This window comes from Camelus bactrianus, chromosome X (genome assembly GCF_048773025.1).
Source record: "Camelus bactrianus isolate YW-2024 breed Bactrian camel chromosome X, ASM4877302v1, whole genome shotgun sequence".
NCBI lineage: Eukaryota > Metazoa > Chordata > Mammalia > Artiodactyla > Camelidae > Camelus > Camelus bactrianus.
Genome location: NC_133575.1, coordinates 107,461,550 through 107,533,638, shown reverse-complemented (window position 1 = coordinate 107,533,638; position 72,089 = coordinate 107,461,550).

The following is a 72,089-nucleotide window of genomic DNA, read 5'->3' as shown; positions in this document are numbered from 1 at the left end:
TCATCTGGCACCAGTCAGACCAATATGTCAACAGCATATGCAGAAGATTCAAGGGCCAGATTGTTACAGAGCAACAAGAAAACAAAGCACATGCTGCCCAGAAGCTTCCAGAAGTTCCTGGGCCACAACATCAAGGAGCTTGAAGTGCTGCTGGTGTGCAACAAATCTTACTGTGCTGAGATTGCTCACAATGTCTCCTCCAAGAACCGCAAAGCCATCGTGGAGAGAGCAGCCCAGGTGGCCATCAGAGTCACCAATCCCAATGCCAGGCTGTGCAGTGAAGAATATAAATAGACAGCTCGTGTGCACGTTGTATTTCTGTTAATAAAACCATGAAACCCAGCAAAAAAAAATTTCTTTCCCCATCAATATTATGTAGTTTTCATTTGGACATCCTTTGTAAATTTATTCATAAGGATTTTATGTTTTTGGTGCTATGGTGAATAGTATCACTTTTTAAAAGTTAATCTTCAAATTGTTATTAGTATATAGAAATACTATAGATTTTTGTACATTGACCTTGTATCCTATAACCTTATGAAATTTATTTATTCATTTGTATGACTATTTTCTATATTCACAATCATGCCATCTCAAATAAAGACATTTTTACTTCTTCATTTCCAATTTGTATGTCTTCGTTTCTTTTTCTTGCCTTATTGCGCTACTTAGGACTTCAAGTACAATGTCAACTGGAAGTGATGAAAACGATAATCTTGCTTCTCTTCTCACTGTGAAGGAGATAATAATATTTCACTGGTAAAAATTATATTCACTGTACATTTGGAGCTTAAAGTCCTTTATCAAATTTAGGAAGTTCTCCTCCATTCCTAATTTGCTGAAATATTTTGTAATAAATGGTCCTATATTAATTTTCTACTGCTATGTAACAAATTGCTATAACCTAGTGGCTTAAAACAATGCTTATTTATTACCTTTACAGAACTGTAAGTTAGAAGTCTGGCATGGAGTGGCTTGGTTTTCTGGTCAGAGTCTCACAAAGCTACACATTGTTGGCAGTTGCATTCTCATCTGGAACTTGAGGTTGTCTTTGAAGCTTCAGAGATGTTGGCAGAATTTAGTTCCTTGTCCTTGTAGGGCTGAGGTCACTCACAATAGGCAGTGTACACCACAGCAGCCTGCCATAATTTTAATTTTCATGATCTTTTGCCTGAACTATTGAATAATGACCAACCCTAGGTTCTCTCTTATTCAGGCTAAAATTTACATGTAATTATGCCACCCCTTAAAAACATCTCTGATGACTTCCCACTGTCTAAACTTCTTCATACGGTACTAAAAGCTTATGACTCTGGGTTCTCTCTCCAGTTGCCAGTCATGACCAGCCTGGAGGTCTAGAATATGCCATGCACTTTGACATGTTTGCCCTGGCTTATGTTATTTCTTCTACCTGGAATGTTAGAAGCCATCTCTGTACCTCCTGGCACCACACACAGCTTTTCCATCTGGAGAATTCTTACTCATATGTTCAGGCTAGGCTCAGATGTCACCTCCTCTGCAATGCCTCTTTCCTGATTTGCTCAGAGAAAATCAGTCATTTTCTTCTCCAAGGCCCACATATCTACTGTGTCTGATTTGGGGCATGTACTATCATAGTTAACTGAGTCTCTGTCTCCTCCTAACAATCTGTGGGAATCCTGAGGGTTAAGACCATATTTTATCCATTTTCTGTGGAAGACTGCTATGGACTAGGCTCTGTGCAGGGGTTGCAAGTACAAAGATGAGGAAGACAGTCAAGAGGGAAATCCTGAGCAATAAGGAGGCAATCACAATACAGTGTGATATGGACTCGGCAAGAGGGATGCACAGAGAGCTGTTGGCTATGGAGAAGGCAGAACCGAATTATTCTGGGGTGAGTGTAGAGGTGGAAGGAGTCAGGGAGGCTTCACAGAGGATGTTCCATTTGTATGAGAAGCATCTGTACTGGAGGTGGGGAGGAGAAATGGCAATAACATTCTAGTAGGAGCAAAGGCCCAGAGGTCTGTAAGTGTATAGTGTGTAGCTGGAGGGGCTCTCAGCCCAAGGACAAGTGGAATTAAAAGTCTAAATAGCAAAACTTCAAATTTTATGACACACGCTAATCCCACTAGTGGTGGTTTCCTAGAGTACTGTGCTAAAAATGATTTTTAAAAAATTAAGATATAATTCACATGCCATAAAACTCACTCTTTTAAAGTGTGCAATTGAACAACTTTAGTATATTCATAGATATTGCATCTATCACCACAACCTAATTTTATGACATTTTTATCACTCCCCCCCAAAAAAACCCTTACCCATTAAGCAGTCACACTCCATTCTCCTCTGTTCCCAGCCCCTGGCACCCACTAATGCCCTTTGTGTCTCTATGGATTTGCTTATTCTGGACATCTCACATAGACAGACACATACTATAATCTTTTGTGTCTGGCTTCTTTCACTCAGCGTAATGTTTTCAAGGTTCATCCATGCTGTAGTCTGTATCAGCACTTCATTCCTTTTCACAGCTGAATGATACTCCGTTCTGTGGGTGTACCACATTTTGTTTACTCATTTATCAATTCTCAGAAGGATTTTGAGGCCAACACAAGAGCAGCAGGGAAGAGAGTTGCGGCTGTGGATGTCTGCCAAGGTGCTGGGGGAGAGATGGCTACCGTGCTTCCCACGTGACACATATTTTTCATCCTGCTAATAGACAACTGGCTTATTTGCAGTTCCTGCCTAATACCCAGTGTGATCCAAGAAGCCTAACAAATGGATAACATTGTATGCTTGAGGAAACATAGATAGAATATCTTCTCAGAGATGTCCAGATATGGGCAGGACCCTAAGAAGTCAGAGCTGGAAGGATGGCCAGGAATCACCTGATCTCCCCTCTTTATTTTATTTCTGAAAAAGTAATCAATACCATCAGCAGCCTTTCTAAAGGTGCATCATTTCTTTTCACACAATAGCCTGGGGACTTCTGAACACTAGGAGAAATTTTAAATAGACCAGGGAAGAATGCCTAAAAAGCCCTACTGCGAGTGGAGATCAAAGTACACGGGCCAGGAAACGCAGAGGCAAGACAACAGAGAGAAAAAGAATGATGGCTTCGCTTCTTGATGGCTTTCCACTTCCTGCCCAGAGTTCTGTGAGACTCCTAGAATCCTTACAATGCTAGCTCAAGTGAGCTTCCATTATCTGCAGCAAGACGCCGGAAACTCATGGGAAAGTTTCTCTAGCCCAAATTGTTCAGGCTGAGGGAAGCCCTCCCTCCTTAGACTCAAGTATGTGTTTATCCAAATGACCCCCGGGGACAGGGATTCAGATGCATATTCAGAAATGCTTGTTTATCAGTGGTATGTAGAGAATGTTGTTCCCCACTTACCAGATCCAGAAATCCTGCTTAAATATCCATGGACCCATCACTGAACATCTTTAACCACCTCTTAGAGGGCCTCTGATGAGTAGAAATTTTACAATACTTGGATGGAGGAAGATGAAACTAATATACATTTGTTGATTGAAGAGCTAAACTGTAAGTTAGCCCAAAGATGAAAATGATAGGCTGATTTGGAAATGCAAAATAGTAAACAATTGGGACTATATTGAGAAAAGCAATCTCTGTGCAAAAAGCCCCAGTCCAATTGGCCTCAAAGCAAAACCTGATACAATGATCCTGATCACTGCGTGTCTCTGATGAAATGAAGAGGTAAATAAAGACACCTAGAGACATGCATTGACCTCTTAAAAACAGACTGAAAATGGTGAAAAGAAAACTATATTAAAAAGAAATCATTTTTATTTTAGTGCTAAGAAACTTGGTTTTATTTTGCCCTCAGCATTTTCAAATGAGGGTGGGAGCAGGGCAAAACTTAGGCGAACTTTCTCAAAAACAAAACATGCATAGGCCTTCTTCCTTTCTTTGAAAAAAGAATCAGTGCTGACTCTATGCAGACACCTGCTACCTGGCACTCAGCCAACTTGCTAACCAACCCTGGGCTCCAGCCCAATTAGCTAAGCACGTGTCATCCAGAATGTGTTAATTATTCCTGGTGATTTCCCAAAGTATCTGACTGGATTATACAAGGAAAGGTGGACATAACCTTCTTTCACAGGGATCTTTACTAAGGAAACCCCATTGCATGCATTCTTGAAAATCCCAGAGACATCCCTACAAATGCAGGATGTCAGAGCTGGAAGGAACCTTCCAGAGTCTCATTATCCATGCCCCTCATCAAAGGGAGAAACCAGGGTGCTCCGCAAAGCCTCCAATAAGCTACGAGTAGAGAGAAGATAAATATAAAGATGAAAAACATTTAAATGAAGTCACTATTTCAGACACGCTGAAGGGACAGAAAATTCTTGTCATGGAATTTTTGCAAATTAAGTGATGAGTTCACTTCCTACCTTGGTTCACTGGGTACAAAAAGGCAGAATTAGAGGGGACAGGAACTGATAGTGTTAAATCCTTGCCTGCCAATTCTTCTCAGTAGCATTCTTGTGCCTCAGTGTCTTCATCTGTACATTGGGGAGCAGGGAACTTTGTGAGTTCAGTAGAAGGACATCGTGATTGCAGGTGTAGGCAGCTTTGAATCCATCTTTGCCTTGGATATGAAGGTGCATTTGATAGGTGGCTGTGGCTATTTTTTTTTTCCAATGTCAAATCGCAAAGATTAGTAATATGCTTCGAAATAGCCTAATCTTCCTTTCTAACATAAAGGGATCTAACCCTGCATAGTGACAGTCAAACAACTAGAAAAGACAAGCACTTAATATTTTATTCTGATCTTCTTCTCTGAATATGAATACTAGTTGTCATTTATCAAGCACCTGTAAGTAAAAGACAATGGGTGAAGCACATCCCCTACTTTATTTCATTGAATCCTCCCAGCTACCCTATGAGGTAAAACCTCAAATTATTTCCAACTTACAGATGAAGAAAGAGAAGACGTGAAATGACTTGCCCAAGGCCACACATCTTCTGAGTGGCAGAACAGGCTGAACTTTTTCCAAAATTTACAATTTGTTGTTTTGGATTCAATGCAAGACTTTTTGAGATCTCTAAAATATGACATTTTAATAATGCGTTAACACAGAATATTAGTTCAGCAATGTGCAGAGTTTCTAGAATGTTAGAACTACTTCCCAAACTAGACTGAAGGTTGATGGAGGTTCAGGGCTTATGCCTCATGAAGAAAGAAAAATGAGTCTCATATTTATTCATCCCTTATGTATTAGGCTACAGGCACGCCACCAGGCAGACCTGGAGAGGCTCTCATGTGCATTATCTCCCTCAGTTACCAGCAGAACCATGTAAGGTGTCATCATTTACATGCTGCAGATAAAGAAACAGGATCAGAGAGTTCATGCCACCTGCTTGAGGTCACACAGCAAATAAAAGGCAAAGTGGTGATTTGAACCCAGATTTCTGACTCCAAGTTCATGTTCTTTCCACTGTATCATGTTGCCTTTCATACACTTATATAAGCTCCATGTAATGTACCGTATGCCTACACATACGAGGTACTTAATCCAGTGGCTGCTTGAATAGAGAATGAACTGTGACATCGGTAGTGCTTTAAGTACTTTATAGGTTTCAAACTACTTTTAGTCTCACAACAACCCTGTGAGGTTGGTTCTATTATTTTAATTTTACAAATGAAGAAAGAGGAAGGCTTACAGGGACTGAGTAACTTCCCCAAGGTCATCCTACCAGGAAGCAGTTTATGTGCTGCCAAGTTCTGACCCTTAATTTTTGGTATTCTACACAGGTAGTGATAAGGAATCTCTCTTATTTGGCATCCTCCTGATGGTCAGAAGGAAGTCGAGAAGGAGGAGAATCCAGCAGATATAAAAGGTGCGGTTCTGCTCTTAACGGACTGGGGGTCGGGGAGGACAGGGGTGGAGGCCGAGGGAGTCCAGCTCCTAGAAGTCAGGTCGGTCAAATCAAAGGTACAGGGACAGCACCTCAGTGACAGAGCAGAGACCCTTTGTACAACCTTTCACCAGCAACAGATGGTGGTCTTGTCCAACCGTACCCTTTTTTGTGGCCCTCATTGCTAATTTAGAAAGGAGAAATGAGAGGAGCAGAGGGTCTGTTTCTTCGAGTCAACATGGATTTCATCAAAAGGCGTAAGGGAAGTCAGTCCCCTAGTAGCAGATTGGTTACATTGAGTGCCTGCAGTTCAGAAATCCACTCATTTGAGGTTATTCTGCTTTGCATTCTTATCACTTCCTTCAATTCCATTCTTGTCCTTCCATGACTCTCATGGGAAATTGTGTTGGCAAGAAGGCAAGATGTGGGCAAACTCTGGTCTTACTCATGAACACTGGCTCGAGTCAGCACAGCTGGAGAAGAGAGCTGTTGGACAGATCTCAAAGGCAACAGACAACGCTGTCCTCAGCAAACTGATCAAAATGTTGGATTTAATTATACAAATATAACAACTTAGTGGCCTTTCATAGTACTCTCCCCAAGGACTGCTGGGTCAGAAAGCCAATTCATTCTGTTGCGTGATTGTTTTAAACTATTACAAACTGTTCCCTTGGGAAGAGCAGGAAATCAGTTATGATCTTTTGTCTCTCATCTGAAGTACAGGAAAGTCACTATTCAGTGAATGAGCCACAGATTTCCCCCTGATTTCACTCTCAATTCCTCAATTAGGTGACTATTACCGTGAAAACTGCTGAGACGTAACAGATGGAGGTGTCCTCGGAAGGGGCCGAGGGACCATGGAGGCACATAAAGGATGGCACTGCCCCCCTAACATCTGGATGGGCAGTTAGTGCCTAATTCTTATCATGGCCAAGCCTCCCTTGGCTCTCTGGCCAGGAACCAACTCGAGAGTGTGGCTTCTGGAAAGCAGAGCTGTTCACTGGGCTCTAATAACTCTCTTCCAATGACTGGTCATGGCCACTTCTGTTCCTCTACCTACAGAGGTGTCAGCCATCCGCTGCATAACTAACCACCCCCACTGTGTGACTGTGGGCCCAGTTCATAGCTCTGCAGATATGACCTGTTCGTGCCCGCTGTCCACACGGAGCTAAAGGCACCAAGAAAACGAGCACAGAGACTGGGAGTGGGGTCTGGGAGCTGCACAGCCTTGTGGGGCCGGGGAGGGCTTGGCTGCATGGGTTCTTCCCTCTAAGGTGTCTCATGTTCCTCCACGGGAGAGCAGAGGGCTCATTTCTTTTTTTATTTTTTAACTTTCAATTAACTTATTTTAAGTGTATAATTTAAGTGTATACGTCAGTGATCTTTCATACATTGACAGAGTTGTACAATCATCAGCACAGTTCAATGGTAGAACTGCCTATCACGCCCCAAATATCTCTTATGCCCATTTTCTGTCTCTCCCTAATCCCACAGCCAGGCAACTACAATCTGGTTTTCCTTCTCCATGGATTTGCTGTTTCTAAACACTTCATATAAATAGAATCATACAACATGTGGTCCTTTCTGACTGGTTTTCTTCTCTTAGTATAGTATTAGTTAGCACGTGAATCAGGAGTCCATTCTCTTAACTGCTGAATAGTCTTTGAAAGCTGTTTCTTAGTTTCCCCTCCCCCAGCACCCCCAAATAAAAAAGGACCAGATGTGAGGCCCCACACCGTCCAGCTGCTGCTCACTTCTCCAAAGTCATCTCTTACCATTGCCCACGCCCGCCCTACTGTTCCCCACGCCGCAAGCATCCTGGTCTTCTTTCGGATCCTCAAATGTGTCGTATCTAGTCTACTGCGGTGCTATTGAAAATGCTGTCCCCTTTCCCTAAACACTATCCCCTCCAACACAGACACACGTTATCTCGCTCAGTTCATTCCTACTCATCCTTCAGATCTCTGGTGTTCCCTCAGAAAATCCTGCCCTGACCCTTGAGACTGGGTCTGATTTTCTCTTACAAGCTCTCTTAGCATCTCCATCAGAGCTCTTGTTATATGTGTACTTAGTCCATGACATATGTGATTACTTCTTTAATGCCTGTCCCGCTCCTCCCCAGCCCCTTCTCTACTTCCTCCTCAAACCCCACCCCATGCCCTCCACCCAGCGATAAATGTCACAAGGGCTGGCACCACATCTGGGTCAGGTACCACTAGGCGGGGACCAGGTGCAGTGCTCACTCTTGCCTGCCTGCCTGCCTGCACCCTTGTCTTCAGCACAGGAGATACCGGACCTTTCCTCTTCGTGTCCAATCCTCTCGTCACAGCAGGAGGAATCTGGACATTACATGCCATGGAGTTTCCTAAGTGTGTCAGTCTATAAAGACGTGCTGTTTTCAACTGATACCATCAACGGGCTGAAGATAAAGTCAACCTGACAGCTAGAATGTAGTCGGTACAAAGTGTCCGGGAGGCCCGCTCCACGGCGTGGAATGGACGGAATGTGACTTTGTGACGAGAACTCCCGTCCACTTCTCAGCTTTTCAAGTAGCTCCCGGGGAAGACCTGGGGGCAGCCTTGTTCAGCGAGGTGCTCACTCACACTTTCATGTAATGCTAATTCCAGGGCACCGAGCGGCACTTTGACTGGCTGTTTGTTTGACTCTGCTTTCGACACCTCTCTTGAAAATATGACACATGTCAGAATGAATCCAAGTAGCCTTCCAGCCAGCTCTCCCGGCCACACAAAGCTCTCCACCCACTGGGCACACTGAAAGACACTCGATGCTGTTTGAGAACACTCCTCTTAATCTGCTGATAACCTTTTCTGTCTGGCTGGCAAGACCTAAGAAACCACTGCTTTTCATTGGGGCCGATTTAAAATAAAACAACCAAAAACCATCAACTGTTCAAAATATGTCTCTTTGTACTTTGTGCATCTTTACTTTTTAGTCTTGGCAGGAGATTCTTAAGGAGCAAATCCACTAAATGAATGAAAGCCAATCACAACAACAGTGGCGGAGAGTCATAACTCAATTCAACAAGCAGTTATTGAGTGCTTACGATGTGCAGGGCCCTGCACGCAGTCCCTGGGGGATAGAGATGAATAAACTGCAGTTTCTGCCCCCCAGGAGCTCATGATCTGGGAGAGGAGACAGACGTGCACATAAATAACGCTAATAAGGATGATGCTTGGAAACACTGGCATAGAAGTGCAAGCAAAGGGCTATGGGAGAATGGGGAGGGGAAATTAATTTCAACTGAGAACATCAGGAGAGCTTTCTTGGCAGAGGAAGGAATCATATGACACTATTTTATTCTAACAACTTCAGAAGGAAAGATGACTATTCTGTTTCTACCTAGATGGGGCACTGGACTGTCTTGGAAGCCCAAGTTCCACTTGAATACAGTTCATTGGTCCCAGGTGAGGAAGGTAGAAAGTAACTCCGTCCCCAACAAACCCCAGAAGGAGCAGTTTCACTTTACCCATCAGGACAGAGACCCCGCTCCGACTCCCCAATGTCCAACCACCGGCCAAACAGGCACACAATCTGTAAGATGTGGCGCTGGTCCCCCATTGCTAAATTGAAGTCACCTGCTCTGTATAAACTGCCTCAGTCCCGCCCGGTGCGGGGATGTGCACAAGTGAAGGACCATGCGCTCCTGGCTGGGCCGGCCTGCTTCCAAGGTTCTTGTGGTCTTTGGTACAAATATGACTTCACGCCCTATATACCTTTCCATGCAAAAGGTCAGAAACTCACGGCCTCTAGGACTGCAAGGATCTGACAGTGTCAGTGTTAGAGGCACCTGCAGTTTAACAGGAATCCAAATCTCTACCATTGGGAGCACTGGGCCAGATAGGGCCCATGGCTGGGCTTGACCTAAACCTGGGATGACTCTGCTTATTTGGCCAGAGGGTAGAAAATAGTTTGCAGCTTGGTGTGAAATGGTGGTTGCCCTATTTAGGAAAAAAAAAAACAAAAACCACCTTTAAAGGTTTAAGGATGAAAGCATTTGACAAGCTGGGAACAACAGCTAATCAACATTTCAAAGAGGTGGGTAACAGGTAATAAATACTGGGAGTCCCAGAGCCCCAGGATGTGGCCTCTGGTTAACACCCTCGAGCCCTGCACCTGCGCCTCTCCACCTTGCTAGGGCCGCGGCTTTGGAGTCTTGGTGGACTCCAGGCTGCAGTAACTGGCTGCACCACTTGCTAACTAGACAGATGAACATGGGCAGCGACTTAACCCCTTTGAGCCTCACAATCCTCATCTGTAAATTGGGTCCAATGATTGCTCCCTCATAGAATTTTCGGGAGGGTTAATTATTGAGCGAATGCAGGGACACAGCCTGGCACAGTGCTTGGTGTATAGAAGGAACCTAGGGTGCCCCCACCTCCTCCTCTGCTTTGTGTAGGAAGTATCAGCGCTTCTATCCTGTGGCCTCTGCCCCCTCTAAAACTAGCCAGTGCAAGACGGGGAAGCATAATTGTAATATTTTCTGTGGTTCTTCATTGAAGTTCCTTCCATTTACAAAGTGGATTAGTTGAACAGTTCGGTTCTTGAAAGGTGCTTTTTTAGGAGGTGGCCTGCGCAGTTTTCCCTCTAGAGGCCATGAGTTCTCAGTGACAACAAAGAGTTCCCTCCCCACTTCCAGCTTAGCTAAACTAGTGACTAGGGGGTTCTGCCAGCAGCTAAGGGAGGTACTGTGTGTTGGGGGGTAATAGATTTTCTCAGGACCCCAGAATTCCTCCTTTGGAAGAGGCTGCTTTCTGTGCCTGTATTCAACACCTGTTCTCCATGCGTACCACAGCCTTTTTGGTTTTTGTTACATGAAGGTCAAAGCAGTACAGATACTCTGTTCTCCAGGCCAGAGGTCTCTGAGCAAAGCAGATTGAAAATGTGCAAGAGATACGTCCCAGCAATGAGTTGTGCCTGTGGTCCAGGCGCCAGGGGAAGCAGATGAGAGGGAGGCAGGGAAAGCGGATGGGGGATGGCGGTGGTAAGAAAAGCCTGATTAACAGCCCTGGTCACTTCTTTCTCCAGTCCCCTGGATTTAAATACCATCAATATGCTAAATCCTAAATTTAATCTCTAGCCAAGGCCATTCTCTAAATTCCACACTCATGTATATGCCTCCAACCCAACATCTCCACTTGAATGTCTAATAGATATCTTAAACTCAGTATGTCCAAAACTTAATCTTGAGCCCTGTCCTCCAAGACATTATCCTCCCTCAGTGGTTTCCATCTTAGTAAATGGGATCACCATTCATCTACTTGCTCAGACTGAGCATTTTCGAGTTATCCTCGACTTTTCTTTTTTCTAGCATCTTTCATCAACTCCATCAGAAATCTTATTGACTCTTCCTTCAACATATATCCAGAATGTAACCCTGTCCCCCCAGCCCCATCACTGACACTTCAGTCTAAGCCACTAACACCTCTTAGCTGCATTACTGGAGTAGCCTTCTAACAGGTTCCCCTTGCTTACATTCTTGTCCCCATGGTATCTATTCAACACAGCAGCCAGGGTGATCCTGATGCGTCATAAGTCAGTTCATGCCACTCCTCTGCTCAAAACCTCCCAATAATGCTCCATCTCAGGATAAAATTCAACGTTTCTGGCAGAGCCTGCAACGCCCTGTATGATCTGGCTCCCGTCTGCCTTTTGAGTTCATATCCTACCACTCTGCCCGCACTCTGAACCCGCTCCACTTACTTCCTTGCTAGCGCTTAAAGATGCCCAGCACATCCCCACATCAGAGCCTCTGCATTTTTGTAACTCTCTGCCTGGAACGGCCAGGCATTTGCAGACCTTGCCGTCTCACTCGATTCAGGTTCTTTCTCATTGTCCCCTTGGCACCACAGTAGAAAGAGGCACCTCTACCCACTCCCGTTGGTTACTACCTGCCCCTTACCCTGCTTTGGTCTTCTCTGTATCAGTTATTACCATCTGACATATTTCTTTGGTTACTGTATCCACCTCCCTCCAACACACACACACACACACGCACACACGTGCGAGAAAAAAGGCTTATTTTCACTTAAAAATTCATGTTTTACAATCTGAGTTTCTCTGTGACTTCCCTCTACAAATTCTCTGGCTTCCTTAAGAACCTTCCCACATTTTCCTCCATCCCGGTCATTTGTAGCTGCAGTCAGAGTGGCATTTCAGAGAGCTTCCCGACCTATTTGAATTGTCTTCTGTGAAGTATCGTGCTATGGACTTGGACTCAGCCGCCCTGCTTCCAGAGGTCAAAGACCATGGTTTTTCTGCTTACTCTCTCTTTAGGTGTTTATCACTTCTGCTGCCCAAATGATTCCCCCTGTTGGTCAGAATTAGGTATAAAGCTACAGCCCCTCTGGTTCTCTCCAGGAAATTGTCAGCACAATTTTAATAACCCTCCAGCTGCTCTCTGCTCAGGGGAGCTATAACATCCCACACAGAATACCTATAATATCTACTCTCAGACTCAAAGATTTCCAAGCCCATGCATTCTTAAAAAATAGTACCTGCACATGATAAAAAATCAACTGGTGTAAACACAAACTGAGTGAACCCTGAACATTCCTCCTGCTTCACCAGTTCTCCAGGGGCAACCGCTTTCCCCAGACCTTTGTGGATTCTTTCAAAGAAAAGTCCATTACTTTGTGGAAATGATCCACACTCATTGTTTTAAAGGAAAATCAAACCATTCAGGAATAAAAAAAAAATGGTTCTTAAAAATCTAAAATAAAATGATACCATTCAGAGATAACAATATTAATATTTTAATATACCCGTCTACATTCTAGACGCCTCTCCCCACCCTTTCCAATAGCATATGAATAGAACTACAATATACATGTTCCATTTCCTGCCTTTTCCACTTCACATAACGTTGTGGACTTCTTTCCATGTCCACATCTATAAAGCTAAGTGAATGTCAATTTAATATACAGTATGACTTCACCCCCTCTCCTAACAGATATGCTCCCTTTAGACAGGGCAGCCCTTCTGCCTCCAGGCTTTAGGCTTGTCCCATTAAATTCCAGGGAGTACTGTGATGGCACGTGTATTGCCCTGCATTAGACCTTTAGGTTGGCTTGGCATATCCCAAGGATCTAGTCATAGAAATTCCAGGATCTAAGTTTTATTTCTAGTCACTTTCCAATCACTATTTTCATAGCAGTATTATTTGTTATTAGGGCCTTCAGAGTCATCTTGAGGGTCTAAAATGTATATGTAGGTCTCGTGGAACAATGTTCTAAGAGAGTTAAGTAGGCATTACTAATTTTTAACAAATATTTATTGAGCGCCTACCATGTGACAAGCACTGTTGTAGCAATAAACAAAAATGAAGACTCTTGTCCCTGTGCAATATATATATAGTGGGACAAGACAAACCATAAACAAAGAAATATGTCAGGAGGTGAAATTGGCTTTAAGAAAAAAAAAGAGCAGGGTAAGGGGCAGAGAGTGACCAGAGGGGCGGGTGTATGTGTGTGCTGTTTCAGCCATGGGATGAGGGATGGCTTCTCTGATGAGGAGACAATTGGGAAGAGACCTAAATGAAGTGAGGGGCAAGTCCTGCCAATATCTGAGTAAAGAGCATTCCGGGCTGAAGGTTCAGGAAATGCAAAGGCCCTGATTTGGGGATATGCTTAGCATCTTTAAAGAACAGCATGGGGCTTCATTGGTATGTTCTGAGCAAGAACAAAGTCAGGGGAGAGGTATGCTGCTTGAGACTGAAGGAGTAATGCTGATGGAAGACAAGAACAGCAGAACTCCAAATCTGTTGTCTTCTCTGAAAAAGACAATGAGCTTCAGACTGAAAAGGGTAGAAAAGAACGTTAGTAAGAGGCAGTAGAAGACCAAAATTGAGACGACAGTGTAAGAGAACACAGAGGAGCTATGTAAGTGAGCTTGAAGCTCCTCACTCAGGTGACTGTGCCCCCAAAGGAGGGAGCTTAGAAAAAAAGAAAACACAGAGAGAGAATGGGAATACTATCATGCTATCGTGCCAGAGTTTGAGGAATCAGAAAATAGGAGAGGATCTGAAATCAAGGAAATAGATACTTATTTTGATTGTCAAAAATGGCAAGAAGTTAGATTCTGGACATTACAAATTTATGAGCTTGATGTTGATATTAAAACAGGCTATCAAAATGGAACATTAAACGGATGGTTTAAGTGCACCTAATAGAATTTGTAGTGGTTGCCAGGACCATAAATGATCATTGGGACCCAAAATAGGCTCACTAGGGACAAGGCATGTTTAACTAACCTTAACTCCTTCTTTGGCAGAGTTTCCAGATTGGTAAACCTGGAAACATGGTAGGCAGAAAATCTGGACAACATCAAGGCATCTGTAGGTACTGTCATTTGGATATGAGCTGGAAGTAATCCGTGGTGGTGTGCCATTGAAGTCTGTCTTGGTCAATGAATTCATTGATGACTTGCACATATAAAAGACCACTTACTGGATTTGGATATGATGCAAAACTGGAAAGGCTAGTAAATATCTTGGTTGACTGCAATGGGATCCCCAAATAATCTGACTTAGAAAAATGATGGACAGAATTTAACCCAGTGAAATTTAATAGAGTAAATACACGATTTTTCATTTGAGTACAAAAGACACAAGGAACTTCATGTTTTAATTGGCTGTAAATTCTCCAGTGCGATGTGATATGGTCACCAAAAGGGCAAATGTGACCTTAAGACTTCATCATACTAGAAGAACATCTTTAAGATACTAGACAGTGAGTTCTCTGGAGGCAGGAACCACATTGAGCTTGTTCATTGTCATGTATCTGTGATCTAGCACGGTGCCTGCTGACTGGTATATACCTACTGATTGAATAATGTGGTTGTTCTGCTTTATTCTGCCTTAGTCAGCTCTTAGCTAGATTTCTATCGTCAGTTCTGTCTACTGCACTTTGATGGAGATATTGACAAAGTGCAGAGAGTGAACAGGATGGTGAAAGCAATAAACCATATCCTACTGAGTTAATCAAACAATATTTTCTGACCACCTACTAAGTGCTAGACAAAACTTGCACAGTCCCTGCCCTCATGGTGCTTGCATTTAGCTGGAGAGATAGACAAACTTATAAACAGACACCTTATCATCTTTCAGGGAGTGATGTGTGCTAAGAAGAAAAATATATCAGGGTAAAAAGATAGTGATGGAAATGGGAAGGGAGGGTTCTTTTCAATACAATAGTCAAGGGAGGCCTCTCTGAGAAGTTGATATTTAAGCAAAATGAAGTAAGTAAACAAACCTTGCTACTATCTGAGGGAAGAGCATTCCTGGTAGCAGGAAGAAAGGTGTAAAGGCATTGAGACAAGAATGCGCTGTACACATTTAAGAAACAGAAGGAAGCCATGTGGCACAGGCGAGGAGGAAGAGATTAGGCTTGAGAAGAAGCCAGGGGCTCCTTATGAGAAAAGTCACAAAAGCTGGGGACATTTAGACTGAATGGTAGGGGAGGGGGCATGGGGTGGAGCTACGGAAGAGGAACAGGCCATCTTAAAAAGATTTACAGGTCTGTGGTGTGTAAGAGAGGTTCTGGAAGGCACCACTGGACTCCCATTGGATCAATGAGTTGAATCTACTGGGAGAAATTTTTCAGTTCAATAAAAAGAACTTTGTATCTGTCAGAGCTGTCTCAGGATAGAATTGGCTGTTTCATATAACAGCGATCACCATGTGACTGGAGAGATCCAAACTGAGCTGAGGCTACCTCACCACTTGGAGGGAGCTAAGGGGCAGAGGGAGACCTGGAAAGGATATTCAAAGCTCAGGGGGGATAAGATTCAATGACCTTTAAGACCTGAGATTCTGGCAGTCTAAACTTGTTTCCTGAAATAATACTCCCTCGATACTAATTATGGTCAAGGTAAATGCTCACCAATGGATCCGAGATTACACACACTGTTCAAGCTGAATGTAATCGTTAAGACACTGAATCAAAATGTCAGAAGGCATCTGCAGGTCTTTTCATGCAATATATGAGTGAAAAGGGTCTGGGAGATACCAGATTTACTGATGTTAATGTTTATTATGTTTGGCTACAGAAATGTCCTTAAGCCTGTGTTACTGGTGATAACTAAGGCCAGGGTAGTCCCTCCACCCCTTGTCTTTTTCCCTTGGACAACTGAAGTATCATTTAGGAGAAATGGAACTAAATTAAATTGTCACTAAGCCAGACTTTTAATCAATTCGGGCTGGCCCCTCTGCTGCCCAGCAATTAGCGTGTTACTCATATAAAGGAAAAGTGGAACAAGGACAGTCAGGGAAGCCTAACCATTGCCACCCTGCACTCTGCAATGACCATCCCCAGCTCCCATCACAGGGCCATTTCTAGGCATTCTTGCTCTGATTCCCTTGAGGGCAGCATTGTAAGTAATCAACATTGTTTGCCTCTGTTTCGAAACATGTCCTCCTCACCGTTCAAAAACTCATTCTTCTTCAGCTGCTGAGCCTACAGGGGCAGTTCAATTATGAGGTCATTCTGTAAGAATTCAGAAAGGAAAAAAAAAAAAGCATCTGCCTCTGCCTAACCAGTCAGAATGGGTCGTTAGAATGAGCCTGAATATATCAAATAACTGTGCAGCCCCCACTTCCTTCTGGATCAACCTGAAAGATGGCTTTTTTTTTTTAAATTATAGAACTGAGAACTACTGAGCTAAATTTTTAAAGTTTAGTCTTCAGTGACTTAGATAGATGTGTTAGAGGTCTGTGGTGAATTTGAAGTCATCAAACAGCATCTTCCAACTGTGGAGGCCCAGGGAATGCAAGGAGGATCATTTTAATATTAAGTTAAGATAAAGCAGAAAAAAAAAAGATAAAGCAGAATTAAACAAAGAAACTCATAACAAAATATATATATTTCAATTTTCTCTTCTTTTGGATTGAGTAAATGCTTTCCTCTGCTCGTATGGTTGATAAAGAATGGATCACAAGGTTACTTAAAGAATACAAAATATTTCTCTCTTCCTTTTTAAATACAGAGAAGTATAAATACAAAAATAACTTACAGAAAAGAACTTGAGCAAGCAATTCACAGATGAGGAAATGCAAATGACACAACACACAGGAAAAGATGCTCAACATCAACAGTGATCAGAGAAATGCAAATTATAACCCTAATAAGATACCATATTGCCTAATAGGTAAGAACATTTTTAAAGATTAACAATATCCAGAGTGGATGTAGCTCTGGGGGAAATGGCATTCTTGCATACTGATAAATTAGTACAACTTCTTTGGAGGGGAGATCGGAAGTACCCATCAATATTCTCAGTGCATATATCCTTTGACTCAACAATTTTATTTCTAGAAATCGGTCTGACAAAAATGCTTATATAGGTGTGTAAAAAATATATGTATAAGGTCAGAATCATTGCAGCATTATTTGTGTAATGGTGAGAAATTTGAGAATAAGCTAAATATTCATTAGTAAGGAATTGGTAAAATAAAATACGACACAAACTCTGGAATACTAATGCTGCCATTACAAAAAGTTAGTAGATCTGCATTACTGACATACAAGGATGTCCAGCAATGTACTGCTATATCACTGAGTGAATAGACTAAGTTGTTTAATAGTATTCACTATCTGATCCCGCTTCTGTTTTAAATATTTGTGCTTATACACACACACATATACATAAGTATATAAATGTGTATATATGTATGTATATATATTTATAGGTGTGTATTTTGTACATACACATGTATGTGTGTATGTTTGTACAATCAAAAACAATGACTGGAGTGTGTGTGTGTGTGTGTGTGTTTGCATAAAAAAGACTGAATGGATCCCAATCAAACTGTTAACAGTGGTTATTACTGAGGAGTGGAAATATAGAAAATGACTAAAAAAACTTTCATTGTAACTGTACAAATGTCAATAATAATATTAATAGCTAACATTTATTGAACACTTACTACAATACTAGACACTCATAAATGTTTGGTAAGCCTTAACTCATTGGATCTCCATAACAATGCTAGGAGGTTAAATACTACTATTATCCATATTGTTCTGGACATTTAAAACTTTTTGTCAAAATGGTAAAAAAAAAAAAAAAACTCCCTTACTATTTCATTCTAAGTGTATATGAGAATGAAAAACTATAAAACCAATATTTATTTAGTACACTGTAATTTAAAACATTAGGAACATTGAGAATGTGTTTTATATCTTTGTTAAAAAAAAAAACTTATCAAGGGTAGTTTGAACAGTACTTACGTCCTTCTTCCCGTAAGTTACAGTCATCAGAGCACATCTTTTCCTGCTTTGGTAAACCTCCATGCTCCTTTTGAAATGTGGATCAGCTTCTAACATTTTATCCTTTGCACTTTCAACATTGTGAAATATCTCTAAGAATTCCTTCAGTGTGAGCTTTTTACTATTCTTTTTTTGTTGAAGTATAGTCAGTTTACACTGTTGTGTTAATTTCTGGTATACAGCAAAGTGATTCAGTTATACACACACAAACACACATACACATATATATTCCTTCTCATATTCTTTTTCACTATAGGCTATTACAAGGTACTGAATATAGTTCCCTGTGCTGTACAGTAGGACCTTGCTGTTTATCTAGTTTATATATAGTAGTTTGTACCTACAAATGGGATTTCTGTTCTTCATGTCAGAACTGTCCTCATTTATGTTAGAAAGTTCACCCTGAGTTCCCCGGGCTGCATAGCATGGGTCTGTCAATTGGTGGCAGCGTCAACATTGCCACGGTCTCATGTTCAGCTATTTCTTCTGTAACACCATATACCTTTGACTCGAATTTCACTTTCAGTGTGATAATTTTTCATCTCTTTGCTGCGCTTTCATGTTTGTTGTGCAATTCCTCCTTTTTTGATTATTCATTTTTCTAAAATGTCATGTGGATTTATCGCCACGAATCAAGGAGGTGACACAAGTACACACTTTGCTGTCTACGCATCAACTGAATAACATGAATCACCAATACGTCACCAGCGCACTTTGAAAGAAGTGACGTGATTGGTCACTGATCATGATGCACATCTGTTACTTATGTAGTGATCTGTGGACTGAAAAGAGCGATCAGCACAATCTGTACTTTATGCAATGACTCAGTTCATATGTGATGATAACTGAAATTTGAAGTGTGTTGTTAGGGACGCTATTATTTAACTAAACTGTGGCAATCAAATTTGTGGATATCAGAACCAGGTACCCCACTTGCTTTCAGTTTATTCTAAAGACAGCAGCCAGAGCAATATTGTAAAAGCAGAAATCAGATCTGACACTCCTCTGCTCAAAATACACCAGTGATTCTCATCTGCCCCAGAGTAAAAGCCAAAGCCCTCCCTATGAGGGTCTACAAGACCACCGTGACCCATCCCTCTTCTTCTGCTACTCTAGGGCTCACTCCCTCCCCTCCAAGGACACTGGCCTCCTTGCTGTCCTTTGAACACATGAAGCATTCTTCTGTCTGAAGGCCTTTCCATTGGCTGTTCCCTTGGCCTACGTGTCTCTCCCCCAGATGTCCACCCGGATAATTTCCTCACTTCTTTTAAGTCTTTGGACAAAACAAACTTTCTAATACAGGCCTATGCTAACCACCCTCCTTAATCCTGCACCTGGCTTCCTGCTCCCACCCCAGCATGCCTGATCCACCTTGCCTGGCTATACCTTTCCTTTTTCCAAAAGCACCTATCTCCACCTAACATACTATACAATTCACTTACTTTTAAATATCTACTGTTTATATTCTCTCTCCCCTCACAATAATGTATGTTGCACGAAGGCAGGGAATTTTGTATATTTGATTCACTGCTGTTTTCCAGGTAGTTAGAAGAGTGCTTGGCACAGAGTAGGTGCAGAGTGGATAATTACTGAATGAACAAATGGAATAATCCATACCACTCTTCCTAAGCAGGCTCTTCTCAAACCATGTGTTACAAATCTTTTCCAGAAAACAGGGTCACCCTAGGAATATGGCACAAGAGTTGACTTGGGAGAAAGTCCTCAAACAAACAAAACGTCAAGTTGTGTGTCTTACAGACTAGCCTGAGACACGGTTAATCCCAGGGAACTCATTCAATTAAGTGAGAACATGAAAGTTGCCACAGTTGCTTTTAAGAGTAGATAAAAGAGCAGAACTCATCATTCTCTCTCTTCTATGAGGCCCAGCCATTTCCTGAATAAACACACCTGTAATTTAAATCTTTCACCAGTTAAAATAGATTCAGAGAAGAGCTGTAAATCGGTTCTTAAGCTGTAGCTACGATTCAAATCCCCAAAGGCATCCACAGCTCCTTTCCAGTTTACCTCAACCCTAGTGAAGGCCACAGACACTACCATTATGCTTAAAAGCAGTGCTCCAAGACTCTCTGATGATCACCTTGCTTCCACATATAAACAGATGGTTCCTTTTTCACCTTTAAGCAAAGGGAATCCTAACCCTCTTCTATAGCTCAGTGTTCTGATTGCCAAAGTATGTCCTCATTTACAATCTACCTGCAAGCCAAGGTCACTTATCTTCTCTTCCTCCCACAAACAGTAACTGATCTTGATTCACATATTCAACTCTAATTCATTCTTTCATCCTCAAACTGAATAACACCAATTCACTTCACTTTTGTCATATAGTTCTTATTTTCCAGTCCTTTCGAATGTCTTTTTTCAAAAGTTCGCCCTACGGTGGGTGGGATGGTCTTTTTGATGTAGGGCAGGCCAACCGCTCCGCCCACGAAGCTGGCTTCCAGCGGCAGCAGTACTTCCCAGCTCGCTCAAGTTATGAAGTGCCGATTATCCCCGCTTGCTGGGCGACAGTCTGGTCATTCTTCACAAATGCCTGTTTTGTCTTGGATCAAGTTCTCTCTTTGTTAGACTCCTAGTTTTGCACCTAAAACGTTCCTGGAAACATATACTGTTTGCTCCACTTGTGATTCCAGAAATGATCCTGGGAGAGTATGAGGTCTCCGTAAGAATATTTTCATTTTGGGCTCTTATTTTGACACTTATCTAAAAAAGACCCTTCTGTGGGCCTGCTATGAGTCACCTGGATGGCCACCTTATAACAGAGGATTGATATATAGTTCCTGGGCTTGACTCTGCTTTTGATTTAAGATCAAGGAGGCTCCAAGCAGTGACTTGAACTGTAACAGGTTAATGGGTAGAGAAGAGAAGCAAAGGCCAGATGTGTGTTGTAAAAGCAAAAGTTTCATAGCAGTTTGAATGGAAAAAAAGGAGGGAAGACTGAGTCACAACTCTGTAGTATAAGCATCCCGTTTGTAAATTTCAACTAATTTAAATTGAATTCCTGACACTTATAACCGAAAGAGTCTAGACTAACACAAGTTCTAAATAAAATGCGTAAAAGTTCAAAAACAGACCATCAAGTGAGAAAGCCTGGAAACAATTCTAGGGTCTATCAAACAGAATATGTGAAATAGTGACATGTGCATTCCCACTGTAGGCTGCTCATCTGCTGTCAAAGACAGTGAGGACGCTCTCCCTGACACACTGATACAGAAAGATCCCCAGGATATACTGTTAAATGAAGACTGCGCGGTGCAGAGCAGGAGAGAGCGTATATTGCCATTTGTATAAGAAAGGGGTAGAAATGTAGATATTTGCTTTCATTTTCATGAAGAATCGCTATCTTTAGGGGTTGAGGCCAGAGCAAATGGTACCATACGTGAGAGTAAGACTTTTCCGTGGATTCCTTTTTATATCAGTTTGACTTTTGAACCATGCAAATGTGCTACCTACTCGAAACTCTAATAATAGCAAATATATTTACAGATTAGTAGAGGGAGGCATCTGTTTCCAATGCGCTATGCAATATAACCCCTCATTCAACTTTTCCCTTAGATAGCCTCTTCTGTGGTCTATTTCTAGCATGGGGCATTTTCCCCTTTACAGCTAAACGTGGCTCTCCACCTGAGAATGCCCATGGCACCTGGTGGCCTCAACAAACTTGTCTCTTCTGAGAACTGTTTGAATAAATCCAATCAAAAAGTAAATTAGGCATGTTTTCAAACTTCAGTTGAAATTAGAGTAAACTGGAGTATTTAGATAAAATTTGAATACCATTAGTCCACAAGGAAGAAACATTACACTTTATTTCTACTAACCTCTAAGGGAAATAGAGCAGCCCCTTTTGTTATGGTGTGAGCAGCAGAGCAAAGTAACACCAACAGCACCCGTGCCTTGGTCACCAATAGAAAGCACAGATATTCTCATATCACGTTACAATCGTCGTAGCTATTTCAGAATATCATCATGCTCATCACGACTTCGAAATTATAAGAGTTATCAAACCCACCACTAGATCCTGTTATTTACTAAGTTCATAAAGATACACCAATATCTCTATATCTCTATCTATGTAAAAGTATATTACAAATTTTCAAATAACTTGGATTTGGATAACTTTTTCCATGTGATCAGCTCCTTGGTAATCCTATGTATTTTAGTTTTGAAGTGCTAAAACTGTAACACTCTTAGAAGAAAAAACATAGGCGAAAATCTCCATTACCTTGGATCAGGCAGTGGTTGCTCAAACATGACACCAAATGTGTAAATAACTATAGAAAAAATGGAGAAATTGGACTTCATAAAAATTTTAAACTTTTGTGATTCATATGGTACTGTCAGGAAAGTGAAAAGACAACCCACAAATGGGAGAAACTATTTGCCAGTCATATTTCTGACAAGGGACCTGGGTCCACAACATATAAAGAACTCCTAAGAAACAATAATAAAAAGACAAACAACCCAATTAAAAAATGGACAAAGCATTTGAATATACATTTCTCCAAAGATATACAAATGGCCAATAAGCACATGAAAAGGTGATTAACATCATTAGTCATTAGGAAAATGCAAATCAAAGCCACAATGAGATACTACTTTACATACATTAGGATGACTATAATGTTTTAAAATTTAATAGCAAGTATTGATACGGATGACAGAAATTGGAAGTCTTCTACATTGCTGGTGGGAGCCACTTTGGTAAACAGTTTGACAGCTCCTTAAAAAGTTAAACGTAGCTACCATGTGACCCAGCAATTCCACTCCTATGTATATGCTCAAGAGGAATGAAAACCTATGTCCACGCAAAAAGTTGTACACTAATATACATAGCAGTATTATTCATAATAGCCAAAAGGTGAAAACAATCCAAATGCTCATCAACTGGGAATAGGTAAACAAAATGTGGTATGTCTATGTACTAGAATATGATTCAGCCAAATAAGTCAGACACAAAAAGACAAATACTATATGATTGCACTTACATGAGGTAACTATAACAGCTCTTTCTACAACAGTTTCTGTCATAGGGACAGAAAGTAGAATAGCGGTAACCAGGGACTGGGGGGAGAGGGGAATCGGGCATTATTATTTAATGTACAGATGATGAAAAATTCTAGGGGTGGATAGTAGTAGTGATGGTTGCACAACAATGTGAATGTACTTAATGCCACTGAACTGCATACTTAACAAATGGTTAAACTGGTCAATTTTAAGCTATGCCTATTTTACCACAATAAAAAAATGAATGCAGTATTGATACATGCTACAGCATGAATGAACCTTGAAAACATTATGTTAAGTGAAAGAAACCACACACAAAAGCTACATATCATATCATCCTACTGACATGCTATATCCAGAATAGGTACATTGATGTGATAGGAAGTAGATTAGCGGTTGCCCAGGGCTGGGAGAGAGGGGGAGAACAGAGATTTACTGTTGATGGGTACAATATACCTTTGGGGATTATGATAATATCTTATAACTCAATATTGTCAATTCTTGCACAGCTCTGTAAAGATATCAAAACTCACTGATTGTATACTGTAAATGGATAAAATTTATGGTGCATAAAATATATCCCAATAAAACTGTCTAAAAAAGTGGAAAGAAAGATGCAAAATCATTATTTGTAGATGCTTTGATTGTAAACCAGGCAAGCTCAACAAAACCAACAGAAAAACCACTACAAACAATAAGATGCAGTAGAGTGAATGGATACCAAAATGATATATAAAAACAAATAACATTTCTATATGTAAACCACAACCACTTAGAAAGCATAAAGGAAAGATAGACCCCATTTACAAGAGAAAAAAAGATACATGACCTATGAATAAAGTTATGAAGCAAAATACAGTATGTAGATGAAAAAACTGTAAGTGCAACTAAAGTACATAAAAGATGTTTATAATGGAAAGACATACTTTATTCTGGGCTAGAAACACTCAGTATTCTAAAGATATCAATTCTCCCTAAATTAATCACTGTACTGAACATGGTCCCAATAAAAATACAAACAGGATTTGAGGACAAGAACAAATAAAATGAGTCAAAGATTCTTATGAAAAAATACAATAATAGCCAGAAGAATTCTGCAGGAGAAAAGCAATGGATCTACTTCACATAAAGTATATTATAAAGCTTCATTAATTGGTTTGGAACAGGCACACAAAGAGACAAATCAATGGAAAACAGATTCAAATACATATGGGAATTTAGCATATGATATGTTTGTATTTTAAATTAGTAAGAAACACTCCATTTTAAATGGTAGTGGGACAACTTTAACAGGCCTTTCCACCCCAAAGCCATAAAAAGAAGAGATTTATAAATCTGACTACATGAAAGTAAAAATTTCTGCCTACAGAAAAAATAATAAAAGACAAACACTAACGCCACAGGGAACCCTGCCTTGGCGTCTCCGCACTTGCTCTTCCCTCTCACCAGATTACCCCTCCCGGGTGGACGCAGGCAAGTTCCATCTTTACTTCCTTGAGGGCTGCTTCTTACTTTCCCTTGCTGCCTCCTCCTCCTCTCCCAACCCGGGGATCAGTCTCTAGACCTTCTCTCTTCAGTATCTACATTCACAGCTCTCTTGGTGATTTCGCCTTGTCTCATAGTTTTAAATTGCATTTGTTTGTAGGCAACCCCCAAATAGAAACAAATATCTATTTATATGACCCAGATTTCTCTATAGAACCCATCCAACCTTCCACTTGACATCGGCACTTGGTTGCCCAATAAACACCTTACATGCAAGACTGAATTCTTGATCGTTCCTCACCCTCCCAAAACTTCTCTCGTTACAAACTTTCCCATCTGGGTTGATGGCAACTCCATCATTCCAGTGTTAGGGCCAAAAACCTCAGAGTCAGCCTTGACTCCTCTCGTCTCATACTCTCCATTCAATATTTCAGGGAACGTTTTTGTCGCTACCTTCAAAAAAGAACCAGAATCCAATCACTTTCACCCTTACTGTTGCTGACACCCTGTTGCGAGTCACCATCATCCCTTGCCTGGGTGACTTACAATAGGCTTTTAACGATTCTCTTCACTTCTATCTTTCCTCCATAAAGTCTGTTTTCAACACAGCAGTTAGATAGACCCTTCAAAAGAGAAAGTTACGTCACATCACTCTTCCATACAAAACTCTCCAGCGGCTCCCATCTATTTCAGAGTAAAAGCCAAATTCCATTCATTCAGAGACTCACAAAGCCCTTCATCTGGACCTTCATTACCTCCATGATGTCATCTGTTGAAAATTGCAAGCTCTGGACCTGGCACTTCTGATCCCTTTCAGCCTCCTTTACTTTTTCTTTTACCCATAGCATGTATCACCTACTAACATAGTATACAGTGAATTTATTATTACATTTATTGTTTGTTTCTGTCTTCCTCTACTTGATTGTATGAACCACAGGAGCAGGATTTGTTTTTTGTCTGTCTTGTTTGGTGCTGTAACCCAAGAGTCTGCAATTGTGCCTCGTATACAGTAGGTACTTAATATATTTTTTTGAAATGAGTGAATGTCTGCATGGCTTACCTCCTCCTTTCCTTCAGGTTTCTACCTAAATTTCACCTTGCTAGAAAGGCCTTCCCTGGCCACGATGTATAAAATAGCAGCTCCCCCATGTCACACATCCCCAATTTCTTTTTCAATGCTTTGTTCTTTTATTCTACCTAGCATCACCTGGCATATTATTTTTATTGCCTGTCTCTCTCCAGTAAAATCTAAGACCTATGAGGGCAGGGGTTTTGTTTTGTTCACTGCTGTCCCCCAAAACTGAGCACAGTACTTGACATTTAGGAAGCACTCGATAAGTATCTAATGAAAGAGTGAACAAAACACCACCGATAAAGGGGGATTTTCTTAATAGTTATTAACAAATAATGCCCTCAAGTTCCACCCATCTTGTCACAAATAGTAGACTTTCCTTTTTTTTAATGGCTGAATGATATTCTGTTGTATATATTCTACACACGTCTTCTTTATCCATTCATCTGTCCAGGACACAGATTGTTCCCCTACGTTAACTATGTAAATAACGCTGCGGCGAACATGGAAGTGCTGATACCTTTCTGAGATCCTGATTTCTATTCCTGTGGATATATACCCAAAGTAGTAAAATGTTGATCCCTGGAGACTGTAAAAAGTCACGAAAGTATATTGTAGTATCTAGAGTGACCATTGAGAAAACTACAAAAAGAGATGGGCTCTGAAACACTTAAGACAAATCAAGAAATAATCCTAAAAAAGTGTTCAAGCACCTCACAGGAAGTTAAGAAAAGAGAAAAAAAAGAACAAAAACCAGAGAAAACAAAGCAAAAGTGTCAGACATGGTTCTAACATCTCAATAGTCACCTTAAATGTAAATGGCCCAAATATACCAATTAAAAGACAAAGATGGGGTCTGGATTCTGGTCTGGCATTTAAGAAGCTTGGCAGTTGCCACTCTGTCCTAATGACAAGTAAAAAGCTGAACAAACTGAAAAATCGACAACTCTTTTTGGATCTATAAAATAAGTGAAGTCACAGGGCAAACCATTGCCCCCCTCAAACTAGGGAAACCAACAGGTGAACGCAGAACGTCACAACTTACTGGAGAAGAAACCTCCACGGGAACCGATGTGGAGCAGGGAAACCTGAACTGTAACTGATGAATTGCTGGAGGCTCAGTGTGGGCAACTCTGAGTTAAAAACTCCAGGAGACCCAGGCGTGGGAGTCGGGGAATTCCCACACTTTGGAGAGTGGCACTTCCTGGAGCCCTACTAGGTTTTCACAGTGACTATTGAAGAAAAGTCCCCTCAAGCTACCTAGGATTTGCCCCAGGGCCAGTAAAGCTTACTTTTCAGCCATTGTTTGGTCGGAGATTGTGCTTAATCCTCTGGTACCAGTGAGGCTTCCACTCTGGGTCGATGGGTCTGTGTGCAGCTCTGATCCCTCCTGATTGGCTGCAGCAGCCTAGGGCGCACACAGCCTTTCAGCCCCCAGGGATGAGTGTGATCCTAACAAGGCGCTCATCTCTCTGCCCGATTCTGTAGTTAAGTTCCAGCTAGTCGCCTGTTTCATTTGTTGCTACTAGTCTCACAGAGCTACCAGCCCTCTTTTAAGAGCTTGCCACCAAGATTTCCATTGTTTTTAACAAGACCTTCTGTAGGAGTTTCAGAGTCCTTCATTCTTACAGTCTGTCTCTCTCGCTGGGCAGAACTTCCACACTATTGCACTGGAGCCAGAGGGTGGGCCAGTGGTCTGTTTCTCTCTGAGCGACATCCATGCCCTACGAGCAGATACAGCAGGAGAGATAACAGCCCCTGAGCTCCTTTGCTTGCTCGCCCTGCAAGCATAGAACCTATAAACTCTGAGTGAGCTGGGCCAGGAGCGATTGGAGTCTCAGTATTCTCAGCCTGTCATGCCTGGGGGAGAGTCTTGCCCTACAAATGGGAGCTGAGCACGGGAAGGGAGCACCAGGCCTCCTGGCAGTACCTCCCTGAATAGTGGTTCTGCAACATGAGACCAGGGGAATGAGGGATGCTACCAGCCTGCCCATCCAATTGTGAAACAGTAGCCCTAGACTAGGAACTGGAGCACAGGGAGCCCTTTTCTGAGCCGCAACTGGCTGGAATAGAACTCCCATCGCTGACCTGATGTTGGGTGGGGGATGGGAGCACGTTTGGCTCAAATGTCACAGACTCTCATTGTTCTTACCAAGATTAAGTAGGTTTCCTTGAATAAATATTTTTCCATGTTCTTTATGCCTTGAGACAATTTCCAGAAACTTTAGATGTCTGTGTGTGTGTGTTTTAAAAAATAATTTTCACCCATTAAATGGTCGTTCTGCTGGGGAGAATGTCTGCCAAACTCTTCACACTGCCATTCCAGAAGTCTCTTCCAATTTTTTTTAATCTCTTATTTTTCTCTTGTCTAATTCCATTAACCAGTACGTCCAGAATAATGTTAAATACGAATAGTGGACCTCTAGGTCTTGTTCCATACTTTAAAGAGAATAGAAGGTTTTATTTTAATGACTGCAAGTCATTAAAGCCGAATTGCATCAGAAAGTCCTGAGGGACAGAATTTTGAGTCCCCTTGCCTTGGGGAACCAGACTCGGAGTTCAGAGTCTCTCAATTATGTCATGAACCACGCGCACTGAGAAGAGCAGCTCCTTATTTGGGGTGGCTTGTTCACAAGTATAGATTGCATTGCTTCTTCTAGTTTGACCTCAGGTGACTTCTCTGGCTCAAGCATTAGGTCCTCCCCAAGCACATCCTTAGAGGGACCATAGCCTGGGGCTGTCTATGCAGAACTTAAGAGAGCCTCCTTTACAAATACGACCTCTCTCTTCTTCCTTATCAGACTATTCCTTGCCACTGGAATTATTCCTTTGGCACACAACATACTCAGGTTTTAAGGAGCCTGAAATAATCTTCCCTTACAGCTACTACTCTTTTTACTGTCACCTCTATCCGCCTTGTTTCTCAGTCCATATTGAAAGAGTTGCCTTTTCTTTACTGTCCCTGTTGCTCCACCTTCTTATTTAATTGAGACCTAATTCTGTCTCTAAAAGTGTCCTCCAAAATGGCCTCATCTCTGTCTTCATTTTCTAGACCTTTTTACTGCATTTGACCCCATGGATCACATCTTCCATTTTCCAATTATTCTGCCTTCCTTGGCTTCATTGACAGTGTGTTCTCTACCCCCCTCTGTCCATTCCTTCAAAAGTTCTTTGCTAGATTCCTTCCCAAATTCTCAGTGAGGCTTCTCCTGTATTCTGTTCCAGTGACTTCATTCTCCCAGAAACCCTGGGAAAGTACTGTCACTATTTTGCAGTTAGATCCTAAAAATACAGCTTGGGATCTGCCATCTGTCCTGAACTCTCCCTTATTTCTTAACTGCGTCGTCTTAAACATTTCTATCTCCATACTTCCTCCAGAGACAAGTAACAAGTACTTGCCACTTGCCAGATATTACACTAGGAATTTTATATACATTCTCCCATTTAATCTTCTCACTAACTCTTAAGGCAGATGTCACTGCCCCAGATCTACAGATATGGAAATTGAGAGTCAAAGGAAAGATTCCTTACCAAAAGCCACACAGTGTAAAGAAGTCAGGATTTAAACCTGTGTTTCTAATTTCTATTGCCATTCTCTTTTTGAACACACAACACTACAAGTTACGGTGAAAAAGTCTAAAACCAAAGTTATGATTCCCCTCCACTCCAGAACCAACTCTTCCTCCAGATTTTCATATTTCAGCTAGTAATGTCATCGCTGCCCCATTCAGCCACACTGGGGATTTCAGAGTCGCCCTCAACCTCCTTCTCTTCTCTGCCCATATTCAACCAGTCAGTGCTTCTGTCTGGCACTGCCTTTTCATTCTCTCCCATCTGCCATTCTCCTTGGTAGATCAGTTTCTACCACCCTAATCTGGGTACCTCAATTTGCTACTGAAATGCTATCGTGGCCTCCAGTCTCACCTACCTTCCATATGCACTCTCCAATCCATTTATCCATCTTCCTCTGAGGCAAGTTCCATCCATCTCTGTTCCTCCATCTGTAAATGAAAAGATTGGTTGGATTATAACAGAGGCTCCTAACTGACCACCCAAGACCCCCTTTTGTTTTGTTTTTAACTTGTGGAGCCCATGATTAGAAAATTTTTTCTAATGTTAAATTTTTCATTTGTTAAAAAACAATTATCTTGTTCTCCCATTAAAAAAATTCATCAGACTTTCAGAACTGCCAATCAGTGCTTCTGATCAGTATCCCAGTTTGATTGATTCCAGCCCAAAAGAAATAATATTGACATCGTAGTTGATCTGCGCAACTTTATTATGGAGAAGTACATGTTTTCCCTTCAGTCTTTCTGAAATCTTGACAGTCCCTCCAGAACCTCCAGTGTGGTTGCCAGTGCCCCCTGGCTGGTGACCATTGGGTGAATAATCTTTAAGGAATCTTCCAGCTCTGCCAGTCTGTGATTCCTAACGTACAGCACTCATCATGTATCTTCCCTTTTGATTATGCTGTAAGGGCTCCCCATTGCCTCCTAAATTAACTACAAACTACTTAGCCTGGAATTCAAAGCCTGCCACGCTCCAGCCCTTAACATAATGTTTTTACAAATTGTGAGCTGACAGCCGTGCTTGCATGAGCAACAAACTATTAAGCACAAGCATACATGCAGAGTTTACTGTTCTAATCACAAATAAAACTGACAACAAAGTTAATCTGACACATATTTAATGATATACCTAATGGTTATTGTGTTGGGTGGTAATTAGTCATAAATGGTAAGCAGTTCGCATAAATGATTGTAATTAGTATTACTTTTCCACACTCAGACCAATTTTTCCAGTTTCCTTCCATACTATTAGTTCTTCAGCATCCTTAATCAGCATCCGTGCTGACAATTTTCGCTGATACCATGTACCATTTAATCATCATCATCACATACATGCACACACTCTTCCATACATTATGAGACAAAAGGTCCTGGCTCTTCCTCTCCAGCAGCTGAGGTTTTGCCGTGCCCCCACCCCCACTTCCTCCTGTCACCTGGGACTGAGGTCCCCCCCACCCCACGGCAGGGTTACATGCTTTGTCTCTTTCCTCCTGCCCAGCCCCCAACCCCAAGCCCAAGGCCTCTTCTACTCCTCCCTCCATTTGGGGCTAGTAAGTGAGTGGCTGAGTGGCTCATCTCCATTTCAACACCAGAAGGCTTCAGACTGCAGAAATTCAGTGCCTTACAACTACATTGCTTCAGAGAAGGAAGGAGGGGCTGTGTTCCCCGAGTTGTGTTGGTGGAGGGAGGACGGCCAATAAGAGAAGGGCCTTTCAGGGTTATCAGCACTGGATAGAATGCATTATAAAGGGAGATGGCAGACACTGGGAACTCAGAAAGCAGAAATGTAGTTATATCAGAATATGGTCATGGCTAAAATTTTATAATTCCAAACACAGGTATTAAAATGAAGGCAAATAAGATGCCAACTATGCAGTTATTTGAAAATATTCAAGAGATTTTTTTTTTAAGTCACTACTCAGATTTGCTGTATCATATGCAAAGCCTCCTGCACCAGAAGTCAGGAGCGCAGGAGAGCAGCACTGGTGTGTTTCCCTTGCCGACTCACTGTGTGACAGTAGGCAAGCCAATGGCCTCTCCAGTTTGGCATCTGTAAAATGGGTTTTAATCCAATGGTGTTGCGGTTTGCCTTGGCACCCAACCTCAAAACCTCAAAACCTTAGAGACGTCCTCAGTGCCTGCCAGGCACTCTTCATCTTGTTGGCCACCAAGTTCTATACACACTGGTTCCTAAATAACTTGAATTAATTTGCCTCTCTCCATCCTTACTGTCAGCACTTTCATTCAGGTCACCGTCATCTCTCATCGGGACCACTGTGATAGCGCTCTAACTGATCTCATTTCCATTCATGCTATTTTCAAATACATTCTCCTCATGGCACCTAGAGTGATCACTTTTAAAATTTATGTAAAATTTGTGTAACATAAAATTAAGCATTTTAAGCATGCAACTCAAAGGCGTTTGGTACATTTCCAATGTTGTGCAACTATCACCTTTATCTAATTCCAAAATATTTCAGCTCCCAAAAAGAAAACTCCATACCCATTAAGCAGTCAGCTCCCATTCTCCCTCCCCCTCCCCCGAAAACAACTAATCTGCTTTTTTCTATAGATTTGCTGATTGTATATATTTCATATAAATTGAATCATATATGAACTTTTCTGTTTTCTTTCACTTAGCATAACATTTTTGAGGTTCTTCCATGTTGTACCATGTGTTAGTATATCATTGCTTTTATGGCAAAATAATATTCCATTGTATTGATATACCACATTTTGTCTATTTATTCATCAGTTAGTAGATATTATCTTTTTCCACCTTGAGGCTAATGTGAATAGTGCTAATATGAATATTCATAAGCATGTATTTTTTAAAAATACCTGTTTTCAATTCTTTTGGGTATATAACTAAGAGTGGAGTTGCTGGTGCATATGGTAGTTCTATGTTTAACACTTTGAAGAATTGATCAAAATGTTTTCCAAAGCAACTGCACCATTTTACATTCCCACCATCAGCTTGTTGGCCGTTTATTTATATTCTTTGGAGAAATGTCTCTTTAAGTCCTTGACTACTCTTTAATCAGTTTGTCTTTTTGTTGTTGAGTAGTAAGAGTCCTTTACATATTGTGAATAATAGATCCTTTTTAAAAATAGATCCTTAATGGATATATAATTTGCAAATATTTCCTCCTATTTTACAAGTTGTCTTTTCACTATCTTGATAGTGCCTTCTGAAGCACAAATATTCTTAAATTTTGATGAATTCAATTTTACCTATTTTTTCCTTTGTTGGTTGTGTTCTGACATCATACCTAAGAATCCACTACCAAATTCAATGTCATGAAGATTTACCCATATGTTTTCTTCTAAGAGCTTTATACCATTAGTTTTTACGTTTAGGTCTTTGACCCATTTTGAGTTAATTTTTGTATATAGTGTGAACTAGTGGTCTAACTTCAGTTTTTTGCATGTGGCTCTTCAGTTGCTCAGGCATCATTTGTTGAAAAGACAATTCTTTCCTAACTGAACAATCTTAATACCCTTGTCGAAAATCAATTTACAATAGATGTATGAATTTATTTCTGGACTCAATTCTATTCCACCGATCTGTATGTCTGTATGTCTAGCCCTTGCCAGTACCACAACTGCTTTGATTACTGTAGCTCTGTACTAAGTTTTCAATTGGAAAATTTGAGTCATCCAATGATATTTTTGTTTTTCAGGATTGTCTTGAATATTTGGGGTCCCTTGCAATTCCACATGACTTTTAAAATCTGCTTTTCTATTTTTTCAAAAAAAAAAAGAGGTCATTGGGATTTTGATAGGGATTGCATTGAATCTGCAGATCACCTAGGATAGTATAGTCATTGTAACAATATTAAGTCTACCAATCCATGAACATGGGGCATCTTTCCATTTATTTAGGTCTTCATAATTTATTTCCATTTTTTTGTAGTTTTCAGAGTGTAAGCTTTACATTTCTTTTCTTAAATGCATTCCAAATTATTTTATTCTTTTTGACAGTATTGTCAATAGAATTGTCTTCATAATTTCATTTTAATATTGTTAATTGCTAGTATATAGAAATGCAACAGATTTGGGGGGGTTCATTTTGTACACTACAACTTTGTTGAATTCATTTGTTAGCTCTAATTTTTTATGGATTCTTTAGAATTTTTTATATATATGTTAAGACCATATCATCTGAAAATTGAGTTTCATTTCTTCCTTTCAAATTTGGGGAGCTTTTGTTGTTGTTTATTTTCTTGCCTAACTTCACGAGCTAAAGCTTCAGTACAATGTTGAGGAGAAGAGGTGATAGTGGGCATCCTTTTCTTGTTCCTTACCTTAGGGGGAAAGCTTTCAGTTTTTCATCATTGAATATTATATTAGCTATGAGTATTTCATATTGGGCCATTATCATGTTGAAAAACTTCCCACTATTTCTAGTTTATTTTTTTATCATGAAAGGATGTTGAGTTTTGTCAAATGCCTTTTCTTTGTTAATTGAGATGTGATTTCTTTCCTTTGTCTAGTAATGTGTGGTATTACACTGAATGATTTTCACATGTTGAATCATCCTTGCATTCCTAGGATAAACCCATTTGGTTATGATGTATAATCCTTTTAAGGTGCTGCTGGATTCAGTTTGCTAGTATTATGTTGAGGATTTTTGTATATATATTCATAAGGGATATTGGTGTAGAGTTTTCTTGTGCTGTCTTTGTATGGCTTTGGTATCAAGGTAATGTTGGCTTCACAGAATGAGTTAGGAAGTGTTAACTCATTTACTTTTTGAAAGAGTTTGAGAAGAACTGATATTAATTTTTCTCTCAATGTTTGTTAGGAAAATAGAGACAGATTCACAGACAGAAAACAAACATATGGTTACTGGGGGGAAGAGGGAAGGGATAAATTGATACTTTGGGATTTGCAGATACTAGCTACTATATATAAAATAAATAAACAACAAGGTCCTACTGTATAGCACAGGGAACTATATTCAGTATCTTGTAATAGCCTACAATGAAAAAGAATATGAAAAGGAATATATATATATATACATATATATATATATACACACACACACACACACACACACACACACACATATATATATATATATATATATATATATATATATATACATACACATACATACACACACATATAACTGAATCACTATGCTGTACACCAAAAATTAACACAACATTGTAAACTGACTATACTTCAATTTAAAAATTTTTTTGGTAGAATTCACCAGTGAAACCATTTGGTCCTGGGCCTTTCTTGAGTTGTTGTTTACTGATTCAATCTCTTTACTTGTTATAAATCTATTCAAATCTTGTACTTACTATGTTCAGTTTGGGTAGTTTGTGTGCCATTAGGGATTTGTGCATTTCATATAGGTTATCTAATTTGTTGGCATACAATTGTTCATAGCATTCTCTTATAATCTTTTGAGTCTTCTCTCTTGTTTTCCTGGTCAGTCTAGATAAAGGTTTATCAGTTTTGATGATCTTTTCAAAGAATCAACTTTTGGTTTTATTGATTCGCTCTATTCTTTTTCCAAGCTCTATTGTAATTATTTCCACTCTAACTTTTATTATTTCCTACCTTCTAGTAGCTTTTGATTTAGCTTGCTCTTCTTTTTCTGGTTCTTTAAGGTGCACAGTTAGGTTATTAATTTTGGATCTTTCTTCTTTCATAATACAAACATTTATAGCTATACATTTTTCTCTGAGCACTATTTTCTTGAATTCCATACATGTCAGTATGCTGTGTTTATGCTCTCATTCATGTCAAAGTATTTTCTAATTTCACTTGTATTTTCTTCTGCAATAGTTAACTGTGTGTTGTTTAATTTCCACATTTAAAAAAAGTTGTTTTCCTCCTGTTACTGATTTCTAGTTTGATCTCATTATGTATAGGGAAGATTCTTTGAGTTAAAATTTTTAATTCATTGAAACTTTTTGTAGCTTAATATATGCTCTGTCCTGGAGAATGTTCCATGTGCATTTGAGAAGAATTCGCATTCTCTTGTTTTTACGTGGTATATTCTATATGTCTGTTAAATCTAATTAGTTCATAGTGTTGTTCAAGTCTTCAATTTCTTTATATATCTTCTGTCTACTTGTTCTATTATTTGAAGTGGGATATTTAAGTTTCCAACTATTTTTGTACAAATGTCTATTGCTCCCTTCAAGTCAGTGAGTTTTTCCTTCATATATTCTGGGGCTCTATTATTAAGTTCATACATGTTTATAATTGTTATATCTTCTTGATGGATTATTCTTTTGATCAATATAAAATGTCATCCTTTGTCTCTTGTAACAATTTTTTTGTCTTAAAGTCAATTTTATCTGATATTAGTATAGCCAAACCAGATCTTTTCGTTACTATGTGCATGAAATATCTTTTCCCTTCCTTTTACTTTCAATCTATTTGTGTATTTGGATCTGAAGTGAGTCTCCTGCAGATGGATGGCTGGACCATGTTTATTTATCCATTCTGCCAATGTCTACCTTTTAATCGGAGAGATTAACCCATTTTATCTAAAATAATTACTGGTAGGGAAGGAGTTAACTTTTATGAATTATGAATTATTTTCCATATGTCTTATATCTTTCTTCACTCCTTAATTTCTCCATTACTGACTTCTGTTGTGAATTATTTTTTTCTAGTGTACCATTTGATTCCCTCTCAGGTTGGTTTTTTTTTGGTATATTTTTTAGGCTTTTTTCTTAGTAGCTACCCTGGGGATTACAATTAATATTTTAACTTCATAACAACTGAGTTTAAATTAAGACCAACTTCCTTTCAACAGTATGCAAAATTCTGCTTCTTTATAGCTCCTTCCACCCTTTATGTTGTTATTGCCACAAATTACATCTATATGCATGTGTGCCTGTTAACAAAGGTATATAATTATCTTTTTAAGCATTTGCCTTTTAAATCATATAGAAAAAATGAAGATTTAAAACCAAAAATGGAATACTACCCTCTTTTTCATTTATCTTTGTAGCTATCTTTACCATTATTCTTTAATTCTTTGGCTCTGAGTTATTGTCTGGTGTCCTTTGATTTCATCCTAGAGGACTCACTAAAGTGCTAAATGCTAAATGTTAAAGCACTTCTTGTAAGGTAGGTCTATTAGTGACAACTCTTCTAGCTTTTGTTTATCTGAGATCTTAACTTTTCCTTCATTTATGAAGGATATAGATATGTCATACTTTAGCACTTTAAGTATGTCTTCTGGCCTCCATAGTTTCTGAGGCAAAATTGGCTGTTAACCTTATTGAGTATCCTTTATACATGATGAGTTACTTCTCTGTTGCTGATTTCAAGATATACTACTTCTTTTTGGCTTTGACAATTCGACTATAATTTGGCTATAATATGTCTTGGTGTGGATCTCTTTGAGTTTATTCTAGCAGTTCTTTCTTCCCTTTCCCTCCTCTCCCTTTGAGACTACTGTTAGAGTCATCTGTTTGAAAAGTCTCCCACAGGTCTCTTGGCTTCTGTTCATTTTTCTCATTCTTGGCTTTCTTTCTGTTCTTCAGATTAGATAGTCTCAAATGACCTATCTTCAAGTTTAATGATTATTTTTTATGCCTGATCAAATCTGCTGCGGAAGTAAACTTTTCACTTCATTTATTATACTTCTTAGTTCCAGAATTTCTATTTTTTCCTTTTTAATAATTTCTATCTCTTGATATTCTCTGTTTGGTGAGATATTGTTCTTCTGATTTCCTTTAGTTCTTTTCTATGGCTTCCTTTAGATCTTTGAGCATATTTAAGACAGTTGACTTGAAGTCTTTGTCTACAAAGTTCAATATTGAACTTGCTCAGTGGCAGTTTCTGGTCATTTTTTTTCCCCTGTGCATGCAACTACTAATCTGCTCACTTTTTAGATTTTACCATTTCAAGAATATTGTACGAATGGATTCACTAAGCACATAACCTTTACAAAAATGCTTTTTCAGTTAGTATAAATCCCTAGAGATTCATCCAAGTAGTTTCATGTATCAGTAGTTCATTCCTTTTTATTGCTGAGTAGTATTGCATGGTATGTTTAACTATTCACACATTGAAGGGCATTTGGGTTTTTTACAACTCTTTGCTATTATGAATAAAGCTGCTATAAACTTCCATGTACAAGTGTTTTTACAGACATAAGTTTGTATTTATCTGGGATAAATCCTAAGAGTGCAATTGCAGTTCACATGATTTATTTTGTAAGAAGTTGCCAAACTATTTTAAAGAGGCTGTACCATTTCAGAGCCCCACCAGCAATGTATGAGACAGACAGGTCCCTGTGATAGCAACATGATATGGCACTGCAGGTTTAATTTGCATTTCCCTAGTGGCTGGTGATGTTGAAAATCATTTCATGTGTTTTCTTGCCTTCTGTATATCCTCCTCAATGAAATTTTTCTTCAGATTTCTTGCCACTGTCTAATTGGATTGCTTGTTTACAGTGTTGAGTTTTGAGAGTTCTTTATACACTCTACATACAAGTACTTGATCAGATACGTGGTTTGCAAATATTTGACAAACTATGGCCTATGGGCCAATTCAGGACCACCTTCTATTTTTGTAAATACAGTTTTATTGGAACATAGACATATTCATTTATTTATGTATTGTCTATGGTTGCTTTTGTGTAACAAAGGCTGAATTGAGCAGACACTGTATGGCCAACAAAGCAAAAAAAAAAAAAAAATTACTGTCTGGCCTTTTTTAACAGGAAAAATGTCCTAGCCCCTGGTCTAAAACCACTGGAAGAATGTGATATTTCCCATGGTTTAGGATTAAAAAAGGGTGCTTAAGGAATTAAAGACAGAGTTACATCTCTAAGTTTGTTATCTATGAAAGAGACCTTTCCTGTTACTTACATGAGGACAGGCATTAAGATCAGGAGCAAATAGATGTAGATACAGATATACATATAGATACATATAGATGTGTGTGTGTATATATATATGTATGTGTGTGTGTATGTGTATGTGTATATATATATATATATATATAATCTCAAACAATGGTCAACTTGAAACCAAAGCAGGAAGAAATTAGATTTTATTTTAGGACTTCTGATACCAGATATCATTAATTTTGGCTTGTCTAATATTAAGATTAGTGGGCTTGTGAACTATTAACCTCATTCAACACAAGCAAATATTCATAATGTTGACCAGGGTGCCAAATTTCTTTGACGTCTACTTACTAACTGCTGAAGAGCTATCGAAAAATACTAGACTCTATAGGATTGCAGTGTGGAGACCTGAAAAATTAATGTTAAGTTGTACTTTCACATCATTTACTAGTATACCAAATTTTCTAAAATCCAGTATGCATCTGGTTTTCAGACATTACCAAGACCTAAAAAGACATGGTGACTGCCTATGATCAATGAATTGGTATACCCTGAATACACTCTGGCTGAGGGTAATGAGAGACAACTGAGAGAAACCAATGTGGAATTACAACCCACCTCAGGAACCCCATAAATCTTGTTTATAATTATTTGCTCAATGATTGCTTTCTTCACTAGAAGGCTCATTTACCATTGGACACCTAGCCTAGTCCCTGGTACATGGCGTATGCTCAATAAATATTTGTTAATGGAATGAATTATTGAATAAATATAGAACCCAGAGCTCTCCATAAAGATTTTACATATTCTCACTAAGGTAGACTGGTCGATGGTAGTGAAGCCAGTATGAAGAAGGGAATACATTTCCAATATTGTTTAATCACTATCACATAGAATTCATAGCACAGAAGTCTACCCATGCCATTCAATGGACAAGAATGACTTTCAATTTATACGCAAATTGTTTATGGTTAAAGGTATGTGAATCATTTATTCTTTTAAGGTTAAACTCATCCTATACCCATCCATCCATACTGTCTCTCCAGAAGAAACTGTCAAACTGCTAAATTGTTTGCTTGGTAAATTGTTGTTCACAGCGAGAAAAAAGGGAACCGTGCACCCAATCCCACCCAAGTGATTGCAAGGCTCATCTCAACGACGCCAGATGACTGAGGTTTGCCTAACTTGAAAGGGGGGGCAACCAGGTTCTGGCAAACGACCTAGGTGGCAGTGATGAAAAGAGGAGATGCCAGTAGGCAGTTCTCTCCAAAGAGACTCTGGCAGGATGGATCTGATGTGGCGAGGCTGCAGGGCACAAAACCAGGATGACAGTTCCTACAATGAGATAAATGAAGACACCCACGCGGGAGAGAACAACAGTGGCTCCTGCCCAGGGCCGCTGCGGGCTGCCCACTGGACAGGAGGAGTGCCTGACTAATTGCATCGCTGCCTGTCTTTATATAGCACCGTTTGTTTATTGAAGGTCCCTTTCTTTATCCTGAACAAATTGACCCATTTGCTTCACTTTGTGCATTTAATTTTCATCTGTACGTTTGCAAAATACCCCATCGGTGTTCATTATGGTAAATTAATATTAGTGTTTCTGTAAGACAACCATCAGCCCTCATTTTCACTAACTCTTTCCCACCTCTCCCCGCCCACCCCCCGTCCCTTGACTAATAGATATCATTTCAACAGTTTGACTAACTGCCGTGTTATAGAAAAGGCAGTAATTTATACTGATGTAATGGCCGTGATAAAAATCATTTGTGTGCTGATTTTATAAATTAGGGTGGAAATGTGAGTGCCTCTGAAAAATGAAGTGCTACCACATGGATTCCACTGTTGCTAATGCTTCATACCTTTCTGCTTCATTAAACCAATTTCACGGGGAGATGAGTTAGAGGAAGAAGCTGTGCTGCTTATGAGATGCAACAATGGTTTATTGAAAGAAATGGGGCTAAGATTAAATTAAGTGCTACTCGAGAAATATGGAAATACAAAAATATTCAGGCTTCTAGATGAGTAATTCAAAAATACGATAAGTTAGCTCTTTCATACTCCCCAAACTGGCTCATCATAATTGCATAGTACTGAATTCACAGCCTACTAATTAATATTGAAGAGCTTCTCGAAACTCCCCTTATGAGTGGGAGAACCCAAGAATGAACTTATTCCATTTCCATTTTGAAATCATGTCAACTCAAAATTTTCTTTTGAATCTATTTGGACAGAGTGTGATCTCTAAATGCTTCCTCAATGGTTTACTCATCCTGGAGAAGTAAATGCTGATTTTAGATAAAAGAGGAGGGAGCAAGGTGAAGGCACGTGGCAGGACGTAGCCAAGCCTTTCACTGGCAACTGGCAATTACCAAACCTCACTCAGTGTCCTGCTCCCTTGTCTCCTGATTTCAGGTGAGCATATAACCAACTGAATTCAGATTCATGCTGATAAGCATCTTGTTGCCCCTTTTTGGATAATGCCCTAAACTGGAGGTGGAGACACTGAAAACTAAAGCATTAGTTGGCATGTCCTTAGGAGCAGGTACCAAGAAATTGGGATAGAGCCATTTCCACTGTTCATCTAAATTGCCTACTATTTTCCCCATTCTGATGAGCTTGAAGTTTTCACTTTCTAGCAACTAAACCCTATTTGTTCCCTGAGTTGTGAAGGATGTAAATACAAAGGGATTCATTCATTAAATAAGAGGCTTATGAATACTTAGTGTTTTTTTTTTAAATGCAGAATTTCAAAGTGCAGCTGAGGAGCTGCCATTTTCCTCCCCCCTCACAATGAGATCTCTGTGTGTAAGTGACCCAAGTCCTGGGGTTGAGTCCAGCTCTCAGATTAGCACAGAAAACACGTACAGACGCGACTTTCAACCCACCCTCTCCCACTGATGACAAAAAGAGTTCCAAAAAGTGTGCCTCTAGGATGGGAAAAAAAGGATTTCGAGATTACAGTCCTGAGGACCATGTGCCAAGAGTCAGAGCCATATCCCCACTCAAATGGGAAAGTCATCACTGTAGGATCTGTTGCTACCATCCGGGAATTCAGGGTTCAACAGACTCGGTTCAAACAGCTAACAGCATGTTCACAGTTATAGCAAACGCTGTTCATCATATTGCTGACAGGGACTAGTAGCAATTTCCTTCCGAGGCGCGTCACTGCTACTAGCTGATAAGCACGTTCTCCATCATCAGGAAGGGAAGACGTGCAGCCCAAATGCCCCTCAGCCCGATGGTGACTTGCAAAGCCAGTGTCACCATTTTGAGCACTACAAAAGGCATGCATTTAGCTCACAATTTAAGAATGAATTTAAAGAAAATTAAGTTTTAGAGAAGTGCCAGTATTTGGCTTAGATACTTCCAGAACAGGACATGGTTAATAACTTGATCTTCAAATAACTGATGAAGTCTCAACTTCCTGGTCCATGAAATGAGATCTCTAAAGTTTATTCTAGCTAGAAATTTCTCTTGTCTACATCGCCTTCTTTGTAGAAGCTCTCTTGGAGGAAGTCCACCAACCTGTTAATAGTTGTAACTGTTAATAGTTACAAAGGAGTTGCTCCTTGTCTATGATTTATAAAAATTACATCAAAGTCTAAACTGTTGCATGTAAATGGCACAAAATAGATTTGAATGCTCAGAGTTACAAAGTTTTAAGGACAAAGAGCATGCATGTGTGTTGGACTGGAGGAAGAGAGGGGGAGTCAAAATTAAAGATGTCCCCACTCTTGTCCTTCCATTGTCTGCTCTCCCTATCACCTAAGAATCTAAGATTCTCTGTTCCCAGATTCAGGTTCCCCCTGGCCCCAGCAACACTTGGAGCTGAAGAAGCCTGCTGTCATGCAGCAGTCTGTCTCTTGTCGCCACCATGGCTAGAGCTCTGGGGAGGATGGGCAATGCCAGGAAGACTCAGGAGAGATACTCCTTGAGTGGACTATAGGAAGAGAAGACATTTCCTTCACATATTCAAATTTGGGAAAACTGCAAGCACCTTACGAGATTTGCTTAAAAATCATACGAAGTGTTGGAGAGCAGATGACTGGGATCGATCCCACAATTCCTTAATTTCATTCAGGCAAGGGGCTGGCCCCAGAGGCGACATGGATGAAATGGCTAAGACTCACTGATCTGTAGAAACTAACCAGGCCTGGGGACAAACGTGACAATCCACCCATGTCATGTGAACATTATGGTTGTTCCCAGTTCCTTCTGTCCATATTCAACTAAGCATTGCTCTTTCAAGTCAGTTTTAATATATCTCTGAGCTTATATGTCAAACTAAACTTGCTGTTTGGTCTCTACCTCTTCTGATCCCTTCTTCCCCTCCCTAACTTCCAATGCTACTCTCTTTCCCATTGCAGGGAACTTCCGTGTGTGTGTAAAACTGAAAGCATAGTAGCGAAAAAGCAGTAAAGGCACTTTATAAGCCTGCTATATTTTATATATTACTTCATTTAGTATGGCACGTATTTCTTTCTCTCCCTCTCTCTCTTTTTTTTTTTTTTTTGCTATTGAGGATATTAAATCAATAAGCAGCACCAGGTACACTCATATGATTACCATCTCCAAAACATTAAAATTGTCAAGGAAGCCTGAGGCCTGCTCTCAGATGCACATTTAGCCTCTCAGTTCTAAACCAGTGATTCTCAAACTTGAGCATGCATTAGAATCATCTGGAGGACTCATTAGGCAACAGATTGTTGGGTCCACATCCAGAGATTCCTGAGGCTTGGGGTGGGACTGGAGATTCTGCATTTCTATCAAGTTCCCAGGTTATGTTGATACTGCTGGTCTGAGAACACAGGAGCAAGCCCCATTGCTTTACTCAGTCGTTCTCAAACATTCTGAACATTAGAATCATCTAGGGATTTTTTGAAAAACCCAAACCCCATTCTGTACCTTATATCAATTAAATTAAAAATCTCTGGGATTGTTTACACCTAAAGCAACTACAGAAAGAAGAACAAACAAAACCCAAAGTTAGTGGAAGGAATAAATCATAAAGATCAGAGCAATTGTGCTCTACACTGGAAACTGATACAATATTGTAAAATGACTATAACTCAATAAAAAATTTTTAAAAACAAATTGAATAATAAAAATCATATGATCATCTCAATGGATGCAGAAAAAGCTTTTGATAAAATTCAACACCCATTTGTGATCAAAACTCTCCAGAAAGTGGGCATGGAGGGAACATAACTCAACAGAATAAAGGACATATAGACAAACCCACAGCTAACTTCATACTTAGTGGTGAAAAGCTGAAAGGATGCCCACTCTGGCCACTTTTATTCAACATAGTTTTGGAAGCCCTAGAGCAATCAGAGAAGAAAAAGAAATAAAGGAAATACAAACTGGAAAAGAAAAAGTAAAAATGTCACTGGCTGCAGATGACATGATACTATACCTAGAAAATCCTAAAGATGCTACTAGAAAACTACTAGAGCTCATCAATGAATTTGGTAAAGTTGCAGGATACAAAATTAATATACAGAAATTGACTGCATTTCTATACACTAACAACAAAATATGAGAGAAAGAAATTAAAGACACAATCCCATTTACCATAGCATCAAAAATAATAAAAGACCTAGGAATAAAGCTACATAAGGAGGCAAAAGACCTGTACACAGAAAACTATAAGACACTAATGAAAGAAATTTAAGATGACACAAACAGACGGAAAGATATATCATGTTCTGGAATTAGAATAATTAATATTGTTAAAATTGCCATACTATTCAAGGCAATATACAGATTCAATGCAATCCCGATCAAATTACCAATGGCATTTTTCACAGAACTGGAATAAAAATTTTAGAAATTTGCATGGAAACACAAAAGAACCCAAATAATCAAAACAATCCTGAGAAAGAAGAACAGAGCTGGAGGAATCCTACCCCCTGTCCTCAGATTATACTACAAAGCTACAATAATCAAAACAGTATGGTACTGGCACAAAAAAAGACACAGAGATCAATGGAAAAGGACAGAAAGTCCAGAAATAAACCCATGAACTTATGGTCAATTAATCTACAATGAGGGAGGCAAGAATATACAATGGAGAAAAGACAGCCTCTTCAATAAGTGGTGAAAGTGTGGGCATTGGAACTAGGCTGCTTCTATTCAAATACCAGCTCTGTATCTTGCTAGCTGTGTGACCATGGGCAAGTCACCTAACTTCTCTTAGCTTCAATTTCCTCATCTGTAGAAAGGAGCATAACAGTATTTACTTCATATGCTGTTGTAATGATACAACAATTTAATACATGTAGTGATTAGAACAGAGCAAGTTCTTTGGAGAGCAATTTGGCAAAATCTAGTAAACTTGAAAATGCGTATATCTTAAAGTTCAATATCCTTAAACTTGATTGTATACCGAAAGTGAGTTCTGAAAACCCAAGGCACAACTTTCTACCATTAGTCCATACCACAGATGTTTAAGTAACCTGTGAAAGCCTGGCCCATATTTTGAAATACTTCTGTCTGGATTTAGTCATTTATAGAAGTAATTCAGCAGAGTCGTTAGGAACGTCAACCTAAGTTAGAATTCTAACTCTGTCAAGTACCTTTGGGCAAATTATACAACCTCTCTGAGCTACAGATTCATCTTAAAAAGGAGAATGAGAATGAAGCCTACTCATGGACCTTTATGGACAGTCAATGGGAAAAGGCATTAAAAGTAGAGAGCTCGGCACAGAGTAAGCCCTTATGTTATTGCTGCAGGTGATAATAATAACAGCAAAACAAAAACAGATCAAATAGTTAGGTCCCTTTAGTTGTCTGAAACCTCCTTCCATTGTCACTTTGCAGGGTGGCCTACTAGAAAAAGCATGAACTCCACAGAACTAGCCGGAGTCCAACAGGAAGGCAGGAGCCCACCACAGTGCCTGGCCCATACTCGACCTTCTGCAAATAGCAACTGTGCTCCTGCTGCTGCTGCTGCTGCTGCTGCTGCTCTCATTATTAATAACTCCTTTCACAGAATAATCTTAAAATCTTTACATTAAAAGCAGGTCAAGGTACATATACCCAAATGTTCGTAGCAGCACTATTTACAATAGGCAAGACATGGAAGAAACCTAAATGTCCATCAACAGATGAATGGATAAAGAAGACGTGATTATATATATATATATATATATATATATATATATATATATATATATACTCAGCCATAAAAAAGAATGAAATAATGCCATTTGCAGCAACATGGATGGACCTGGAGATTGTCATATTAAATGAAGTAAGTCAGAGAAAGACAAATATCATATGATATGACAAATGTGGAATCTTAAAAAATGATACAAATGAACTTATTTACAAATAATTTCAAATAATAAGAAATAGACTCACAGACAGAAAACAAGCCATGGTTAGTAAAGGGAAAAGGGGAGGGTGGAGGGATAAACTGGGAATTCTGAATTTGCAGACACTAACTACTATGTATAAAATAAACAATAAGGTCCTACTGTATAGCAAAGGGAACTCTATTCAATATCTTGTAACAACCTATAATGGAAAAGAGTATGAAAAGGAATTTACATGTGCGTATAACTGAATCACTCTGCTGTACACCTGAAACTAACACAACATTGTAAACCAACTATACTTCAATTAAAAAAAATTCTCTGTGAGTGGGACCAAGGCATCAGTATTATTCCAGCTCTTCAGTTAATCCCAGTGTGAAGCCAAGTTTGAGGGCCAGTGCTGTGGAAAGTGAAGGCGTTTTTTTGTTTGTTTGTTTTACAATTTTGTTTTTGTTTTATTTTAGCAAGAGGGGAGAATATAATACTTACATTTTGTTGCCATTGTGTTGAATTTTGTTCACGTGCTTTCACATCTAAGTATCAGCAGATGGTTTGCCACCGCTGCAAATATTTGTGCACAATGTCAGGTAGAAGGTTTGGTGACAGGGACAATTTACAGTAATAGGTATTCTGAGAAAGGGGCCAGAAATTTGACAATTCAAAGTCAGGCCTTGGATCTTCCAGAAATCTCTGATCATAATATCTAAGACAGGGCCTTGGAGGTAGTTATTCTGAAAACTGCTTAAGAGTTTATGCTTCCTTCTATGTCAAAGAAGGTTCCTTAGGCCTATCTGCTTGGCTCTAACCACCCCAGCTCACTTTTTAGAGCTATGAAAATTTTCTGTTCTTGAATAGGTGCTCTCATTGTCAGTACCAGCACTAGAGTTGTGGCTCCCAACTTTGTCGGCACCTAACTATCACCTGGGGAGCTTCAAAAATACCAACTCCCATTTTCTACCCACCCATTCATTCAGAGTATGTACTCTGACCACAATGGGATCAAACCAGAAGTCTGTAACAGAAAGATAACCGAAAAATGTCCAAACCTTTGGAAATCAAACAACATACTTAATCCATATATCAAAGGAAAATGTCTCAAAATTTTTAAAATATAGAGAACTAAATGAAAATGAACATACAATCTGTCAAAATATGTGGGACTCAGCTACAGCAGCATGAACAGGGAAATTTATAGCACTAAATGCTAACATTAGGAAAGAAGGAAAACCTCAAATCAATCATCTAAGTTCCTACCTCAAGAAACTAGAAAAAGAAAAGTAAAATAAACCCACAGCAAGAAGGAAGGAAGGGGAAATGACAAAGGTGCAAGCAGAAATCAGTACAACTGAAAAAAGAAAAACACTAGAGAAAATCAATGAAACAAAGCACTGGTTCTTTGAAAAAAATCAATAAAAAGGCTGACAAAAAGAGAGAAGACCCAAACGACACCAGGCATGAAGCAGCGGACAGCACTACAGAGCATGTATCCATGAAAGGAAAAATAAGAGAAATCTACAAGCAGCTCTAGGCTCATACATTTCACAACTTGGAAAGAATAGAAACAATTCCTTGAAAACCGCAAACTAGCAAAACTCAACCAAGTTGAAACAGGCATCCTGAATGGTCTTATACCACTAAAGAAATTAGATTTATAATTAAAAACTTCCCACAAAAGAAAATACCCAGGCTCAGCTGGTTTCACTGGAGAATTCTACCAAACATTTAAAGAAATAACACCTATCTTACACAAATTCTTTCAGAAAATAGAGGAGGAAGCACTTCCCAACTCATTTTCTGAGGCAAGTACTACCTTGATATCACAACCTGACACAGTAACAAAAAAAAAAGACAAAAAGAAAACTGCAGACCAATACTTACTATGAACTTTGATTCAAAATCCTCAAAAAATATTAGCAACTCGAATATAGCAGTTAGAAAAAGAATTATAATCAATGACTAAATGGGATTTATTTAACCAAGGCTGGCTCAATATTCAAAAATCAATTAATCAATCAATGTAATCTCCATATCAATAGGCTAAAGAAGAAAAATCATACGATCATGTTAATTGCTTCAGAAAAAAGCAGTTAACAAAACTCAACAACCATTCATAATTTAAAAAACAAAAACTCTCAGCAAATTAAGAATAAAGGAGAAACACCTCACCTTGATAAAGAGCTTCTACAAAAAGCTACAGCTAGCATCATTCATAATGGTGAAAGGCTGAATAATTTCCCCCTAAAATCCAGAACAAAGCAATGATGGCAGCTTTCACTACTTTTATCCAACATAGTACTAGAAGTTCTAGCCCTGAAATAGGCAAGAAAAAGAAATTAATGGCATATAGGTTGGAAAGGAAGAAATAAAACTGTCCCTATTTGCAGACAACATGACTGTATAAGTAGAAAATCCCAAAGAATTGACAGAAAAACTCCTAGAACTTATAAATAAATTCATTAAGGTCACAGGATACCAGATAAATACATAAATATCAATTGAATTCCATATGCTAACAATGAATACCTGGAAATCAAAATAAAAACAACGTAATTTACAATCTCTTTCAGGAAAATGAAATAGGTACAAACCTAACAAAACACATACAGGACACGTATGCTTAGAATCACCAAACACTGATGAAAGAAATCAAAGAACACCTAAATAAATGGAGGAATATATTGTTTCATGGCTGGAAGACTCACCATGGTAAAGATGTCAATGCTCCCCTAACTGATCTGTAGGTTTAATGTAATTCCTATCAAAATGCCAGCAAGGATTTTGGTAGACATGGAGCAGCTTATTCTAAAATTTATGTGGAAAGTTATAGGCCCTAAAGTAGCTCAAACAATATTGACTACAAAGAAGAAACAAAGTGAGAGGAATCACTTCACCTGATATTAAGAGTTACTCTATACCTACAGTAATCAGGACAGTGTGGTCCTGGCAAAAAGACAGACACAGAGATCAGTGGAACGGAATAGAGAACTCAGGACTAGATTCACACCGATGTGCCCAACTGATGGTTCACAAAGGTGCCAAAGCAATTCAATGGAGGAAAGAGAGTCTTTCCAACAAGTGATTCCGGAGCAATTGGACATCCACAGGCAAAAGAATGAACCTCAACTTAACTCTCACACCTTATATAAAAATTAACTTAAAATGGGTCACAGACTTAAATGTAAAATACATGACTTTCAGGGAAAAAAACACATAGGGGAAAATCTTTGGGATCAGGCATTTTTATACTTGACACCAGAAACACAAAAGAAAAATATTGAAAAATTGGATCTCGTTGAAATTAAGATACTTTGCTCTGAAAATGCTATGAGCTAGTTTAAAACATAACTCTTCTATTAAAAAATAAATAAACAAAATGTTCATGTGATAAAGTGTTTCCAGATACAGCAAATAGAGACTTTGGTTTAGTTTGGTGAGTCTACTGGCCAACTTTCCTTGGAGGCTAAGGGTGCAGGAGATGTGCTATTGTAGTGCCCGAGTCACTTCCAGGGCATGCATTTCCTGTGGCTATGACTTTTCTAAGGGGTAAGTCAGCTGGAAACAACATATAATGAACATGCACATAGAGCGCCCGGCTTTGGAAAAGAAACACATTGGAGTAAAAGTAAGTAAAGGACTTTAGAGCAGCCTCACTTTTCTCAATTCGGACCTTAGAGTTGGTGGCAATTTCAAAAACATGGATAAAAATGTCCCTGGGTTTTAAAAACCCACTGACAGAAAGAAAAAGCTGGCTTTGATTTCAACTACACTTAAATCTCCCATTGCACTCAAGGAGGCGACCAACACTCGGGCAGAATTTGAAACCCAAGGCTGGCCTCTTTATGATAGACAAAGTTGATTGCAGTGAACATTCTTGGCAGCAGCTCAAAAAGTTTTGAGTTTCTAGATCCTGAAAGGGAAATTCTCTTAGCAGCCCTTCAGCCTCTCAGATCACTGGTGGGATGGGGGTGGGAGTGCGGTGGGGGACACTGAGGGGAGGAGAGCTGCTGCCTTGCCTCTGGAGTTATGGTCTTAACGCACATTATTAAATCTACTCCACTAGTTTTCATATCTCATCCTCATCAGACTTGGAAAGAGTAAATGCAGGATGAGAATTCAAAGTTCAGGGAAGGGAACTCACATGTACTGTGCGCTTACTATGTGTGCTGGGCGCTCTGCTACACGTTATTCCTCAGAACAGCACTGTAAGCTAGATACCATCATCATTGCCATTTTACAGATGAGGTAGCAGGGACTTAGAAAGGTGAAGGGACTTGTTGCCTCCTCTGTCAGTCCCATATAGCTTGGCCTCAGGTTCTCTCTTGTTCCGTGTGTGTGTGTGTGTGTGTGTGTGTGTGTGTGTGTGTGTGTGTGTGATGCATCCTGCAACACAAATAGCCCCCAGTGCAAATATTCCCCAAGACTCAACCTGTTAAAAAGATAGCTAAGCAGCCACCAAGGGCAGACAGCTGGGACTGGTGGTGGTCCCCGGAAGCCCAGCCACAGGGCCTACTGTAGCAGGGAAAGCAGCGTGAGATTGGCGCAGTGTCAAGGGGTGAGGGAAGGGAGGACAGAACCGAGCCCTAACTAGCATTTTTGGCGCCCGGGGCAAGCAGCGTGAAACTTGCCTTCTCTTCAATGGCAGCTGCTCTTGGCAGGGGGAGGGGCAGCCCTGTGCACAAAAGGTCCCCTGGCTGGTGCGCTCCCAGCCCTTGACCTCGGGCCTCTCACTCCATCCATCTCCGCGACTGCCAAGGGGGCTGGCCTGGGGCCAGGGTGAGGCTTCCAACAGAGACCAGAGAGGTGGTGGGAGAAAAATGCGGTGCCCTCTAAATTTCTGTGCCCCAGTGACCCCACCCTAACCAGGGCTCTGGAAAGAACAGAACAGAATGTTGAGCTGGGAAGGAAGGTGAGGGGAGTCAGAGGGGAACTGACTGGAAGAAGAGGGAGAGGTCGGGGGGCCATCAGTCACGGAGATGGGGTTGACCGAGTCTGGCCAAAGATGGAAAGTTTTGGTAAGTGGAAGGCATTTCAGAGTTCAAGATCTGAGAGGTGGAGCACGCAACTGCAAGGGATAGCAGTGGTTGATGAAACTGGCAGAAGGCCCAGATCATGAGGTCGAGGAGGTCAATGAAACGGGAGAGCTTGTATTTGATTCCACAAGCTTTCACTGGGTACCTACTATGTACCAGGCTCTGGGTCATGCACTTGGGATCCAGTGGTGAACAAGACATGGTCTTCACCGTTCTTCGATTATGAGGGGCTAGTGGGGAGATGGGTAAAAGACCTGCAGACAAATACAGTATGATGCGGAGGTCCTCCAGGGCCTATCTGGATGCTTAAGACGTGGGTCTTGTGCTTAAGAATCTTTCAGTTTACAAAGACCTACTCCTAAGAAGAAAGATAAATGCAACGTAAGGAAACAAGTATAAGCAAGTATGCTTGGAATGTGGAAGAAGAAATGATACACTCCGATTTTTGAGGGAGAGGATGGGAAAAGAAAAATCAGGAAGACCTGCATGAAGGCATGGCATGTGATGACAAGCGAGGTTTTAAATGATGGAGGTGGGACTTGTTGGCTGCAGGAACAGTGAGTACACACGGAAGCAGAGAAGCACAGACTGTATTTGGGGACCGGGGAAGTGGGAGAGAGGTGAGTGTTGATAGTAACTAGAAATGTGACTGAAAGGGTCGCTTGTGATCAGAGGATAGAGAGTCTTGAATTAGTCTTCAAAGTTCGGTCAGCGTCCTTTAAGTAATAAAGACAAATGGGATTTTTCTTTTTTCGAGAAGGAAATGACATGGTTTTTTTTCTGTGGCTTAGAAGGAATTTCCTGGGGCAAGGTCTAGGTAATGGCGGTGAGAGAGGAGAGGCAGAAAGATCTGTTTAGAAGCAATTATAGAAGTTCAAGCGCAAGCTGAGGTCCAGGTGTAAGAGAGTGGGCGTAGAAAGGGAAGGGGAATGGTCTATACTGGAGATGGGGCTCAGAGGACTCGTCAATCGGATAAACACTGGAGGAACTCAAGACGACATATCTATGCCATACCCGTCTTTCCAGCTTAAAATTTCATGTTATTGACTTTGGGGTTAAAATGGAAGCCACCTTCCTCATTTAAATAGATAAGAAAACACAGAGAGAGAAATAAATGCAGTGAGATTGAAAACCAGCAACCTACCCCAAACACCTGCTACAGCCCTAGTAGAACTGTCCTTAAGCAAAGCATAGGTGGGTGCCAGAGCAGCAGAGCTGGGCCAGGAAAGAAGAAGTTGCTCCTAAATAATAATAGGTTTTAAAATAATAAAAGATAAAGGAAATGTAGTTTTTAAAATAATAAAAGATAAACAAAATGTGACGATAAAGAAAATAATAAAAGATAACTAATTATAGGTTTTAAAATAAAAGATAAATTTGAAAACTAAATAATAGTTTTAAAAATAATAAAAGATAAAGAAAATAAAAGAAAGAAAAATATATATACAATAGAATATTATTCAGCCTTAATTATGGGGACATTATGCTAAATGCTAAATAAGCCAGACAGATAAAGACAAATACTGTTACAATCTCACTTATATGTGAAATCTAGGAAAAAAAAAAAGAACAAAACACCAAACTGATAGAAATAGAGAATAGATTGGCAGGTGTCAGCAGGAGGGCAGGGGAAATGGAGAGATGTTGTTCAAAGGGTACAAACTTCCAGTTAAAAGGTGAGTAAGTTCCAGGGATCTAACACACAACATGATGATGATAGTTAATGATACTGTATTGTATATTTGAAAGCTAACAGAGTAGATCTTAAAAGCTCTCATCACAAGAAAAAAATGTCATAGGTAAGTGTGGTGATGAATGACTTACTGTGGTGATCATTTTGCAATATATACACATATTAAATCATTATATTGTACACCTGAAACTAATATGTTATATGGCAAATTTCTCAATGAAAACATTGCAAAATAATAAAATAATAATACTTGCCATGTATTGCACTTCTTCTTTGTGCTAACTCCCAGCGAGGTGTTTTACATGCAATATCTCACTCAGTCCTTCTAATAATTTCATGTAGTAGATACTATTATTTCCACTTCCCAAGGAGAAAAGAGGCTCAGTGAGGTTTAGGTCACACAAGTTTAAATCACATAGTAAGAATGTGGCTATTGGAGATTTGAACTCAGGGCGACACGCCATGCCCCCAGGATTGACAGGAAACAAGCCTACTGAGTTATGACGTCAGAAACAAGGGCCCATCTTCAAAGCAGAAGAGGCCAAGCAACCCTCTCTCTGAGTTAGCCAGGGCTTTTTTTCACACGCTTGTTCCACATAAAAGCTACAGCCATAACTCCCAGGGGACAGGCACCAAATGAACCGAGAACGTATCACAAATAGTGAGAACTTAACAAAGTATTCAGACACCAAGTAAATATACAAAAAGTAAGTGCTTCCTTATCTACCAGAAATATCTTGTTAGAAAATAATAAAAACCAATCCCATTCCCAGCAGCGACAATAAATTTAAAACAACTAAGAATAATCTCAAGAAACGTGTATATTAGATGGGCTATGTGAAGAAATTTATGATTCAAGCAACGTAGTACATAACCATAAAGAAGACCAGCCATGCAAACTGGTCATGCAAACCAGTCTTAATAATCAATGGGGGAAATTATGATTGTTCTGTGACCTTTAAAAGTTTTTGTCAAAACACTACAAATTCTCGTAGTGTCCCTTCCATTATGAGTACACAGGGGAATGAAAAAATAATAAAACTATTATTGATTTAGCACACTGTCATTTAAACATTAGAAAATATTGAGAATTAAAGGGTTCTATTACTTTGTTAAAAAAAAAATATCACTGTTTGTTTTAACAGTGCTTGCCTTCTCCTAGAGTAACTTACAATACATGCGAGCATATTTTCTATGCCTTGATGAATTACCATACTTCTTTTAAAGTGTTGGATCAGCATTCAATATTTTCCCTTTGTGTTTTCAATGTCCTGAAATATCTCCAACAGTTCCTCAGTGTGCAGGTTTTACTGGCAGCAGTGTCTCTGGGACATCTTCATCCCTTTCATCACAACAACTTTTTATGATAACATTTATGTCGATGATTTCACCCTCACTAAATTCCTTGGACCGCATCTCTAGGGTCTCTAGAACCGCAGCATTGACAAAGTTCCCAAGGTTAGCTCTTTCTTTATCTTCACTTATATTCAATTCTAATTTCACTTCTGGCAATACCACTTTTTGTTTCTTTGCTGCACTTGCATCTTTGTTGGCCAATCCACGCTTTTGGTTTTTCATTTTTGTAAAATGTTACGGAATTTCTCACTGAGCGGCAAACAGGCCACACAACTACGCATTTTTGCACAGTGGCCAATCACTCATAGTTAATATACTGTGGTGACTGAAATTCCAACTGTGTTGTTGGAGGACTGGTGTTACCTAATAAATCATGGTAACTGAAATTCATGAATATTGGAACCATGCAAAGAGAGGACAGCTCATACTTTACAGAAAGGCCTTAACATACTTTAATAAATGGAAAGATAGCAAACCTAGCTTTTACCTAGTGCTAACTATGTGCCCTGTTCTGTTCTAAGTTCCTCTTTACATGTGTTACTGTGCTCAGTCTATATACAAACCCCATGAAACAGATGCTATTACCATCCCCAATTCATAGATAGGGAAATTGGAGCACAGAAAGAGTAAGCAACATTCTAAAAGTCAGACAGCTCGGAAGTACCAATGCCAGAAATTGAACTCAAGCAGTCTGACTCCCAAGGCTGAGCACTTTACCAAAACCACGTGCTTCCTCATATACCACAATGCCAAGATGTTTATTTTCCCATAGTAAGTTACAAGTTTAGTGCTATTCTCATAACCATTCCAGCAGGACTTTTACAAATAGAGCTTAAGAGATTCTAAGTTTATTTGCAAAGCAATGAGCTAGAGTAACTAATAATTATCTTCTTATATTAAAACAAAATTTCAAGCTACAGTAATGAAAACAATGCAGTTCCAGAATTCAAGTTGAAAAACAGATCAAAATAATGCAGTAGGCAGCTCAGAAAAACTCATTCTTTAAATGCTTTTTTGATATAAGAGTAAGCTGTACCCCAAATCAGAGAGAAAATGAAATGTAATGCACAAATGGTGTTGGGTGAACTGGTTAACTATGGTAAAATGAAGTTGGATCACTTCTTCATATTTCACACCAAAATTAATTTTGGTGGTTTAGAGAGTTAGTGGAGAAAATGAAAGCATAAATGCATAGATAAAAATAAAAGTGAATATTTAAAATATCGTGGTGCTAGAGAAGGACTTTTTAAACATTTTTTTGAAGTATGGTTGATTTACAATGTTGTGCTAGTTTCTGGTGTATAGCAGAGAAGGATTTTCTTAACATAAAAGCAACAGAAAAAAGCAAAAACAGAAAAACGTAAGAGTCAACTAGATTCAAATTGAAAAGTTTGTAGGTCAAGCATGCAATGAACAAAATTCAAAGACCAACCAAAACCCAAGATTTTTGTTTTGAAACACTATAACAAAGTGTTGGTAGGTATTCTGACTATGTAAGGAGATTGTAAAAAGAAGTAGGGAAAAAGTACAACCCAACTGAAAAAAAAAAAAAGGAAAAAAAACATAAATAGATGCTATACAAATGAAATATAAAACCTAATCAAGATATTTAAAGTGCAAAACTCTATATGTCATAACAGAAATACAAATTAAAATAATACACATTTTTGGCCTAGTAATTAGAAAGACTTTTTTGTGTATGTTTTATTATCCTCCTGCTGGGTGTATACAATGATACACCTTTCCTGGGATGCAATCTATCGAGTATTTTTAATTCCCAATTTTATTTGCTAATTTATCTTCTGGGAATCTTTCCTAAGAATACTAGTGTTATTTATAATACAGACAAACTGCACACAGCAGGACTGCTCACTAAGGCAAAAATAGTTAACCAAAATGTGCCACAATCTTTCAGTTGTGCAGCCATTAGCAGTGGTGTTTTCAAAGAGTATCTATGGGAATGGGGCAATTTCTAAGATAAAAGTAAATATTTGCATAGAAAAAATAAATAACCAAATGTTATCTCTGGCTGATGGGACTACAGGTTACTTACATCTTCTTTTTAACTTTCTGCATTTCCTCACTTCTCTAAAACAGAAATGCATTGTTTATAATTTAAAGGAATCACAAACATAATGTCAGTGTTTTTCTCTGCATCCATCCATCCACCCATCTACTCATCCCTCTTTTCCTTTCTTCCTTCAAGTCTTAAAGAAACCTGTATTCCTTCTCCGGTCCTAGGCTTATTTCCATTGTCGCCAAGGTCAATGACAGTTGATCCTTGAATAGCCGGGGTTTGAATTGCACAGGTCCACTTATACACGGACTTTTTTTTTTTTCTATGAATGCGTCCCACAGTACCACAGGATCCACCGCTGGTTGAATCTGTAGATGTGGAACCACAGATAGGAAGGTCCACTGTAAAGTTACATGTGGATTTTCGACTGTGCAGGGGTCAGCGCCCCTCACCTCCGCCTTGTTCAAGGGTCAACAGTAATTATCTCCTTTTTAAAGCTCCATCTCCCTCCTTTCTCGTGAGCTCCTTTCTCTCAGCACTTACACATGATCACATTCCAGCTAGCTCCAAATCCCTCTCACTTAACCCTGCACTCCTTCCGCCACTCCTTCCTTACACCAAAAACATCTTTTAAGTGTGGTCTACATTTACTTCGTCTGCCTCTTTACCAGCTACTCCTTAAACCTCACAATCTGCCTTTCAAATCAATCACATCACTGCTTCTAATTGCCTGCTCCTAGCGCTTCCTACCATAAGTCCTTAACATCCCCATCCCGGGAGCAGCATTTGCCAGCGCATATCAAGCTTTCTTTCCTGAAGCCATAGCTATGGTAACAAACATCGCCCTTTCTACTTCCGGCTTCCCTTCCCCGCCTCTCTCAACGCCTTATCTTTTTCTGGCTCTCCACCTCCACCTCTCTCAGATCTTAGCTCTCTCCTAAATTCAAGTCTCAAATTTCCAAGTCCCTGCTCAACTTTTACCATCCCCATGCCTAGCATGGGACACTTGTGGATAGTCAGCTTTCACCTCCCCAAACCTACCCTTCTTCCAGATTTGTCTGTCTCTGTAAAGACGGCCACCTAACTCCCCCTTCAAAATGCTCACGTGGCTTTGAGAAGCAGACTGTCTTTTCCACACCTACTGCCAAAGCCTCAGCTCAAGTCTTCTCATTTTTTTTTTCCTGGAAAGATGAGGAAGGCTGCATCCTATATCTTTGCATTGGATTGATTTTTTGGTGAGATGGACCTCCTCCCTGGCTGTAGGAACTACGAGTGGGAAGTTTCCCATTAACCACTGCAAGTACCTCATTATAAATGCAGCGCAGGTAGCGAGTCCTGCTAACAAGGAGTTAAGCTTTGAAAGCATTATTTAAAGTTGATGCACCCTCAGAGTTTTAGTGCTCTTGGGCAAAGCCATGATCTCCATCATCTAGCGAAGGTTCCACTTCACAGCAATTGTAAACTCTTTCTCAAAAAGGGAGCTTGCCTTGCACACATGCTGACAGCTGCAGTCACCAGTAATACACCTAACAATGATTATTATCTCCTTTAGGGCTACAAAGAAAAGAAAGTGCAGAAAAAACTCCTAGACTTTTCTTAAATATGACTACATACATACATGGAGTTTCTTTTTAGTGCAAATTTTGTATTTTCTCCTTTTTACCAGGCTCACTCCTCTACCAACATCTTTCATTCCCTGTCTCCTGCCTCACTCTACCCTTCTAAACTGTACCAACAACTCTGCATGTATCCTTTCATAGTATTCTTCATGGCCAAATACTTATATACAAATTACACACACTGTAAAATACATAATTTATAAAAATGAGATATCTAACACATCTTTCTGCATCTTGTTTTCAGACTCACCAATTTCTCATGAAAATCCTTCCAAATCACCAGGTAGAATTCCCTTTCAGTCTTTTTGATGTCTGCATAATACTTCACTGCATTGATGTATTACCAATTTATTCACACATCCTCCCTATTTACAGCATTCTCTTTGTTTTCATTTCTCCCTCCCTCCCTCCCTCTGTGTGTGTGTGTGTGTGTGTGTGTGTGTGACTACAAACAATGCTACAATAAACATGCTTATATATAGAAACTTGCATATCTTGCTTTTATTTCCATGAAACATATTCTCAGGAGAAGGACTGCTGATGTAAAAGCACATTGCAGGATATCCATTCAGGAAGAGGTTAGTATCACTTTTTAAGAAGTCTGCCTGTTTGATGGGTGAATACAAGCATCTTGTCATAAGTTTGCTTAGCCTTTGGCATTACTATTCTGTGTGTCTCTTCACATCCTTTGCTGATTTTTATTTTAGGGTATTTGTCCCCTTTGATTTGATTTGTAAGAGCTCTTTGTATATTGTAGATGTACCTTCTGTCTGTCCTTTGCATTACAAACAATTTCTAAGTCTGTTATTTGTCTGTGGACTTTGTTTCTGGTTTCTTTTGCCATACATAAGCATTTAATTCATATAATTTCTAGTAAGCCCATCTTTTCTTTTATAGATTCTGAGGTATCCAATCTTGTCCCCTGTCTTAAATATGTAGTCTTCAGGAATTTCCTGCAAGATTTTTATTATTTGGTTATATATAAGTCTAATCTGTAATTTATTTTAATATATGATGAAAGATAGTATCCATGCAATGTTATTTTCCTCCTGAAAGATGTATTATCATTTATTAAATCACATTTTTTCCTCAGTAGATAAAAATATCATTTTGTAGTACCAGATAGCCAAGCAATTTAAAAAGTCACTGCACTCAATTAAATCAACAGACTATTAAAATTGGACTAGACAAATTAGATAAGTGGTACAGAAAAGAGAATCATATACTTGCTGCATTGAAAGACGAAATTTTCAGAGTTCTCTCCTTCCGCTGAGCCCCGAAAAGAAGAACATGGGTAACCTCAAAAGGATATCGTGAGGATAAAGGAAACAAAGCATGTAAAACACTTTGCACAGTGCCTGGCACATAGTACACTGATCAGAAAGGGTAGTCGCTATTAGATCTGCTCTCTTGACTCTTACCTATTCTGTCATGCATGCTCTATGTCTGCCTTTCGTGACCCTACTTTGAGCTCCTGGAGGGCAGTAATTGTGCCTTAGCTCCCTCAGCACCCAGACTGCCCTCAATAAAGGATCCACCAGAACTTGCCCTTGTAGACAATAGTCATGTGCTTTGGTGGTTCTAGCTTGTCTTACTTTTGCAGAGTCCAGGTGGAGTGAGTCCTCTGTCCCCTGGGATGGACCCCCCCTACTCCTGGTTGCAAGGGTCTACTCCTGTGTGACTCTCTTCTGCTAGGACATGCTCATTCACAGACTGCTGTAGCTATTAACCATTGAGGTTCCGGACACTTTCACGGATACATCCACTTCCGTTTTGTCTCTCTAATGCCTCGCAGCTCTTGGCACAGTACAGGACACACAGGGACTTATTCTGAATAACTTTTCTTTATTCTTATTACACCAATCTATTACTGGGAGAGTCACATTTATTTTTGAAAGTTATTTTTAAATTACTTTTAAACAGTTTAGTACTTTTAATAATTTATTTTATCACAGAAAAGTGAAAAATATTCTATGCCACCTGTTGAACAAGAAAAAGAAAAGGGGACCCCTCTATAAATCAGTTGAAAAAGCTCCACCTTACATGGAAAAGTAAAAATGTGATTCATTTGAACTCTAATAACTAAGCCTTTGGTGAATCAATTTCTCTCTGTTCTAAGCTTTGGAGGTGAGGGGGGAGTACAGAAAAGCAACATCAAAAACCTCGAGGTCACGTTAAGAATTCCTTTAAAAAAGTAGGGCTTCCACATATAATAAAGGACTCCCAGCTAAATTTGAATTTCAGATATACAATGACTATTTTTAGTAAAAGTATGTCCCCAATATTGCATGAAACATACTTAAACAATCATTTGTTATTTCTCTAAAATTCGTATTTAAACTAAGTGCCCTGTGTTTTTATTTGCTAAATCTGGCAATCCTATTAAAAATCTGTTTCACACGACACTTGGGGAATCAAGTTAAAGCCCTGAGGATTTCCTGTATACACAGTTGGCGTTCAATAAATGTTTGTTGAACTGATTACATAACAGTGATGATTAATAGTAACTTTCTGGTCACTGAGTTGTTTAAATGCATGCAAAAGGACTGATGTAAACTTAGAAAGAATTTTGACAATAGGCAGCCACAAAAAAGGAGTTTCTGATTAACCCTTTCTTAACGAAATAGGAAAAGCTCACCCATTTGGGAGAGCACCTCATGGTGCTGCTGGAAGACATTTAAAACTTATCCTGACTTATACATGAAAGGGTTCTAATTTTTTGTCTTGGTGGTCGAATATCACAACTTCTGTGTGTGTGTGTGTGTGTGTGCGCGCACATGCACACGCACGCACGTGGGGGATGGTTAGAGGCAGGGGGCACGAGAGGCAAGACAAGAAATGTAAGGGCAATGAATGGAAAACAAAACACTTGAAAACTTTTCTTCCTGCTACATTTCATGGAGAGTTAATGGCTTTTTTAAAGTACTTTCAAAATCAGAATTAGCCAGTGCAGGCACAAATATGGCCTCTAGTGTTGTATTAATGACAGGATCAAACGAAGAAGCTCTTCTACATGCTCTTTATGAAAGAGCAGGAGAACCAATGTGATGTTTAGTTTCTTGGAGGAAACTGAAAAAAAATAATCCCATATTACTACAATACAGCATGAGTTCAATGCAAATGGAAAAGACTGGTGGCTTATTAATAGGCTCTCCCTGTAGCAAGCTGGCCTTCCCGGCTTCAGTTTGAAATTGATTATTTTAATACAGAATTCCTGAATGAAAGAGGTTCTTGGCCTTTTCCTGGGCTGTTGAATAATGTATGTGGGAGAAAGCAAATAGCAGCAGAGGGTCTCAGCTGCGGGAACAATGGCGCACACCCAGAGCTGAGGGGGCACGTTAGTTTATCATCGCCTTGTCAATCCTCCTAGCCTGGGAATCGCGGGGCAGCCTGGAAAGCAGCAGCTGCCCGACGTGTGGTGAACTGACCGGGGCACTTTAAAGAGACGACTCCATTTACCCATCTGAAAACAAGATATTGATTTTCCTCCAGCTCTGGAGAGAAAAGAGCCGTCCTGAAAATATATGGAGACCACCATTTATCCAGGCTCCTCCCCCAACAATCACACCACCCCAACTGTTTTCTTGGCTTCCTCTCCACAAAGTTCCATTTTTCCCTTCTTCACCTGGGGTGACAAGAGAGCAGCCCCCCTTTTCTGCCTTCTGTGAATACATTGCTCAGAGTACTTTTAAGCTGAAACTGGAAAGTATGTAATGACTGGCGTCTGGGGATCTACTTTATGAATTAGAAATCAATTTTCCATCCACATGGAAATAGCATATTACAGTAAACTTCAGGCTGGCGCTTTACAGCTCTTTCATCTCAAGCTGTGTGCATTTCAAGTTGTTAAGGCAAAACTTGTAGCATCCCAGAACAATAACAACTTTCAACTCCTTAGATGTCCTTACCAGGAGATTTTTTTCATACAGAAAAGCCTAGAAGATCTTAGGACACAGATCAAATGAAAATAATGAAGCTTGTTTTGCCAGAAGCAGCATCCATAAGTACGCCTTAGTCCTGCAGCAGTTTAAAATCAACATGCTAAGAGCATGCGGAGAAGCATAGCTCTGAATTGAGGCAGCCAGAAGGCCAAGGTCCCGGGAGGTGACTTGAACTACTCCACAGGCTTCGAGAGACTGGAAGCATGTTATTGGAGGTCAATCTCAATTTCTTTGATGGCTCATAGCCTCATGTGTTCAAAGTCCTACCATACCGGGCAGACTGGATGGTTGATGTGGGCCACCTTTCTCTAGACAGGGAAGGGGGGTGGGTCCATGAGGAATGACCCCTCCAATCCTCACCAAAACTCATTCCCCCAAAACAGAGGTTAGGCAGGGACTCCCAATCCTAGATTTTCAATATGGAATATTTTTTTTCTGGAAAGTTCGTTGTCCCCCCCACTGTCGTGAGGAAGTCTCATTAGAAATCTAGGGAAGGCCAAGGAAAAAGATTGAGTGGGGATGGAATAAAAGGAGAGAGGAAAAAAACTCTTGAAAAGCAAATAGGAAAACCCATCCTTAACTGCTGCGAAGGTAGGTCAGAGATGGCAAGGGCTGGCCTTAACCCCGTGTGTTTACCCCACCAGGATCCAGAAAGCTGAACCCTGTGAGCGGGCCCCACTGGTTGAGCTCTCTGTTATGCTAAACAAGCACCGGAGGTGGACTGGCCCAACCATCTGCTAGAGACATGCATAAATCGAGGGAAGGTAGAGCAGTACAGCTTGTGTATAATGCGGAGTACATGGGAAAAAGCAAAAGCGCGTCATTAAAAAGCAGCAGAAAGCAACTGGAGAACAGAACGTGGTGGGCAGAGATTAGTGTTCCAATTATTATTAATGTTAATAACCACACGCAGGGAACTCCAGGTTCTCTTGTTATTCATCAGACAAGATGCCTCTGACAGTATGGGGATGGGGAGGGCTAGCTCAGCCACTGGAATTTGTATTATTTATTTGATTTCATGACACCATCGCCACCTGGACAAGTACTGGATGACACAGAGCTTGCCTTTCAAGGGTTGACTTTCCGCAGTATAACATTAACGTCTTTTTTAATACGAGAAAGCAAAAATGGAGAGGAAAAAATCCACCCAGACACAATCCCCGTTAACATTTTAATCTATGTTTTTCCGGTGTTTTTTTGCAGATTTTCTTTCTTGCCTTTACTATTCTTACATGTTATTGTCCTTTCCACTTAACATACAGGCAGTTTCAAATTATTGAATAGTGTTTGAAATTTGCTCCTTTTAAAGGTTTAGTGGCATTTAAAATTAGTGTTATGTTTTAGAATGACCTAATATGCCTTAACTATTTAGGGACATCCTTACTGTGAAAGCAGGATGAGGAGGAGGGAAAGAGCAGGAATTGGGGTGGGAAATCACTAGCCCACATGAAGAGAGAATAAGCCATCTTGATGGACAGCGTGCATCTGGGGCTCTGAACGGGCAGCCCATTTCAATCCTCAGATGGGTTTTGTCTGGCTCACGGAGATCTTTTCATGCCTTCTGAATACCCTTAAATATGTCATAAACTCTCCAGTTTGCCACAAGCCCCACCACTCCTTATTGTATTATATACCTCTGGTTTTCTGCATTTCCTTCTTTGCTTGGTCCCTAAAGGCCTTTACACTTATGACCCCTGGTGTGATTTTAAAGATATCCTGAAAGGCCTCACTTCCCCCACAGAATCCTCTAAACCAACAGTTCTTAACTGTGGGCAATTTTACTCCCCAGGGGACATTTGGAAATGTCTAGAGATATTTTTAGTTGTCATAACCAAGAAGGGAGTTGTTGTGCTACTGGTATCTAGTGGGTAAAAGCCAGAGATGCTATTAAACATGCTACAGTGCGCAGGAAAATCCCCCACAACAGTTATTCAGCCCAAGAGTGCTGACACTGAAAAACCCTGCTCGAAAGCAGGGCTGAGACTTACACCATTCGGGCTTCCTTCTTTAGGATTTTGGATCCTTGGGAAATGCAAATCCCACTGAGAGTAATGCTCTATGCTGTTGGCCTTTTATATGTGAGTATGAAGGAAAGATCTGTGATGGGATTGGATGGAGGACACAAGAGGGAAGAAGAGGAAAAATAGAATATGGAAGACCCTAAACACTAGTACCCTCACCATTAATAATCACTACACAAAGTTGATTACTTCCTCTATGAAAGGCACTGGACTCATTGCTTTACACACATGATCTCACTGCATCCTCACAACAGTCCTATGAGACTGATGAGGAAATTGAGGCTCAGAGAGATTAACCAGCTCAAAGTCATGCATCTAATAAGTGGTAGAACTGGAACTTGGAACCTTGCCTTACTGACTCCAGAGATCAAGATCTTAGCCAAGAGTAAAGGTCAACATTGCTGAAAATTTACCCTGAGCTAGACACTACATTAAGTGATTTACCCACATTATCCAGTTAATCATCATAAAATCCTGTGGGAGTATATATTATTATCATCCCCATCAAACAAGTGAGGAAACTGAGGATCAGAGAAGTCTCACAATTTGACTAACAGTATGTCTGCTGGACTTCCTAAGTCTAAAGTTAGTCAAAGTATGAAACTTCAGTCCCTCATGCTCTTACTTACATTGGAGGTGGCAACATGGAAAGGACAAACCACTGAACTTAGACCAGAAAACCCACTTTGAAGTCCTGGCTGAGCCACAGTCTTAATGGGTGACCTCAGTCAAGTCCCTGGAACCAGGGCCTGTGCACAAATCTCAAGGGAAGAAAAGAGCCAGACCACGATGCCTTGTTTTCTATAGTTAGCTTGACATACTAGAGGAAGTGCATCTGCCCAAGGACAGAGCAATGAAGAAACCTTGTCAGTCTAGTGGAGGCACTTTCAGTCGAAGGGGATGAACCAGAAAGACAGAGCTGCTCCATCTCAAAGGGCAGACATGAGATCTTAATGGCCTCCAGGGCAGAAGTATGCACATTAATCTTGACTCTATTCTCCCTCAACCTTCACACCCTGTTATCATAACCTGAGCATCTTTCCAAGTCAACTCCTACTAACAATACCCAACAAAGTCTTGATTTTCTAAAATGTAAATTGATGATGATGATACCCACTGAATCTCACAGTAATGCTATCTGGGGGGGTGGGGGAGGTTTTTCCTTGTTTAATAATGAGAATATGCTCTAGATCTTTTTACCTAAACTAGCAGGGCTCCTTCAGTCAGCTCAGGCTGAAGAGAAATTCCATAGTAATGCAGTGCCTTCTAGATGATCCAACAAGGTCATTTGGTAGTTTATCATAGCAACTGCCCAAATCCCAAATTTGCAAATATGTAACATTATTTGATGAAAGATATTCATCAAATGAATATATCATAATATAATACTGAAACTATGAACTACCTTGACTTTGTAGGTTTCACAATGTACAACACACTTCTAGTATCACTGTATTTGCCTTAAAAATTTAAATTATCCTCCAGTGCCTCAGGGCAACTTGGTGTACAGTTTGGGAATCATAGGTCTATAATGAAATTTACATGTCCCTCCAATTTCAGACCCCGAGGTCCTTATTCCTGTTTCCCATGGGTGCAGAGTATTTGTTTCTTGTATATAATTCCAGAAAATGTCTATGCATAATCAAATGGAAACACCCTATACGTAACGTTCTGATCTGTGCTTCTTTTGCTTACTAAACCCTTGAGATCATTTCTTAGCAGTACATACAACTCCTTGGTTTTTTGTTGATGTTGTTGTTGTTGTTGTTGCTGTTGTTTGGGGGGGGAGGTAATTAGGTTTACTTATTTATTTACTTCTGGAGGAGGTACTGGGGATTGAACCCAGGACCTTGTGTATGCTAAGCATGTGCTTTACCACTTGAGCTATACCCTCCCCTAACTCCTTGTTTTTTTAATAGTTGCATGGTGTATGGTAATTTATACAAGATTTCTATTGATGTCCATTTAGTTGTTCAACATTAACAGCACTGTAATGAATATTCTTTTATATATACCTTTGTCCACCTGCAGAATGAATTTTAGAAACAGAGTTTCTGGACCAAGTGTTATGTACATATAAAATTTTGAGAGATATTACATTTGTTGTAATTAATTTCAATTAATTGGTACCCACAGACCCCTAAAGTTCAGACATAAGAGAGCAAACTTCCAGCTGGCTTATTAGGAAAGGCGTCCTCCAGAAGGCACGTTCCAGGGCACATCAGGAGACAGACTGACCAAGAGTGGAGAGGCTACTTACACAGGAATAGGAAAGACAGATGCCAGAGGACTCTAGCAAACAACAGGTCTAATCAGGGCTTTGTAACTTCGGGGTTTTGTGGATAGAATGCAGAGGGATGCATAATTTAGGAGAGGGAAAACCTAAACCCTCATTTTCACTTACCTCTATATAAAATTGAGCAGTTCCTTCAAGGATGAATATGGTAAGAATCCATAGTATGAACAGTACTTGTAACTCTTTCAGCAAAAGCAATCACACATATTTTTCATTTCACTTACTGTTGTTGCAGATGCCTTGAAATATACTTAATGCTAATGATTACTTTTAAATAATGGCAAGTATAGATCCACTGCCAGATCTGGTTATTTAATGCATTAATAAAGAAGCATACATAGTATTATATCAGAAACTTTTTTGGATTTTATAACTATTTCAGTTGTATTTTATGCCATCATATTCGTTATCTATGACTGCATAACAAGTGATCACAAGGGGGGAGGGTATAGCTCAAGTGGTAGAGCGCATGCTTAGCATGCACGAGGTCCTGGGTTCAAGCCCCAGTAAACTCCTCTAAAAATAAATAAATAAATAAACCTAATTACCTCCCTCCCTCTCCAAAAAAATAAATTAAAAGTTACAGTAACTGTTACTTAAAAAAAAACTCAGGAGTCTGAGCACAGCTTTGCCAGACCCTCTTCAGGATCTCACATAAGCTAGGGAAGCTAGGGCTATGGTTGCATCTTGAGGCTCAATTAGGGAAAGACTCATTTCCAAGTTCACATGGTTGTTGGCTGAATTCGGTTCTTTGCTGCCTGATGGACTGGGGGGATCTGTTTCCTGTTGCTTCATCTCTGTCAGTCAGAGCTGCCCTCAGTTCCTTGGGGGTAAGTGACAACACAGCTCTCTTCCATAGAGTAACTAACAACACAGCCACCTGCTTTGTCAAAGTCAGCCAGACAGAGAGTCCGCTAGCACAGCTGAAGTTAAAAGTCTTGTGTACGATTTCCAGGGGTGGAGTGAGGAGCACAGTGGCCTCACTCCCCCACAAACAACCATTTACCCGGAGAAAAAATTTTAAATAATCATTCCAAGTCTCTGGACATTGTCCTAAGGGCATACAGCAAATAGACAGAAAATACATTCAAGAAAATCTACTAAATCCTGGTAAAAACAGTGCCCCTGTGCCATTTGAGCCACCACCTGCTCTGCCCTTCCTCCTCTACCAGCTCCAGTTTGGAAGAAACGAAAGTCAGGAAGAGAGGGACTCCTCTCCCTTCCACTCCTAGTCTAGGGCTACGGTTTCCCCCTGGGAGGAGCAGGCCCCCACTCTGTGTTACAGAAACCATTTTAGGCCAGTGTGGCACTAAAGAGGTCTACAGTCTATAGACTATAGACCTACAGTCCCACCCTGCACCCAGCCTGCACTTGTAGGGCGGAAGCTCCACTCTAGGCAGAGCAGGCTGAGTCTACTGGGCCCTGATCTCCCCTGCTCAAGTTCACTGGGAGTGTGTGCATCCCATGTTGGGAGGAGCAACCAAGAAGGCTACAGGGCCACAACCCTAAGGGACACTTTCCAAATTGGTCTATGAGGTCAATACTGCCCAGACAGAAGAGCCACCAAAGAAAAGAAATAAATTCCGCAGAGATATCACATCTTGCTTACGGCTGTGTGGTGCATTTGTTCCACTTGCTAAACCAACACTGATACATTATTAACTGAAGTCATTAGTGTCCCTTAGGGTTCACTCATTGTGTGGTATAGTTCTATGCATTTTGACAGATGCATAATATCATGTATCCACCATTATAATAATCATATAGAATAATTTCACTGCCCTAAAAATCCCCTATGCTTCACCTGTTCATCCGTCTCTCCTCCCAAACCCCTGGCAACAACTGATTTTTATTGTCTTTATAGTTTGCATATCACCAAGTGAAAGAAGCCAGTCTGAAAAGGCTGTATGATTCCAACTGTATGACACTTATCTATTATACCTCAATAGAGCTGGAAAAAATCATTTTTAAAGGACCTGTCGAATCAGACTCTTGGGGATGGGGCCAAGGAATCCACATTTTTAACAGCCTCATCAGCTGATTCTTATGCACACTGATGTTTGAACTAGTGGTATATGGGCTCCTGCTCAAGCATGTGACAGGCAGGTTTGAACTCTGGCTCTGAAACTTTCAAGCTGAGTAGTTGTGGACAAGTTACTTAACCCAACTGCCGCCCCAAGCTTCAATGCTCTCATTTGTAAAATGCGAATATCAATAATGCCTACTTCATAGAGTGGTTTGATGATTAAATGAGCTGTTATATGTAAAGCCCCTATCACCATGTCTAGCACTCAGTCATCTAGTTTTCCATTCTTTTGCTCTTATAGTTCCCAATAAATGTTGCCTATTACTACCAGAGGTTAATAAGGACCACAGAGAGGTAGTGTGGCATCATAAAATGAGCACAGGATCTGAATTCAAATCCCAGCTCTGCTCTTACAGGCTATAATCACAAAAAATTCACAATCTGTGAGCCTCAATCTCCTCATCTGTAAGATGGGAATGAACACAGTACCTACATCCCAGAGTTGTAAGAATCAAATGAGATAACACATTGAAAGGACTTGGCATGCAGTCAGCCCTTATTATACAAGGCCCAAAGCTGCCTAGCCACTTGTTCCTCCTGATCTTTCACTGTAGTAATCAAAATTATTGATTGCCTAGGAATGATATTGGTACAGCCTATGAATAATTCTGTTAGAAGTCTAATTTGATCATTTCTACCCAACTCAGACAAATATTTAGCTGTTTATAACTTCCTGAATGAAAACTTGGATTCTTTTACTATATAGTCCCATCTAAATATGATTTCTGGGTTTGCAAATCTCACCATAAGCCTGCTTATTTAAAAAGATGAGACTTCGTGGTTGATGAATATCCTCGTGTCTCTGTTTTTCTGATTAATAAAAGCTAAACTTGTTCCTACTCTAGAACTTCAGAATGACCCAAGGGTTCCATGAAACCGTGGGAGCAGACATGTCTTCATCATTAATAACTTAGAAGCTCTAAGTAAATCACAACAACGTTTAAGAAGTCATCTTTCTACTTTCTCTTTAGCACATTCAATCAGCAGTAAAATGCGTTTTGTAAATTTATGATGCTTCAAAATTGCCAGTTACCTGACCAGGCAGACTTAGACATGATCACCCTTTGACCAGTTCATGTCAGTATAGGCAGCAGGACACTTATGTGAGGGAAACCAGGAGCCCCGCAAGGCTCAAACATCCGCTTTGGTCCGGATTGTCAGGTTATTGAACATGTTGGCAGAAGAGCAATTATCTCTAGACATTTAGTTTATCAAGACTAGGGTTCAGTAATGAATGCTTCAGAATGATACTATTAAGTCAGTGTCTGTCTAAGAGAGGAGGGGAGACATTCAAGTCCCTGCAACACAAAGCAATAGCCTGTTAAATGTGATTTGGATGGTATAGACCTTATGTCTTGTGGGAGCGATGAGGAAGAAGGAAACATGAGTTGAAAAGTATCTCAGACTCTCCAGGAGCAGATGGACTTTGAAGAAACATTTAAGATACCTATAGTTTTTGTAATACAAATTTAAAGCAACTGAAGATCCACAATATATTATCGGCAGGGACATTATGCAGGTAGTAGAATAAGAACGTATGATTGGGGCCATGAGTTGAAGTAAGTCAAGAAGCCCTTGGCAGAGAAGCTAAGCACGTAGGCTTGGAGTCTGACAGACATTCTATGCAGTCTATGGATAATTGTTGAGCATGTATTGTATGCCAGGCACTGTTCTTGGTCCTGGAGAGATAGCAGCGAGCAAGGTAGATGACATCTGCCTTGGGCAAGACAGTTCACTTCTCTAAATCTCAGTGTTCCCATTGTTAAAACAGGAAAATTATTTATTATTTCTCTCGCATAGGATTGCTGTGAGCAGTAGAGGAGGATAAAGCATATAAGGTGTTTTGCATTGTCTGCTGCACAGTGGACACATAATAAGTGAAATAATTAGCCTGTTGGGGGGTAAGTGGGTAATCAGCTCGGCTCTGAAAAGTGTGTAGTGTTTTGACAGGCAGAGACAAAAGGAAGATGTTCAAGCAGAGAGAACAGCATTAATTAACTAAGTCACTCGTGCAAAGAAACTTTTTGAGTGTCTACAACATTGACATTCATAGGCATATTTCACTTACATGAATTCAGCAATACACACTAGGAGAGAAATAATACAGACAAATCCTCCCACCACTACAATCAATTAATATATACTCTGAATCTAGTGGGAGATAAGAGGCATGACTGTTCTTCTGTCTCCTAGTGTGAACACTCCATTTTGCTGAGTGTCACTCTTGTTTAAAGATGTATGTTTTTCACATAGTATGGCCAACTACTAGTGCAAGCCAACTACTAAATCTAGGGGGTCAAACAAAAAGAACAATCCAGTAATCTGCATCCACACTGGAATAAAAGGCTGGCCATGCTGGGCTTTGTGAGAAAAAGATGTCATTCTCTAATGCAGCACCTTCCTAAGACATATCAAAAGTAATTTTAACCATATGATTTTCATGTCACACGCTGACTTTAGGACCTGCTCCAGGTATAAGGAGTGACTTCACTATGAATGCCCCGCATCATGCTAGATGCTAGAACTACAGTGGCCAATGAGACAGACATGGCCTCTAGCAAGATACTTACAAAAGAAAGGGCTGCTGACGTTGCAGTGGGGAGGGACAATTTGCTTGGCTTGGAGGATCTAGTTAGAGAAATGGCAGGAGACATAACTGAAAAGGCAGGTTGGTGGTAGTCAGCTGAGAATGTCAAATGTAAAGTTAAGAGGTTTTGGAGCTCTTGATGCTATTCTTTCTTCAGCTGGGTTGAGATATTTTCAAAGTTGTAATTAAGCAGCAGAAGATGGAGCTTAAGTTCTCAAGATTAAAAAAAAATTTTTCCTCCCAGGAAACACTAGCAGGTGCCAATTTAATCTGAATAAATTAATGCTACAGCTGAAAGCCTGCGTTACATCATATACGAAAGTTAATCCAAAATGGATCAATGACCTAAATATAAGAGCTAAGACTATAAAACTCTAAGAAGAAAACATAGGGATGAATCTTCATGACCTTGGATTTGGCAATGAATTTTTACACATGACTCAAAGCATGAAGAAGAAAAGAAAAAAATAGATAAACTTTATCACAATTTAAAACTTTTGTGCATTGGAGGACACTATCAAGAAAGTAAAAAGACAAACCACGAAATGGGAGAACATACTTGCAAATCATATATCTGATATGGGTCTAGTAACCAGAATATATAAACAATTCATACAACTCAATAACAGAGAGACAAAAAACCCAATTTAAACATGAGCAAAGGACTTGAATAGACATCTCTCCAAAGAAAATATGCAAATGGCCAATAAGCACATGAGATGTTCAGCATCATTAATCACAAACCAAATCACAGTGAGAAATCACTTCACACCCACTAGGATGTCAAGAATCAAAAAGACAGTCAAAAACAAATGTTGGAAATGATGCGGAAAAATTGAAACCCTCACACAATGCTGATGGGAACGTAAAATAGCGCAACTACTGTAGAAAACAGTTTGATGGTTCCTCCAAAAGTTGAATATAGAGTTATCATGTGACCCAGCAATTTCACTCCTATGTATATAACAAAAAAGTTTTTAAACAAGTATTCAAACAAAACGTGGCACACAAATATAGCACTATACACAGTAATCAAAAACTGGAAACAATCCAAATTTCTATCAACTAATGAATGAATAAATATGCAATACATTAATATAATGGAATTTTTTAGGGGTAAGTAAGTTTATTTATTTATTTATTTTTAATGGCAGTACTGGGGATCAAACCCAGGACCTCGTGCATGCTAAGCATGTGCTTTACCACTTGAGCTATACCCTCCACTCCATAATGGAATATAATACAGCCATTAAAAGGAATGAAGTCTTGATACATGCTACAACATGGGTACACCTTGAAAATATGTTAAGTGAAAGAAGCCAGGCACAAAGGTTATGATATAGTTCTATTTGTATGAAATATCTACAATAAGGAAATTCATAGTAGATTAGTGGCTTCTAGGTGTTGGGGGAAGTCAAAAGTGACCACCCAATGGTACAGGTTCTTGATTTGGGGTGATAAAACTACTTTGGAAGTAGATAGAGGTTATGGTTATACAACATTGTGAATGTGCTAAATGCCACTAAATTGTACACTTTAAAATAGGTAATTCTGTTTTGTGAATTTTATGTGAATAAAAAAAATGTATAGAGGACAAGATAGATATAATGGATGAAAAGGTGGAGAAGTTCAGGAGAGATTCAGAAGCTATAAAGATAACCAAATAGAAGTCCTAAAACTGGAAAATATAATATCTGAATTAAAAAATCATTAGATTAAAAAATTTTATAGTAAATTGGAACACAACAGAAATGAGGATAAATAAACTTGAAGATAAGTCAATACATTTATCTTAAATGATGCACAAAGAGAAAAAATACTGAAAAAAACTGAGAGGCTCAATTACCTTTGGAGCAAAATCCAGGATTCTAAGAAACATGCAATTGTAATCCCAGAAGAATGAGTCAGGAAAAAAAATATTTGAAGCTGGACCAAAAACAACAACCCATAGATCCAGGAAAATCAGTGAATCTCCAAAAGAAAAATCTCA